General features: G+C 43.0%; 2 protein-coding genes across 2 annotated transcripts; both read right to left on the reverse strand.

Moving 5' to 3' along the window:
- Nucleotides 1-5,524: 5,524 nt before the first annotated feature.
- LOC124775402 (cuticle protein 18.6-like) lies at nt 5,525-9,000 on the reverse strand. Its single transcript, XM_047250236.1, has 2 exons — nt 8,975-9,000; nt 5,525-6,077 (listed from the first exon to the last, which is right to left on the reverse strand). The coding sequence occupies exons 1-2, from the start codon at nt 8,998-9,000 to the stop codon at nt 5,525-5,527; spliced, it is 579 nt and encodes a 192-aa protein (XP_047106192.1).
- A 24,472-nt stretch (nt 9,001-33,472) lies between these two features.
- LOC124776491 (cuticle protein 21-like) lies at nt 33,473-36,975 on the reverse strand. The gene is made up of 2 exons (XM_047251506.1): nt 36,933-36,975; nt 33,473-34,012 (listed from the first exon to the last, which is right to left on the reverse strand). The coding sequence occupies exons 1-2, from the start codon at nt 36,942-36,944 to the stop codon at nt 33,572-33,574; spliced, it is 453 nt and encodes a 150-aa protein (XP_047107462.1). The 5' UTR covers nt 36,945-36,975; the 3' UTR covers nt 33,473-33,571.
- Nucleotides 36,976-72,089: the final 35,114 nt, after the last annotated feature.

Consider the following 72,089-nt stretch of genomic DNA (forward strand, 5'->3'; position numbering starts at 1 on the left):
GGAGCTGGGGACAGAAGCATGTTTAACTGCTGTGGTAGGACAGGATATGGTAAGTAAAGGGAGGTAGATGTGGAAGGGTGGATTAAAAGACATGCTCCATATGGTGACAATAGGAGCAGGAGATGGAGAGGTGTAGATAATGGTGCAGAAGGTTTGTTCATGAAGATGAAAGTGATAAATGGCGTTGACTGCAGTGAGCATCCACCGAGGTGGCGCTGGGACGACGGTGACGATCTGTGGTGAAGTTGTGAACGATGAGAATGTCTCCGATGTGGCAGGGATGGAAGCACCTATGAGTATGTCAGGCGTGATGAGGTGGCGGCGATCAAAGGATGAAGGCCGCGGCGATGACAAACAGGCGATGAAACTACGATGACCTTGATGGTGGCAAAGACTAGCAGTGAAGATGCGCTTGGCAATGATCAGTGGCGAGGGCGAGATGACGATGCGAAGATGATGACTGGTAACGAAAGTGATGACGGCTGGCGAGAGCTGGCGGGGAAGGCAATGACACGTAGCGAAGACTGGCAGAGAAGGCAACGACGAAGACGATTGGAAACTACTCCATATTGGAATTTAAATCCTAACAGCAGAACGGCAGTTATTCCCAATGGGAAGTGGGGTTTCAACTCTCGAATACAGTAAATAGTGCATAGGTTGCGTATTAAGTATTGCAGAGGTAACGTTATCACATGAGGTAACAGAGCACCGGACGACCACAGGAGTTTGCTGACTGGACGCCACACCACCTGCGCATAGCGCTACCGGACGATCGGCGGTTTGTTGTGAGCCAGATCGACATCGTTTTGAATAATGTGGAGCTTTAAGAACCCATTTCTATTAACACATTACGCTGACATGTGCGACACATTGCCTTTAGCTGCCAACCACCGACTCGTGTCGCTTTGCTGACATGTCGATACAGGATTCATTGACTGTAATTGATCTGCGAACATTGTCACTGGATCGTAAAATAGTAGTTGCGTGTAGCATGTACCGATGTTACGTAGTCATTCTTATAGACCATGTGCACCAGGCGTTAAAATACTCTGATGGAGACAGTGCATTAGTCATGTTACGCCGTCACCAAGGTAGCTCCTGGGGGCCGGCAACACAGGACCGAGGTTCTCTATGCCCAAGGTGTTAGCAATGGTAAACATTGGCTGTTTTGGAAACAGACCTTCCGCGTACTACTTCCTGCAGAGGGAGTTGAAGATGGCCTGCAGGAAGTATTACTACACCAACATCTGATTGGCTGTCCAATACTATTTAAAGGCTAGAACCAGCACCGGACGTCAATTCACGCCGAATACCGACCTTAAGGACGTCTCCACGGAAGACTACGTCTTCACCATCAGAATAGGACTTGAAATTAAGTGTATGTGTGTCACCATGGACTCTTGAGGGAAACTTAGAAGTTATCTTTTGTTGCGTCTAGTAGGAAATTCTTACTGGCTTTGTGATTGTGACTTTTCGTTGTTATTCAGTCATTTCCACGTAGACTCAAGTAAATAAAAGTTGTGTTGTAGAAACTTTCAAATTGACAGTTACAACAAGTCATTGGTCTTCAGTTGCACGTAAGTGGCTCGGTAAACACTACTAATGAATTCGCGACCCTCTGTTGACCACTCCATATCACACAATCGAGTATTTCTGCGATGCTGTCGATACCAGTGCTACCTTCTACGAACCCAGCATCAACTACACGTGAATGACTGTGAGTAGCAGTGCAAGGTGTATGGGGTAGCATCTCTCCATAATAATTCCAACACACTGTAGAGTCACCCCTCAAGATGTTACAGGAATTTTGAGGGCTCACCGAGGAGCGATTTATGTTTCGTGTTGCAAAGGATGTAGCTGATTTCCTTGACTATCCTCGTCCCGTCCCGGCTTGCACTTCACTTTGTCCCTAATCATTTCGTCGTCGACGGGATATAGTGACGTCACTTTGCTGGTTACTTCAGTGACGCCCATTTATATATGCACCAAATTTAAGGAACGTATTCGACAGATGTTACGCTATTATACGTCTAGACAAGTATCAACATCTATTCATAACGGTAGCAAACTGACGTTTTCACTAAATTCATAGTTTGGCAGTAGAGAGAAAGTCCTAATGGAATGATAGTGAAACATAAAAACATAGTTAGTTATTTGACATCATCAAGTTGAAAATTCAGTATTACTTTACGGGAATAATTAACTAGCAAGGACATGAAGTGGCCGTTTTGCTTTAGCTGATTACTCTGAGAAATATAAGATGAGTCTGAGCTGTGGGCTGTCTATACTCCTATACAAAAATGTAAGTACATCAGTCATTCTCCATTAGCTGATTGTCTCCCGAAGACTGTTGTGATATCCGAACGAATATTTTCAGAATAATGTGATTATGTTTTCGAATTAAAACCTCTACTTGTAGCTGGATTATTTGTTAATTAACGTACGTCCTGTTAGCATACAAGATGGCTGTCTGGTTTCGGATACGGTGATGTATCTCGTATGAACTACTGGATTATTCTAATTAAGATCTCTTCAGTGATGTGGTATGGCCATAGGATTATTCGTAAACAATGCATAGAAATTAGTACACAACTGTACGTGTCAAAATTTCTTGAATTCAAGAATCACAGATTGCATTCGAACAGTTAATAAAGTGCTAAATATTCCTATGTGTTTTATGTAAAAATGGCTTTTTACAACATACACACTGCTATTTTGTTCAGGGGATAGGCAAAATAATGTGAACACCTGTACTTACTTGGCAGAGGCTTATTAATAAGGGGTTGGACCTCCATTTGCCCGTAATACAGCTGCAATTCGTATTGGAATACTCTCATACAATGTTTGTATAGCCTTCAGTACAATATTATGCCACTTCTCGATCAGAAGCTCTTCTAACTACTGTATTGGTGAAGGGGGCGAAAATCTGCTCCGGAGTTTGCGATCAAACACCGTCCATAAGGGTTCAACAATGTTCAAATCTGGGAGCTGTGCTGGCCAGAGAGGACGCTGCAGTTCAGTTGCATGCTCCTCATACAACGATTGTACTGTCATGGCTGTTTGAATGGGTGCATGGGTGCATTATCGTCCTGAAATATGGTATCATTATTGGAGAACAACATTTGAATCATGGGGTGCACTTGATCACCTAAAATGTTCACTTAATCGATGGCTGTAACACGGCCTTTGAGAGCAATGATGGGACAAGCAGAATACCATATGTCTGCCCACACCGTCATACTTCCACCCCCTTGCTTAACCGTTGGCATCAAGCAATCAGGATTGTAAGCTTCTTTTGGCGTTCTCCAGACATAAACACGGCCCGATGTTGGAAATAACGAAGACGTTGACTCGTCGGGCCATATGACGTGTTTTCACTGACCAGCTGTCCAGGATTTATGCTCCTGACAACGTGTTTCACGCTTTTATGCGTTGGTTGTCGTCACTAATGGTTTCGGTATAGCAGCTCGTCCGTGAATATTCGCTTTATGGAGATCTCGGCTGACAGTGTCGATAGATACGGGGTCTCGAAGACGGCTATTGGGCTCTGCAGTCAGTTTAGCCACCGTAACTTAGTGTTCTTTTGACACAGTTCGTGTTAGCGTACGGCGATCTCTGTCATTTAGTTTTGATTTGCGCCCACTATTACGTTTACACGATGATGTCTTTCCTTGTTTTGTGTGGGCTGTCATGACTGTTGAAACAGTTGCTCTTGAAACATTCGCTAAGTTGGTCATCTCGGTTACTGATGCTCCAGCTAATAGGGGCCCCCACAATCTGCCCTCTTTCGAACGCTCTTAGGTCTTTCATTGCACGTCGACCTTTGTCTCTGAATGCAAATATGAAGTGTGCTCTACGCGTAAACAACCTGCACTGATGCCTAGTCCGTACTGAACACGCCCAGTCCAGCGCGACATGTGCCTTGGTTCAAATGTAGAACTTTTGTGGCAACTGTGATGAAATAAAGGAATCTGATCGAGCCAATAGCCAACAATCTGGAGATCACACTTGCGGGCGACAGCAGCGTTAATTTAAGAGTCTGTAACATTACACGTCACGCGACTAACAACTGTTATTTGTTTGTATCCAAAAATTTTGCTGACTGTTCCTACAGTGAATATCTCACTAATCTCAGAACACAGAAGCCAAAGGGAGTTCGTCACACTAAGCTGAAGTATCGCAGTCTTTCCTCGGCTTCAGCGGTCGTCACTACCATTCCCGTTGGTAGTCTAGAGACACACAGAACTGAACCAGACGTGGTAGTATGGAGAGCTATGGTCCTTAACCTTCAATCACCACCATCCATTGCTGAAGGCATAATGACTTTTCTTCACACTTTCACACTGTTCTCAACGCAGTGGCTGGCTCCCTGTTGATTGAAAATAGATGCCTAAGCAGAAGAATGACCATGGCGCTTGTGGAAGCATCTGCGATGAATATGTTCTAATTTTGCTGTGGCTTGGCAGGTCCCAGACCTAGTAGATACTGGATATGCGGAGTACGCATTGGTTAGACTACTGCAAAACTTCTATTAACCACCCCTAACTATGACTCTTCCTTTCCGGTAAGGAAAAGATGTATTCTTCAGGAAGTAATCCAGGCACTTGCTGATTCAGTGCCTCACAGAACATAAGACTGTGCTGCAAAATTGGGTTGCACCACCAACTGATCACATTCTGGAATGAAACTTGTCCAAACGTAAACACAGAGAACTGGAAAGTGTCTTTTTGATAAGTATGCCATGGAAACTTAGAACTTTCCAAGCACATCATTAAAAAAGGCATCACTTCGAGGTGCTTCAGTATTTAGTCTTGTAAGCCGGCCGGAGTGACGGAGCGGTTCTAGGCGCTACAGTCTGGAACCGCGCGGCCTGCTACGGTCGCAGGTTCGAACCCTGCCTCGGGCATGGATGTGTGTGATGTCCTTACGTTAGTTAGGTTTAAGTAGTTCTAAGTTCTAGGGGACTGATGACCTCAGAAGTTAAGTCCCATAGTTCTCAGAGCCATTTGAACCATTTTTTTAGTCTTGTTAGTGAAAACAATATATTGTAGGTTATGTATTCCGTTTGGGATAAAAGTAATAATAAACATTTTTTTGTTTTGTTTTGAAGAATGCTATGTAGTGAATTTATCGTGCGTTGCATGAAAACTTGGATGAAGTGTCGTGGAGAAATGTTTTTGTTTCAGACTGACAAACGTCAACAGTCCTGAGACTATTTTAACGCAAATACCATACATAGTTCCAAAAGGAGTGTGGGTGAACTGGCTCTTCACTAAGGGACGTCACATTGACGTAGTATGATACACTTTGTTAGTGAAGAAGTGACTCAGTGTGCTTGGCTGAATTTTAGCGCCATTAGTGCAGACACTCACAGCTTTAATCAAACATTTCACAGATGTAGTTTGAATAAAAGGAGGAATAAATAAAGACTGTGTGATTAAATATTTATTTGCATGCTGGACATACAGATATAAATAATGCGGTTTGTACAAAATGTGAGGCGTCAAGCAAATGTCTTGACAGCTTAGCCGTGGTAAGCACCTCCATATGCGAGGGCAGGAGCAGCATAAGCAGCCCTAGCGATGGGGGCAGCGTAGGCAGCCCTGGCGATGGGGGCGGCGTAGGCGGGGGCGGCGATCGCAGGTGCGGGGTGGGCGCCGGCCTCCTTGTGCACGACGGCGTTGAAGCCGTTGACGGGGTCGGCGGTGTAGTCGACGGTGCGGACGGAGCCGTCGGGCTCGACCAGGCTGTAGCTGCCCTGGACGACGTCTCCGCTGCGGCTCTCGTGCTGGGTCTTGGAGTCACCGGTGAGGGCGTCCTGCACGTTGTATGCGAAGCTGTACTCGGGGTGCGGGTCGTACTCGGCAGCGACGGCGGCGGGGGCGGCCACTGCTGGGGCGTAGGCCCTGGCGACGGGGGCGGCGTAGGCTCTGGCGAGGGGGGCGGCATAGGCAGGGGCGGCGTAGGCCCGGGCAGCCAGCGGCGCGCCAGGGGCGTAGACTGCGGGAGCACCCAGGTACCCGGCGTGCGCCACCGCCATCACGACGGACAGAACGATCAGCTGCAAACACAGGGCTCTTTACGGTAAATTCAGACCTCAAGTACTACGAAGAGAAAAACCCAGACACATACCACACCACAGAAGGTAAAGATAAAAACATCCCACACATTGACAAAATACCACAAAAGACTGCAAATATCTTCAAAAACCATGAAATAAAAATTTGATTGTCTACGTATAATAAACTACTACAGAAATAAATATATAACATAATGTGGTGTCACCGCCCGACACCACACTTGCTAGGTGGTAGCCTTTAAATCGGCCGCGGTCCATTAGTATACGTCGGACCCGCGTGTCGCCACTGTCAGTGATTGCAGACCGAGCGCCACCACACGGCAGGTCTAGAGAGACTTACTAGCACTCGCCCCAGTTGTACAGCCGACTTAGCCAGAGATGGATCACTGACAAATACGCTCTCATTTGCCGAGACGATAGTTAGCATAGCCTTCAGCTACGTCATTTGCTACGACCTAGCAAGGCGCCATAGCATTTGATAATTAATATTGTGAAGCATGTACCGTAACGAGAGATGTTCTACAATTATGGATTAAACTTAAGTATTATATCAACTACGTACTTTATTTGCTACTATTAATTCCCTTAACTGTTCCAGACCTCGCGCCAGTCAGCGTGTAATTAAACACGTGCATTTCGGCCTCCTCTCGCAACACAGTGTTGGCTCTTCTGCCAACACTTCACATAAAGTGTAATCATGACCCATATTAACATTCTGGAATATACAAACTAACGTGCTAGGAACGCTTCTTCTTCTGCCTAGGAGAAACAGGCCGAGATTTCCTCACCAGAGCACGTTGAAACCTATACACAGAACGTATTATATAGCCGGCTGCATCTACAGTAAAAGGCGTCCATTCAGAACAGCAGATAAAAATGTCAAAGCAGTCCACCGGCTAAGTAAAGGTCATAAAATGGATCTGTTGGGAAAACTGTAGATATACTCAGATCACAAAAAATCTAAAGACGACCCATTAAAGGAAAGACTGGAAAAAGATGCAGCTAAAGCCACAGATGCTTCAATACTGTAGCTCAGTAAAAATAGCGATACATTGAAATGAGTACCAGTGTAAATATGTATAAGCAATGACGATCCAGAATGAGATTTTCACTCTGCAGCGGAGTGTGCTCTGATATGAAACTTCCTGGCAGATTAAAACTGTGTGCCGGGCCGAGACTCGAACTCGGGACCTTTACCTTTCGCGGACAAGCGCTCTACCACGCATCGAGTCTCGGCCCGGCACACAGTTTAAATCTGCCAATGACGATCCAGATTATTAAGATAAATACCTTGTTACCTCTGTACGAAAGAATATCATACTCTGTGGACGACCTATGGAGTTATCCCTGTTTATTGTATGTAATAATATCTTCGTAACTGTTTTGTTTTGTACGTTTCCTACTATCGTTGTGTATTTTCACAGAAAATTGTGTGTGATGTTTAATACGCGCGAGTATCTGCACAAGTGGACCACATAAAAACCGTAAGTAGAAGTCCTTCCCAAATTCGCCATCAGTTTTATACAAAGATCGACCATTAAGTAGAAACTGCACGTGTTTATATTACAGTTAAGACAATATTACACCGCAGCATCTCAGACATCGAAAACTTCACGAATAAATGGCGTAGCACAAAGAAACGCACTTAAAATGGAAATCATTTCCCAAAACGCGTCGTACTAGGAAAGAATAAAAAGAAAATCGTTACTGACAACATAAAAGGTTATTTGACAAACAAACTCACTGTTTTTACGTGGGAGGATTTCACCAATCATTTGTAATGGATAAAATATAAAAAGTGATTGTACGTTCCTCTCTTCACAACGAAAAAATATTAACACAAGCGTCCTTCCCTCCCTGAGTTCTAAAAATACACAAAATTTCAAGACATGTATGCTGATATCGTAATTTATAGTGGCTAACTAGTTGGTCTATTGGAAAAAAGCTTTGTAGTTTCTTAGCTATTTTCTAAATAACGAAAGCTTTGTGAACATGTAGTCGATAATAGTAATTCGATGGGTCTACTACAAAAATCTAGTAGTGATCGTATTAAAAGTTCTGGTCGGGAATGATTTCAGTTGCCCTACGACGCAGAGGTGTCTTCATGGCAAATTTGGGAAGCACTGGATAACAAGTTCAGTGGTGCAGCTGTGCCGCACGTTCAGTGTAGAACTGTTTGGGTAATCGGGTTTACAATCCTAATGGATACTACAGCACTAAACTCCACTCTGCGTGAGTTACTTCACATGAACGACAGGTTGGTTTCCAGGACGCAACTATGGCAAATCGGTGTCTACATCCTTCATGGATTCCATCATTACCGTCTAAATTATTCTGTTGTCGGTGAAAGCTACATCTGAAAAAAAAACTCCTATAATTACCACGAAATGCCATGATTGGTTTACGTTCTTCTTCTACAATACACTTGCATCCGAAAATAGTAATAAGTTTCATTACTACTGAATTGTGAGTGTTTGTTTTCAATATACGTAGTCATTTTTTGGAAGGGGAAACACTGCATGATCTGTTACATATTCGCTAAGAATTAAACTTGTTTCCTCAGAATTAGAAATATTTCCAGAGAAAATGTAATCATAGTATCCACACCAACCTCCTTTGTTGATGATTGCAAGTAATCTCTCTATGCAAAGTAGAACTGAATGGAAAAAGAAAAGAGAAGCCGACTTCGTAACTAGTTCTAAATAATTTTCATACACAACCTTTATCCCGACATGTCACTAGAAACATAAAATTTTCAACACGTACCACGTTTCGTAGACAACTATGTGAAGTGCTCGAAGAAATTTCTTTTAGCAGAGTTGCCTAAAAGTCGGTTCGCTGTAATCATGACAGATCAACCATTCGAGTGTCTGCATGGTAAATTCAACACCTTACTGTAAAGCTTGTGGACATAACGTCATGGGGCAAAACATTCACGTAATCTCTATTTCGTACTTACACTCAAGTCCTGTATTCTACAGAACAACAAAATTGCTGTATTTCTGAATACCGACAACAACAAAAAATTTTATTTACTTAGTCCTTCACCAGAGTCAGGGTGAAGACGCGTGTTGAGAAGGGCGATGGCGTAATAGCAACTAAAATTTCGCATTATTTTCGATTAAAATGTTGCGAATGATCCGCTTATCTATGTTGTGGAATAAGTAGCGTAGAACCTACATTTCACATGGCGATCTGTGGATGAACTGACAGGCTCAAATCATGCTGTTCAGTTCTGCATGTTTGTGACACATTTGCATAGATATCGTGCCACCGAATAAGCACAACACAAAAACGTAGAATTTTGAGATGAAAAAAATTCACGAATTCGGAAATTCGCAAGAGCTCTCTGAGTATTTTCATTGCGTTTTGACTCTGACCTTACTGTTATTTTACGAACAGCTGTGCCGCACGTTCAGTGTGGACCTGTTCTAAGTCGCTTCCCGGTAGACTGCGTTTGAACTTAATCTCGGTGACTACCGCGTTCACGCGTACGAGTAAACAGTGTGGGCTCGCTCACCTTGCACTCCATTGCTGCGGTGGTGTTGGCTGGTTTCTGACCGCCGTGCACCCGCCGCTGCTTATATAGTCACACCCGCGGCGCCGGGGCGTTAGCCCGGACCTGAATCACTTCTGCCATTCTCCACACAATGCTTGACCCCATTCACATTTTTCGCCAGCTTATCTCTAGTGCGGGCGGAGACAGCTGTCGTGCACCTGCTAGGAAACTTGCGTGAGGAATTTAGTGATACAATAGAAAAGTAATCGTTTTGAAAAGCGCCACCGGATTTCTTACAGTGGATGAAAGAATCAGAAGTTTAGGACTGTTTTCAGGTTACCCTGAGCGTTGCTGAGGGTTCTTCTGCTGGTGCACACCTTTTTGGTAAGGTGTCGTTACTTTCACACTTTCGTTGACAAGAAACAACAGGTCAAAGCATTTCGTCCGGCAATCAGTGATACTCCGTACTCACGGAACGATAGTGCTAGAGTACTTATTATTATTACTGTGCGACTCGTTCCGTCAACAAGAAACTGTGTGATCGTTTCTAATTGATTTTTAAATTGTCTTCTTGACGCCTTGTTTAACTATTAGTTACAGTAAAACGGTTTTATTGTTCACTAAAAAATGACAACATTTTCGCCGAAAGTATTGAATAATTTTTTCCTGCAGGAATACTTCTCTCGTTTTGGCAAATATCTGGTTTTTTAAAACAGTTGTACACGACTGTGATACCTGACACGAAGAAATTAATAAATTTTCTGTCAAACATTGGCGCAGCCGCTGTTGATATGAAATATAAATTAGTTGTAACGTATGGCAGCAAACAGCCACAACTTTGTTTTAAATTTCTGCGTTTGAAAACATCTTGCGAATATACGAGGGTAATCCCAAAAGTAAGGTCTCCTATTTCTTTATAAGTACAGAACTCTGTTTGTGTGGCAGTTGGTCACACTGTTATGAAGAATGCTTCACGCACTGTGTGTAAATATGCGCACGCAGCGCTGAGGCGCTCAGTCTTGGCTTGGCAGCCGTTGAGAATGGAGCTCCCGTTGGATGTTACCGCCAAGTGCGAAATGCGCGTTGCTATTCGGTTTTTGAACACAAAGGGCACTGCCCCGATTGAAATCCATCGCCAATTGACGGAAATGTATGGTGAGTAGTGCATGGATGTCAAAAATGTTCGTAAGTGGTGTAGAGAGTTTGCAGCTGGTCGGACCGAAATTCACGACGAACAAAGGAGCGGGAGACCGTCAGTTTCTGAGGAGATGAAGGTTGAGCAAAGGATGCGTGAAGATCGGCGGATCATCCTGGATTATCTCTGCACGTTGGTTCCTGAGGTTTCCCGAAGCACCGCTCACAGAATTTTAACGGAAGCATTGAACTACCGGAAGGTGTGGGCAAGATGGGTGCCACGCATGCTGACTGAGGACCATATGCGGCAATGAGTTGATGCTTCCCGAGCGTTTCTTCACCGCCTTGCAGCCGAACAGGACAACTTTGTGGACTCAATTGTCACGGGTGACGAAGCCTGGGCATATCACTTTACATCTGAGACCAGGCAACAATCACGCCATCCTTCTTCGCAGAAGCCGCGGAAATTCAGACAAACACAGTCTGCCGGTAATGTCGTGACAACCGCTTTTTGGGATCGGAAAGAGGTATTGCTGGTCGCCTTTATGCCCACTGGGACCACAATTAACGCTGACAGGTACTGTGAAACTCTGAAAAAACTCAAACGGGCGATTCAGACCAGGAGAAGAGGAGTGTTGAGCAAGGACGTACACATTCTCCATGACAACGCTCGCCCACACATGGCTCGGCAAACCGTTGCTCTCCTGCAACAGTTTCAGTGGAACATAATCACCCACTCACCCTATAGCCCTGACTTGAGGCCCAGTGACTATCACCTGTTCCCTAAGTTAAAAGAACATTTGACTGGAAAGCGATTCAAGTCCGACAACGAGGTGAAAGAAGAGGTTCATAACTTTCTGAACAGCATGGCGGCGAGCTGGTATGACATGGACATACAAAAACTGCCACAGCGTCTACAAAAATGCACCGACAGAAATGGTGATTATGTCGAAAAATAGCTAAATATTCAAGCTCTAAACTGATGTAAACCATTGTAGAAATAAACAGGTCTATGTACTTATAGGATACCCTACTTTTGGGATTAGCCTCGTAATAATCGAAAACGAAACTTCTGTTTCAACAAACGTAAAAACGTAAAATGTTTCTCATATTTATTTTTTTGTTGTTCCAGCACTTAAAAATATTCGCGGCCTTTATAACGATGGTGGTTCAGGGCGTTCAGCAGCATGATTATCGTAGTACCTCGTAGCATAGATAATCAGGCACAGTAACCTCAACCTCCAGCACTTTTGTCTTAGGCAATTGTTTTCCTTATTTTTTATATAAGACTTTGTCATGAGTGCATACACGAATGATATACTACATTGTAGGATTAGTTAATGTTTTCCATTGTGGTCAGTGTTACGTACGTGACAATAGATTTTCTTGCAACGCGGAAAGAAAATAGACCACTTTCAGCCACAAATGATGACCCTCTTCCTCACTATAAGATGCACAATGAACTTCAAGTCCAGAAGTCATATCCAGTCGTTTAACGCCAGTATTTATCATTGTTTACACGTAGTAGTTTCTCTGTCAGATTATACAACCATGACTAAAATAAGTACTCCTGTTAAAAAAAAATGTTAGTTTCTACACATATCAAAAAAGTTTTGCATCATCTCGGCTCCGAGAGTTCCAGAACCTGTACATAAAATTGGAATAGAGATCAACATAAACATCATTTCCACCCTTTTTATAGCTCATGAAAACCACACATTTCATGTTGTACCACCATACACGCAGTGGCTAGCACACTGAAATCGCATTCGGGAGGACGACGGTTCAATCCCGCGTCCGGCCATCCTGATTTAGGTTGTCCGTGATTTCCCTAAATCGCTCCAGGCAAATGCCGGGATGGTTCCTTTGAAAGGGCACGGCCGACTTCCTTCCCCGTCCTTCCCTAATCCAATGAGACCGATGACCTCGCTGTCTGGTCTCCTTCCCCAAACAAACAAAAAAAAAAAAAAGAACACCATACAGCGAGACATTCAGAGGTATGTATTCGTCGTGGCATACTATCCACAAGTTCATCAAGACACTTTGGTCCAGATTGTCCTACTCCTCAACGGCGATTCAGCGTAGATGTCCATAAACAGCCCTTTTCAATCTATCGCAGGCATGTTCGATAGGGTCCATGTCTGGAGAATATGCTGGCACTCTAGTCGAGCGATGTCGTTATCATGAAGGAAGACATTCACAAGATGTGCACGATGGGGGCGCGAATTGTCGTCCATGAAGACGAATGCCACGCCAATATGCTGCCGATATGGTTGCAATATAGGTCGGAGGATGGCATTCACGTATCGTACAGCCGTTACGACGCCTTCCATGACTACCAGGCCGAACTTCGGCCCCATATAATCCCACCCCAAAACAGCAGGGAACCTCCAACTTGCTGCACTCGCTGAACAGTATGTCTAAGGCGTTCAGCCTGACTGGGCTGCCTCCACACACGTCTCCGACGATTGTCTGGTTGAAGGTATATGCGACACTCATCGGTGAATAGAACATAATGCCAAAATGAGCAATCCATTCGGAATGTTGTTGGGCCCATCAGTACCGCACTTCATGGTGTCGTGGTTGCAAAGGTGGACCTCGCCATGGACAACGGGAGTGAAGTTGCCCATCATGCAGCCTATTGCGCACAATTTTAGTCGAAACACGTCGTCTTGTGGCTGCAAGAATAGCATTATTCAACATGATGGCGTTGCTGTCAGGGTTCCTCCGAGCCATAATCCATAGGTAGCAGTCATCAACTGTAGTAGTAGCCCTTGTGCGGTCTGAGCAAGGGATGTCATCGACAGTTCCTGTCTCTCTGTATCTCCTTCATGTCCGAACAACATCGCTTTAGTACACTCCGAGACACCTGGACACTTCTCTTGTTAAGAGCTCTTCCTGGCACAAAGTAACAATGCGGACGCGATGGAACCGCGTTATTGACCGTCTAGACATGGTTGAACTACAAACAACACGAGCCGTGTACCTTCTTCCGGGTTGAATGACTGGAACTTATCGGCTATTGGACTCCCTCCGTCTAACAGGCGCTGCTCATGCATGGTTGTTTACATCTTTAGGCGGTTTTAGTGACATCTCTGAACAGTCAAATGGACTATGTCTGTGATGCAATATCCACAGTGAACGTCTATCTTCAGGAGTTCTGGGAATCGGGGTGATGCAAAACTTATTTTGATGTGTGTAGTAGCAGCTGTACAGCCTTCAGGCTCTAAAAATTTACATTATTTGATAGGGTTTTAAAACATTACAGTGCTTCGCGTATACTTGTCAACAATTAAAATACACGTACACGTTTGAAAAATACAGTCTTCTCGAAAAATAACTGCAGACTATAGTATTACATCCTTTTCTATTCTACGCTAAGGTATGACTCTGCTTAAAATGATATCTTCCTACAGATTTATGATATTCAATGATATTTATGCCGTTATATATTCATATGATAATAAAGTCTAGCGAAAGTCTGTTGATTGCACCTATTAAACAGCACATTTGTGTTCATATACGCTATAAAATAATCGTTCCAAACGAGTTATTTCCCCAACACCACCTTAGTATTAGAAGTAGATACTTTCTGTCATTTTTGGAAACTGTTTGTTGTCTGAACGTTTGCAATAGTAGAATTTTTCTTATTTTTTTGTCTCATTATTTTTAAATTACTCTCTCTCACTCTTTTGATATCCATAGTTCGCTAGAAAAGGCATACGAGAAAAACAATAACAACAAGTATGCGTAATGCGTTCACTCCTGTTACACCTACAATAATATTTGAATAAAATTCCTGAAAACCTCGCGAAACTCTTGTCTTCTATTACATTAAAGAACGGATAACCATACCGTTACCGTCAAGAAACAAATATCACCTATCATGATGTCGGTTGAGTGTCAACTTGAAAATAACTGTCAACATTTGAATTTATCAAAAAGATATCCTCTTTACACTTATGTTCAGGATGGTACTCATGAATTTATTTTTTAAGCTGAGGTAAGTAAAATCTAAAAGAATAAAAATTATAATACGAAATCATGCAAGAGCACAGATAAACGGTGGAAGTTCAAACAGTATGTTACCCATTATTATGGGAGTTTAATTAAGCTTCATAGAGTGCTGTGCTACGCTTGAAAGTGACACAACTACAAGACACTAGTTTACGACATAGTGACCAACATTCTGTAAACAATGATAGGAACGCTCTACCAATCGTTCAGTTCCTCGACGATAGAAATCTGCTGCTCAGTCACGGATGCATTCGAGGGCCGCTATGTGAATGGGCTCATACTGGAAAGTTTCTCTTCCCTTCCCAGATGCTCTTCCATCTTGCCGAAAATCGCATGTTGCAAGATCTGGTGTTACCGATCAGCATCTCCGACGACTGTGCGGCCTTGATAAAATTGTTGGTACCAGTTCAGTACAGCTGGACGCGACACTGAACTTGGTACATATATCGCCAGAATTTGTAAGCGAATTGGTGTGCAGTTTAGACGTTTTTCCACGAGAATCTTTCCGTCTCACGCACTTCAACTTCAGAACACATTTCCACTTGCTACGCCATTCCATTACATACTGTGACGCACCTGTTATCCGTACCGCAAAAGAACTGTATCTGCAGGATACTCGGAACACGTACTCCGTTCTGACAATGCGCCACTCTTGTTGCGTAATTATCTCAGCGGGGTAAGACGTGTCTAAGTCACTTTCTGAAGTCCCTACGAATTTCCCTATTTGAGTTTGACGAAGAAATAATGTGGCATTCCTTTTTTCTTAAAGTAAATTTTATAATGTTTTATATTGACCGTTTTAGCAATCCCAAAATCCACGCTGAATTTCACTGTTAAATATTGCAATGCTAGAAGCCGCGACCTATAAAGAAATATTCGTATCGGGAATATTTGAGGTAAGCAGGCTTCCTCTTGCGCTATACGAGATTGGAATAATAGAGAATAGTGAAGGTGGTTTCTATGAACTCTCTTCCAGGCACTTAAATGTGATTTGCAGAGTATTCATGTAGATGTAGATGTAGACACCTTACTGTGTTAGTACATACAAATGCCTCAATGTACCGCAACCTGAAGATTCCCTATGTCGATTTTTCAGTTGAAGAGAACTGTAAGTGGTCTTCCATTCGTATTTTGCCTCTTGGCTTCCATTCACGTTGTGTTATAAGTTTTCAGCATACAATTCCAGACATCTTGCAATAACTTACGCTTTCGAACGCCTTTACTCAGTCAACAAATACTATGAAAGTGCCTTGACTCTTCTTAAGTGTTAGGCGATACTTCAGAAATACCCTGACAGGTCGCCAATTTTCTGTTTCACTCTTCTTGCTATGATGACCAGGGGCACTAGCCGCAGCTCTCACGACAGTCACGATGAGCTCATGACAATACGCGACTCCCGCACGCTCCGTTGCAGCCACGCGGGAACGTCAGGTACAAACCCAGAGCCCCAGCAGGCGCACCGAGAGCTGGCCGAGTCATGCGCAGACTCTTCGCAAAAAAATAGTTCAAATGGCTCTGAGCACTATGGGACTTAACATCTGAGGCCATCAGTTCCCTATACTTAGGACTACTTAAACCTAACGAACCTAAGGATATCACTCAAATCCATGCCCGAGGCAGAATTCGAACCTGCGACCGTAGCGGTCTCGCGGCTCCAGACTGTAGCGCCTAGAACCGCTCGGCCACTCTGGCCAGCCGACTCTTTGCAGTCCATAACTCTCATCGACGTGTCACTGGGGAAAACTACGTCACGCTGAGAGTTAGGCTTCGTAGTAGGCAACAGTTCTTCGAGTGCTAATTTTTTTCTCCTTTTTAGTCCCGGTTTCTGAGAGTTGGTTGGAGCCTATACCTCAGAACAGTATTTAGCTGGAACATCTGAAGAGATATAATTAGTCTCTCGTTATCCCTACTGAAAGCACTAGCTTTTCTGCGAGCTAATAAAAAAGTTGTTTGTAACATCCACCTGGGCTCTCCTCAATTAATAACGAAAAGTATGATTTTTCACTGATGACCTCAGATGTTAAGTCCCATAGTGCTCAGAGCCATTTGAACCATTTTTTCTCCCTCTACAATTTTTACCCTCCACGCTGCCCTCCATACTAAATTGGTGATCCCTAGATGCCTCAGAACATGTCCCACCAACTAATCCCTTCTTCTAGTCAAGTTGTACCACAACCTCCCCTTCTCCCCAATTTTATTCAATACTTCCTCATTAGTTATGTGATCTACCCATCTAATCTTCAGCATTCTTCTGTAGCACCACATTTCGAAAGCTTCTATTCTCTTCTTGTCCAAACTATTTATTGTCCATGTTTCACTTCCATACATGGCTACACTCCATACAAATACTTTCAGAAACGACTTCCTGACACTTAAATATATACTCGAATTAACAAATTTCGCTTCTTCAGAAATGCTTTCCTTGCCATTGCCAGTCTACATTTTATATCCTCTCTACTTCTACCATCATTAATTATCTTGCTCCCCAAATAGCAAAACTCATTTACTACTTTAAGCGTCTCATTTCCTAATCTTATTCCCGCAGCATCACCCGACTTAATTATACTACATTCCATTATTCTCGTTTTGCTTTTGTTGATGTTCATCTCATATCCTCCTTTCAGTACACTGTCCATTGCGTTGAACTGCTCTTCCTAGTCCTTTGCTGTCTCTGACAGAATTACAATGTCATCGGCAAACCTCAAAGTTTTTATTTCTTCCCCATGGATTTTAATACCTAATCCGAATTTTTCTTTTGTTTCCTTTACTGCTTGCTCAATATACAGATTGAGTAATATTGAGAATAGGCTACAACCCTGTCTCACTCCCTTCCCAACCACTGCTTCCCTTTCATGTCCCTCGACTCTTATAACTGCCATCTGGTTTCTGTCCTTTAAGATTACGAGGATGATATTCTTTCAAAAGTCCGATTGTCTTTGTCCAGTCTGAAGGATTCTATACACAGGATTCCCACAAGTTCTGGAAATCAGTGAAATGAAGGAACTTGAAACATGTCAGGGAAATCAGGGAAACATCAGAGAAATTTGAAAAAAAAAAACACTGGAAAAATCCCCTTTTTGTCTCAGTAGATGAAATAGTGTGTTTACTGAGATGTCATGCATTGTCGCTGACTAGACGCAACTGAGTACGTGCTCCGCTTCCCTACTCCATTATTCTCACTGCTTCCCTCCTTCCCACCATTCGCCTCAGTTTACAAACAGTGCCGCCACCACTTCTTGCCGATAGCCCAGCAGCTGCCGGCGAGAGGCAGGGAGGCGTGAGGAGTGGTTTGTTTGGATCTGATTCTCAGAGACTATTGACGCAGCAGCCGGAAACAGCGGTCATGTGTGCATGAGTTGTGTCTGAGTGGTAGTGTGAAAGTGTGTGTGCTCTCGTTTTCTGACAAAGGCTATGGCCAAAAATTTAGTTGTGAGAATGTGACTGTCTTTTCTATGTGCCCGTCTGCGGCTCAGCGATCATTTTCACAGTGAGTTGCTACCTGTTTCATTATTGTTGATTCTTAGAGTATGTGTGCAAGTTATCTGTTGCTTCAACTGTTCACCGCAGTCTCATTTCATCAACATGGTGTCTGTGATACGTAAACAGCTGGCCAGGCGAGTGGACTTCCACAACGGGCGAAAACCGCAGGCCATTTCTGCAGGTTTTTCTAACGGATCGGGCATGCGGATCTGAAGTCCATCATTTCCCACTAATGTGTAGGCCCTTCCTGTCGGATCTAGACGCACCGACCTGCCCGCAGGCCGGGTTTGTTTGTGTGTGGCATAATGCGGCGGATTTTCCAGGACTGTGGTGCTCCTGTGCAGGTCAGAGGCCACAGGCGATGGATTTCAGGAATTGCAACTCTCTTGCCGCGAGTACATTGTACTGTGCGACGTTTTATAGACATTTTATACACTCCTGGAAATGGAAAAAAGAACACATTGACACCGGTGTGTCAGACCCACCATACTTGCTCCGGACACTGCGAGAGGGCTGTACAAGCAATGATCACACGCACGGCACAGCGGACACACCAGGAACCGCGGTGTTGGCCGTCGAATGGCGCTAGCTGCGCAGCATTTGTGCACCGCCGCCGTCAGTGTCAGCCAGTTTGCCGTGGCATACGGAGCTCCATCGCAGTCTTTAACACTGCTAGCATGCCGCGACAGCGTGGACGTGAACCGTATGTGCAGTTGACGGACTTTGAGCGAGGGCGTATAGTGGGGATGCGGGAGGCCGGGTGGACGTACCGCCGAATTGCTCAACACGTGGGGCGTGAGGTCTCCACAGTACATCGATGTTGTCGCCAGTGGTCAGCGGAAGGTGCACGTGCCCGTCGACCTGGGACCGGACCGCAGCGACGCACGGATGCACGCCAAGACCGTAGAATCCTACGCAGTGCCGTAGGGGACCGCACCGCCACTTCCCAGCAAATTACGGACACTGTTGGTTCTGGGGTATCGGCGAGGACCATTCGCAACCGTCTCCATGAAGCTGGGCTACGGTCCCGCACACCGTTAGGCCGTCTTGCGCTAACGCCCCAACATCGTGCAGCCCGCCTCCAGTGGTGTCGCGACAGGCGTGAATGGAGGGACGAATGGAGACGTGTCGTCTTCAGCGATGAGAGTCGCTTCTGCCTTAGTGCCAATGATGGTCGTATGCGTGTTTGGCGCCGTGCAGGTGAGCGCCACAATCAGGACTGCATACGACCGAGGCACACAGGGCCAACACCCGGCATCATGGTGTGGGGAGCGATCTCCTACACTGGCCGTACACCACTGGTGATCGTCGAGGGGACACTGAATAGTGCACGGTACATCCAAACCGTCATCGAACCCATCGTTCTACCATTCCTAGACCGGCAAGGGAACTTGCTGTTCCAACAGGACAATGCACGTCCGCATGTATCCCGTGCCACCCAACGTGCTCTAGAAGGTGTAAGTCAACTACCCTGGCCTGCAAGATCTCCGGATCTGTCCCCCATTGAGCATGTTTGGGACTGGATGAAGCGTCGTCTCACGCGGTCTGCACGTCCAGCACGAACGCTGGTCCAACTGAGGCGCCAGGTGGAAATGGCATGGCAAGCCGTTCCACAGGACTACATCCAGCATCTCTACGATCGTCTCCATGGGAGAATAGCAGCCTGCATTGCTTCGAAAGGTGGATATACACTGTACTAGTGCCGACATTGTGCATGCTCTGTTGCCTGTGTCTATGTGCCTGTGGTTCTGTCAGTGTGATCATGTGATGTATCAGACCCCAGGAATGTGTCAATAAAGTTTCCCCTTCCTGGGACAATGAATTCACGGTGTTCTTATTTCAATTTCCAGGAGTGTATATAGGGGTACTTTGAAAGTAGTCCATATATTAGAAACTATAGTCGATAAGAATAAGAAAATTGTGGGAGTCGCTAGCTATTTGTACGCTATGTACTCATATATTTCTCGAAAGAAAAATCACACAATGTCTGTAAAATGAAATAATCGACTGCCATTGACGGACGGTATGTCTCATCCAGGGTAGTTCGGCTTCCGGGTTGCAAGTCTTCAAAAATGGTTCAAATGGCTCTGAGCACTATGCGACTTAACTTCTGAGGTCATCAGTCGCCTAGAACTTAGAACTAATTAAACCTAACTAACCTAAGGACATCACACACATCCATGCCCGAGGCGGGATTCGAACCTGCGACAGTAGCGGTCACTCGGCTCCAGACTGTAGCGCCCAGAACCGCACGGCCACTCCGGCCGGCTGCAAGTCTTCATTTAGGTGACTTTGTCGACTTTGGTGTCAGTGATCATGAAATGACGATGAGGACAACACAACATCCACTCCACGAGCGGAGAAAATCTCCAACCAGGGCGAGAGCCGAATTCGGGTCCGCTGCATGGTGGGCAAACACGTTACCGCTCATCCAAGCAGCTGGACACACAATACCACTCAAATAATAGACATAACACAGTGTGTAATAATTGGCAATAATGAACATAGTAGAACCAACATTTTATTAGTGGTCACTTATAGTGTTCATCTACCCAACTCTTTCGCGCCTTATGCACTTCTTGCAAGATGCCTACTTTTCTCTGAGGTTATTTCTGAAATCAGTGAAAGCATTTTAAATCTGTCTTTCAACTCCAAGGAAATGCTTATTTTTGTCACAAAATGTGTTTCGTTTTAGTGAAATAAAATAATATCAGTGGTCTTAATTGAACACATATACCATTTGGCTTGGTTCCTCCAGCTAAATACAGTTCATTACAAAAGATGTTGATGTTAGTACTTAAGATTTTTGCTCATACGTTTAGAACTAGAGAAGTCCCTACATATTCGTTTTTTTTTCGGGTTGTTTTTGCCAACTTATTTCTTTATTAACCCTTGAGATATCAAAATTTTTCAGGGAAAAATGCTAAAACTTGCCTGGAAATCAGGGAAATATCAGAGAATTTCACTTGGGGAAACTAGTGGCAACCCTGATACAGCAACTACAATCAGATTTTGCTTGCTACTTCGCCCAGTGATTTTAGAAATTGTGAAGGAATATTAACTATGTCTTCTGTCTTATTTGATCGCAAGTCTTCTATGACTCTGTAAAACTCTGTCTCCAATGCTGGATCCCCATACCAAGTGCCAGTCATTTCTTCTTTCACGCCAGTAGACAGTTCCTCCATTTGCAGAGGCCTTCAGTGTCCTCTTTTTCACATATCCTATAAGATAAGAAATCAAAATACTTGAAAAATGCCGTTGGTGCTGAAACACAATGGCGGAGCACTGCAAATAGAAAAGGCTTCCTGCGCTGCGTCGCGTCGGTCTAGTGTACGCCTCGCCGGCCCTGTTGCGTAAACTGGAACCAGCTGACAGCCTGCTATGTGTGGCGGCCGGCAGTCTGCTGCCGCTGCAGGCCGGACACGGGCCAGCGCTTGCGTGACAGAGCTGTAGCAGCGGGCCATGCGGTGTTCGCTCGCTGTCCGTAGTGTACACCGCAACTGCAGAGTAGGCCGTGCTACATTATACGCATCTCGTCCGAAATGCACGGTCACAAGAGAACATAAATTTGGCGTGACGGCGTGTAGTTAGACATAGTGTCAAAGTACAACGAGGGCGTGCTAAAAAGTAATGGCTCTGAGTCTTTTATTCTGTTCTAAATATCGGTTGAGGGTATTACATATCAGCCATATTAATGGGTCGACTTTCCCGCTTCGCTGACGCAACTTGCAACCCTTTGCCGCTGGAGGGCTCCGAACTGCAGCGTGTAAGGTGACTGTGTGTAACGTAATTATGTCGATGCATGAGTGGTTCTTAGGAAACTGAAAGTACAAATTCGAAGAGTTCCCCCACACATGGAGCACCCTCTCCTTGGGCATGACAATGGCAGACCACACACGAGGCTGCAACAGTCCGACGCCTTGGGTTCACTGTCATCGATCATGCTCCACATAGTGCCGATTTTCACGTGTTTCCGAAACGTAAGGAACACCTTCGGCGATTTCACTTTGATACTAATAAACCGGTGCAAGCAGGGGTGAAATTGTGGCTCCGTTAATAAAGTCAAACTATAAAAATGACATTTTTTAAAAATAGTATCAATATTTATACACCTGTTTGGAGAGAGAGAGAGAGAGAGAGAGACTGATTTTTGATTGAGATTTTTACTTTAAGTCGTAACTGGTACCTGAATTTTGGTTGCTGCCTCCTTGAATGATCAGCTTCTGCACCAGTTGTCGACGTATTGCAATTTGGAGGAAGTTATTGTTCTTTAAGGTTTAAAATACGACTCTGTTAGTTACTTGGCCGTATTGCGGATAGCTTTGAGCCCAAGTTTTCGTAGCTTTTCATACCTAAGGGACCACTGTTGTAAGTAAGATCAAACAGCAGTCTGCTTTTCGTGAGAAAAGGAGACTGCTTGGCACACTAACTTCCTTCAAACTACACGTCCTGCTACATCAAAATTTGTCAGTGGAGTTCAGCGCCTTAGTATTGTACAAGAACATAATCCAGTTACTGTAACTAAGAAATTACGAGAGATTGTTACTTATTGAATGAAAACTATAGAGAATGCATTTCTTTTCCTGTATTTTAGTGAACTTTGTACACTTACAATTCTGTCGATTGATAGACGGCAACGACAATGAAGTTTACTTCCTTTTCCAAAAACAAGATATTTCTATTCTTCACTTCCAGAAAATTTGTATACAGAAATGTTTGGCAACTCTTAGACATACTTTACTCGGTTTTATCACTAAAATATCAATTTTCATTAAATGTAGTAATATCTTCTAAGCGACGGCCTAGCAACACGTCCTCTTTCCACAAGATACAGATTAACAGTGTTTCTTTTTAATAAAATCAATTGTCTTTTTTTTAGAGTCCATATTCAAAGATTCTCTAATACTATCGTTGCGGGGATTGCGCGCTAAAGAGTTTCTTGCTGTCCAGCTGCGCTTCACTTCACTTCAAGTACTTTTTGAATCACATTTACATTTACGGTATTTACATACATTACTGAGCTTCTCACAACAAAATCAGGTACAAATTAGTTAAAGAAAAACAAGCAGTGAGGCACACATAACATTACAAAACATTCTGCAGTGACAGTGTCAACAAACCGGTCTCTCTGTCCATAATATTCTTCAGGATATGTGACCGCATTGTCAAAATGTAAATTTCTTCAACGCTTTGGCCACTATTGCAAATGGCCTTCCTCACGGTATTTTGTAAGCAAAACATCCTTAGGAAGCCCATTTGCAACGGTGGCCGAAACGCTGGAGGAATTTTGCATGTTGAGAATGCGGTCACATAGCCTGAAGAATGTTATGCACAGTAGTAGTGGCAGTGGAAGTCAACGTTTACAAACTGGTCTTTCGTTGGGCGAAATGTATTCATCGCCAGGATATGTTGAGAAATAAATATGTAAACATGAAGAATAAAGATTTAGAATGTTACTAAGATTTGATTAATTTTTTAAAAAACTTCAAGAGTTTCGCATAAAAATTCGGAGGCGTTACGTTTCATCACGCCATCATAGAATAATTCAAAAGTTGATATTTTTCGCTATTTTCCGATTTATACACAAATTCAAGCAGATTCATAGAGTAGCAGATGAAATGAATTTAGGATCTGCGAAAAATATTGCAATGCACTGCCTGACAAACGAAGTGTAGTACCCACAAGATATCACAGGACGTCAAAGTAACTTCGCACGTACAGCCGCTAAGTAAATTCACTGTGACAGGTAGAACGGCCATGGGAGTGCATTACTCTTGTCCGTTTACAGTGCTATTTCCAAGCTTGGTAGGATACATAAGGGATTTGAATAGTATTAGACTCTCATGGTAACTATGAAGTGCATGTACTCGTGTGAGACAGGCAGAGACGTGGTAGAGTTTAAAGGGGCCTCAGTGCGGATCTCCATTTGGCGGGCTGGCTGCATCGAACACCATCCAGTTTTTTGGATGGCTCGGCTGTGATGTGGCCCTATGTTGGACTGCATGGTAATGTGAGAACAAGCACAGTCGTTATCAAGTTTACAGTCGACCACCACAAGGGACGGTCGTTTTATTGTGCACCAAGCACATCGTAACCCTTTCACATCTGTCCCTTCCATCCGACAACAAGCCATGGACTTCCTGCAACGTTCTGCGCCATTGGTCAGAGACTAGCAGCAGGAATAAGAAATTACTGTCCCACGCATATGCTACCGTTAACACGACAACACAAAAGGCTCTGTCTGGAGTGGTGCCGCGACTGGGAAGCTTGGATTGCTGATGAATTATGTCGCGTTGTGTTCAGAGATGAGTCGTGGACTGGTGGATGAGCGTCGTCGGCGAGTACAGTGGTGATCTGGAGAGAGGTCTCATTCTCCTAATGTTTCAGAGAGGCACAGCGGTGTTGCTCCTGACACAGTGATGCGGGGAGCCATCCGAGAAGACTTCAGTTCACGACTCGGCCACAACGGTATGTAACGAACATCCTGAGTCCTCATACGGTACCTCTCATGCGACGGTATAGTGGTACCATTTTTCAGCAGGACAATCTTCGTCCACACACGATACGTGTCTCTATGAAGTGTCTGCGTGGTGCTGAGGTACTTCTGTGGCCACCAAGATGCCCAGATCTGTCCCCAGTAGAACACGTGCGGGTCCATCAGGGACCTTAACTCTGTCCTAGTGCCAGTGTTCAGGATACCAAGGACTAGTTACAACGGTAGCGGGTCAGCTTGCCTCGGGAGAGGATAGAAAAGCTTTATAACACCCTTTCCAACCAGATCAGTGCATACATTCAGGCCAGACCGGGGGAGGGGGGGGGGGTCTGCAAAGTCACACTGACAACTGAGTTTCCGGTAAATTTGACTACATTTTGCACCACTCTCCTGTATTAAACTCTAGACGTCTCCAATGTATCTCATGAAGTGATGGCGTGTGAGACTGCCGATGGTGATCTGGCTGTCGGATGGGCACAGTAAACTTGGCATCCCTCTTGGTGCTACTCGCGAGGTGTAGGCTTTGTGTCAGAACCAGGTTTCACCACCTCCCTTTCTTTCATCCTAACAACACAAACCCAAAACCCAACATTGCGCTGTAGGAACATTCATCGTAGTCCATACAACGCAGATTCACACTTAACGCTTCATAACTCGCCAGAGGAAGGCTATGGCAAACCACATCCACTTGGACCTTGCTCAGGACAAAGATGCATGTTTTCTGCATCTCCTCCTCGACACTTCTTCCCTGAGTATGGGACTGTATGTACGTATGCATGTATGTATCTGTGTGTACGTGAGATCAAGGTTAACTCCAGCTTTGCAGAACCGATTCCTGAGTGATACTCTTCTTGAATGTGCCACATGTAACAATACAACGTTATTATAAATGATCGAAGACGTTTCACAGATTTGCTGTAGCTATGTTATTTGACATGTTGTCACAGGGTTTTTCACACACATAGACGACCTTATAAAGTTTTTTGGCATATTAGAAGTGCACCATATGTACCACCCTACTGATACTGCAGATATCATGTCGATAATCAAATTTTTCTCACGTCTGGTGCAGTATGCGCCTACCAATCTGTTCAAAAGCTCTGTTCATGCGAGTCGTATCTCTGGTAGGTTTGTTGCTAGAGGAGGCGTAAGCAATGAATCTTTCGCATAACCCCATACAAAAAACTCGTGTAGGGCTAGGTACTAATAGCATGGACGCCCTGACATGAACTGCTGATCATCAGCCACACCACAACCGATGTATCAGTTTCTCAATTTCCTCTCCAAGAATGGAACGGCCAGTTGGTGGGTCTCTATTGAACCTCGTCCTCATGTGTCCTTGCACTATTACGGCAGATTGATGTGAATTCATTTCAAGCACAACATACGCTTTCTTGGCACTTGTCGCCTGTTGACTATTTGCTCAATGCTGCGCTCTCATGGCACGAATCTGACCTGCAACTGCAACAATACAAAACCTTTCTTAGTTTTATATGTGAGTACTGAGTTTTGTGACAATATGTCAATTAATGTAGCTACAGTGATTTTATAAAATCGCTTCAGTCATTTATAATAACCATATACCATAGGGTGAGTCTAAAAGAGCTTTACAACTTTACTTTCATACAGAATTTTATTGAGGAGGCTTGTACAGGTAGCGGAGATGTCTTGTGGCAAAATACTGCAAGTTTCATCCGATACATTCACTTTCACGTTAGCTGTACGAAATGTCGATTAGTCGCTAAAAACCATGTAAGCAGTGTCTCATCTTCCTCTCTCCGACGTAACATTCTGCAAAAAAATGCATTACGTGTCTCCTTATCTGCACTTGTAAGGGCGCGTAAAAATGTCAGTCTCTGTGGCTTCAGGTGCAAAATTTTTCGTAACACTCTGTCGTCAGTTGATTGGGAAACTCCAATCTATCGTAAGGCATGATGCGTTGATTTCTTGGGGCGAACAGAACCCGTCCTCACTCGCTCGACGACAGCCTTAGAAACTCGTGGGTGACTTGGAGATTTGTTATGACGAATGCTACATCTAATTTAAATGAAACTCTGACGGCAGGAGTAAACGGTAGGCGTACTACACTACTGGCCATTAAAATTGCTACACCAAGAAGAAATGCAGACGATAAACGGGTATTCATTGGACAAATATATTACACTAGAACTGACATGTGATTACAGTTTCACGCAATTTGGGTGCATAGATCCTGAGAAATCAGTACCCAGAACAACCACCTCTGGCCGTAATAACGGCCTTGATACGCCTGGGCATTGAGTCAAACAGAGCTTCGATGGCGCGCACAGGTACAGCTGCCCATGCAGCTTCAACACGATACCACAGTTCATCAAGAGTAGTGACTTGCGTATTTTCTGTATCCAGAAAGGCCCGTACAGGACCTGCAACACGCGGTCGTTTATTATCCTGCTGAAATTTAGGGTTTCGCAAGGGTCGAATGAACGGTAGAGCCACGGGTCGTAACACATCTGAAATTTAACGTCCACTGTTTAAAGTACCGTCAATGCGAACAAGAGGTGACCGAGACATGTAACCAATGGCACCCCATAGCATCACGCCGGGTGATATGCCAGTATGGCGATGACGAATACACGCTTCCAATACACGTTCACCGCCATGTCGCCAAACACGGATGCGACCATCGTGATGCTGTAAACAGAACCTGGATTCATCCGAAAAAATGACATTTTGCCACTCGTGCACCCAGGTTCGTCGTTGAGTACACCATCGCAGGCGCTCCTGTCAGTGATGCAGCGTCAAGGGTAACCGCAGCCACAGTCTCCGAGCTGATAGTCCATGCTGCTGCAAACGTCGTCGAACTGTTCGTGCAGATGGTTGTTGTTTTGCAAACGTCCCCATCTGTTGACTCAGGGATCGAGAGATGCCTGCACGATCCGTTACAGCCATGCGGATAAGACCCCTGTCATCTCGACTGCTAGTGATACGACGCCTTTAGGATCCAGCACGACGTTCCGTATTACCCTCCTGAACCCACCGATTCCATATTCTGCTAACAGTCACTGGATCTCGACCAACGCGAGCAGCAATGTCGCGATACGATAAAGCGCAATCGCGATAGGCTACAACCCGACCTTTATCAAAGTCGGAAACGTGATGGTACGCATTTCTCTCCTTACACGAGGTATCACAACAACGTTTCACCAGGCAACGCCGGTCAACTGCTGTTTGTGTATGAAAAATCGGTTGGAAACTTTCCTCATGCCAGCACGTTGTAGGTGTCGCCACCGGCGCCAACCTTGTGTGAATGCTCTGAAAAGCTAATCATTTGTAAATCACAGCATCTTCTTCCTGTCGGTTAAATTTCGGTCTGTAGCACGTCATCTTCTTGGTGTAGCAATTTTAATGGCCAGTAGTGTAGGAGGCTCCTTATGTTAGTCGGCATGAAATTTACGTTGAATCCTTGTTGCTGACTTCGTTTCTTCCATCCAAATCTCTCAGTGAGTACGTTCATGTCCTGTGAAGTCTACCATTTTGATTTTAAACTTTCTTTCGTTCCTAGTGACGGAATTCGCAACTGACGTTTCTAGTGACGGAATTAGAAACTACAGCAATACGGGAATGAAAATTGAAGTATTTTGCTGCAAAGCGGCACCTTAACGACATGTCAGCCGTTTCAATAAAATATTGTATGTAAGTGAATTTGCGAAGTCCTTTTAGAATCACACAGCAGTTTTCATCACGAGTTACTAAGAACTGGGTTCCGCAGTTTATGTGCTTGGACATCCATCACTAGGAACCACACTACAATAACATTTTCATCAGTGAGCAATTAAGAAGGTTTGCGTGGATGAGAACGTCCTCGAGAACGAAGTGAACTTTCTGAAAAACTGAATCCTGGGAATATCGCAAAAATCAGATTTTTCCCTTTTTTGACAAGATCTGGTTCACTGTAATAAGTTTAGTGTCTGTGTTTTGCGACCGCACTGCAAAACCGTGCGATTAGTAGACGAAAGGACGTGCCTCTCCAATGGGAACAGAAAACATTTGATCGTAAGGTCATAGGTCAACCGATTCCTCCACAGGAAAACATCTGATATATTCTATACGACACTGGTGACGGCATGTGCGTCACATGACAGGAATATGTTGTCGACCCACCTAACTTGTACACTAGGCGAATGGGTAAAAAGATTCTTCTACCTTGCCCAATTTAGGTTTTCTTGTCGATGTGATAATCACTCCCAAAAAAGTGATGAAAACATAAGAGTTTGTCACATAAACTGAAAATAAAAAATTAAAATTTACATTTGATGGATGATTTGAAACTAGGACCTTTCGTTCCGTAGCTGCTCACGTTACCACGAGACCACGGCGCTCCTGCGTTACTATCGTCCCTATTCTTGCTCATCTTCCCTTGAACTACTCAGTTTGTATATTTTGCTTATTTTTTCACAGTTCTACACAACTTCTTCCTGTTTTCTCGATTGATCTGTGTTCAGTTTTTCAAGGCCTATCCACTGTGCCAACTTATAACTAAATCTGAGGGGGGTGCGGTGGGGAGGTTCCCTTGTGAGCACTATGGGACTTAACTTCTAAGGTCATCAGTCCCCTAAAACATAGAACTACTTAAACGTAACTAACCTAAGGAGAGCACACACATCCATGCCCGAGGCAGGATTCGAACATGCGACCGTAGTGGTCACGAGGTTCCAGACTGTAGCGCCTAGAACCGCTCGGTCACCACGGCCGGCGACAAGATCTTGTTCCGGCCTGTTAGCTGACTGCATAATGTCCTCCAATTTCACTTTGGGCATATATTCCTGCCAAGACCGATTGGAACTTAGGTAATATGTATGGAGAAACAGTTACAGCATATTTGGAAAATCCCAGGAAGTTCGTAGGAGAGAATGCCGTTACAGCAAATGTGGATTATCCACGTACAACTCTTTTCTAACACAAATTAACTTTTTTATAACGACCCATAGACGGGAGTGCGTGTAGATTTTGAATCACCAAATGGTAAAACAATACTTTTGAGTAGCAATGGTTAAGATGCTGGACGTATTTATTCACATTTGGTTTAATCATGATTCAATGATCATTGGCTCGCGTTATCCTCATAGTACTGAGTCTTTACTCCACGTCCAGTGACTTTGCTAACAAAACGTACAGCACTGGTGAGTGTTCTGCTGCAAAAAATAAAAAAAAAGTCAGTAGCTGAAAAATGAATATTCGGTAACTGACGCTAATGTTCATTCTCTAAAGAAATGATTTACGTGTGTTGGTGCGTTTTAATATAATCTAATACCCTATGTAAGGTAGTTGTATCAAATAAAGTTCAGTTTTACATAAGGCCCACTGCTCGAAATTCTGAAGGTATGAGCGAGAAGACCAGGACAGCACTTATTGAACGTACTGTTAGTAAGCACTTCATGGCGCTAGCAACACATTGCAGCTGAGATTCTTTCAATCCATTTTGTGTTGTTGCCTTTGAGTGCTTCGTGTGACCATCCTCGAAAGTGTGGCTTTTGCAAATATCTGGAGTAATTTGAAAGTAGTCTTCTGTGTACGAGTATTACATAAGTTTGAAAAGCTCGTTTCTTTGTCTTAAAAACTGTGTAATCAAATTTGGGAAATTAGTAGTAGCATGGAAGTAGTCAATAATTAAATGACGAAACGTAGGAGGTCTCTAAAAGGGTCCAATTGGGCCTTGTTTAATTGCAAGGGAAACATTATTTCAAAGTCTTTGTTTGGAGACAAAGGAGCCCATAAAAACATGAATGACTCAACGCAAAAAACAAAACGATAGCCCAAGAACATAAACATGGGAAAACCAACCAACCATATGATACTTAAAAGAGAAAAGAAGCAAAGGGATCATGGTATTGCAAATTCTCTCGAAAGGATCGGGTTTTAGATATACAGCTATGTATCTTGTGCAAAGAATATGTTCAGGAACAATGTATGTGTTTACATTCTGAAGATGTTTAACCATTCATTTGTCCTTATTGTGAGGATGCTCTATAATGTGACGACTAAATATTATGAGTTTAAATGGAATTTTCATACTTCATTTTACGTTTCTTTTTCTTCCATAAATTTTTTGTGATTTCATGAAATCGTTTCAGCCATTTATAATAACCACGTACCACAGTGTGAATGTAAAAGGACTTGCAGTAACAGTACTACTGTCACCTCTGAAGAAAAAACTTCGTATGGACATACGCCCTATTGTGAGAAAAAACTCGTGTCTTGTGCAAAGAGCGCGGACGTCATTACATGACATGGATTGCTGATCATCAGTCCCAAAACAACCGATCCATCAGTTTCTCAATTTCCTGTCCAAAAATGGAATCGACGGTTGGTGGATCTGTATTGAAGTTCGATGTGATGTGTCCTTGCACTATTACGGCAGACTGGTGTGAATGTATTTCAAGCACAACATACGCTTTCTTGGCACCTGTCGACATCTTGCCTCACTGCTCAATGCTGCGCTCTCGTGGCAAGAATCTGAACTGCAGCTGCAACTGCAAAAATACAAAACTTTTTGAGTTTTCTTATATGAGAGCTGAGTTTTGTGACAATATGCCAATTAATGTAGTTACAGTGATTTTGTCACCTCTCAAGACATGTACATTTCCTTCTGACTCACTCTGTATACCAATTAAGGACCACTTAAGATTCGGCAACTTCTGTAATTTTAATTTGTATATTCAGGGATACGTTGTATGCAGTACTAGAAATGTTTCCAAGATAGAACGCATCTATACACTGAAGCGCCAAAGAAACTGGTATACGCATGCATATTCAAATACAGAGATATGGCCGCGCGGGAGAGCCGTGCTGTCTTTGGCGTCTTGCCACCGTTCGCGCGGCTACACCCGTCGGAGGTTCGAGTCCTTTCTCGGGCATGGGTGAGCGTGTTGTCTTAAGACAAGTGGCTGATGCAGTTGTTGGAGTGGTTACTCCTGCTATAATGGCAGGTTATCAAGATTTATGTGAGTTTGAACGTGGTGTTATATTCAGAACACAAGCGATGGAACATAGCATCTCCGAGGTAGCGCTGAAGTGGGTATTTTCCAGTACGACCATACCGTGAATATCAGGAATCCGGTAAAATATCAAATCTCCGATATCGCTGCGGTCGGTCGGAAAAAGATCCTGCAAGAAGGGATAAACGACGAGTAAAGAGAATCGTTCAGCATGAAAGAAGAGCAACCCTTAAGCAAAGTGCTGCTGATTTCATTGCTGGGCCATTAACAAGTGCCAGCATGCGATCCATTCAACGAAATCTCATCAATATGGGCTTTTGGAGCTGAAGGCCGCCTCGTGTACCCTTCACGAATGCATAGGACGAAGCTTTACGCCTTGCCTGGGCCTGTCAACACCGACGTTGAGCTGTTGATGGCTGAAAACATGTTGCCAGGTCGGACGAGTCTCGTTTCAAATTGTATCGAGCGGATGGACGAGTAAGGGTATGGCACAACGTCACGAATCCACGGACCCTGCATGTCACCAGTGGACTGTTCACGCTGGTGGAGGCTCTGTAAGGGTGTGGGGCGTGTGTGGTCGGAGTGATGTGGCACCCCTGATATGTCTAGGTACGACTCTGATAGGTGACACGTACGTAAGCATCCTGTCTAATCACCTGTATCTCTTCATGTCCATTGTGCATTCTGAAGGACTTGGGCAATTATAGCAGGACAATGCGACACCCCACACGTCCAGAATTGCTACGGAATGTCTCCAGGAACACTCTTCTGAGTTAAAACACTTCTGCTGGCCACCAAATTCATCAGATATAAAGATCATTGAGCATATCTGGTATGCCTTGTTACATTCTGTGTAAAAAAGATCTCCACTCCCTCGTACTCTTACGGATTTATGACCAGCCCTGGAGTATTCATGGTGTCACTTACCTCCAGTACTACTTAAGACATTAGTTGAGTCCATGCCACGTCGTGTTGCGGCACTTCTGCGTGCTGGCGGCGGCCCTACACTACATTAGACATGTGTACCCTTCATCGCAAACGTGTCGCAGTACAAAATTAAACTACGTTAACATTCGTACAAAAAAACTCCTATTCGTTTTCTCACCAGGACTAACAGTTCGCGCGAAGAGAGCGCGAGAAAGGTGAAAATATTGCGCGACGTGAATCTGCTCTAGCTCAGGTAGTTTTTGTAGGAAAATTTGAGGTAGTTTCCCAACGACGTGATAGATCACAAGTGTCCTGCATCAGATTGCACGTCTCAGCTTTTTCTACACTTTAAACGAAGACTAAGTAGCTTTTGTTGATGTTCATCTGATATCCACCTTTCAAGACACTCTCCATTGCATTCAGCTTCTCTTCCAAGTCCATTGTTGTCTCTGAAATAATTACAGTGTCATCGCCAAAGCCCAAAGTTTTTATTCCTTCTCTCCGAACTTCAATCCTACTCCTAATTTGTTTTTGGTTTCGTCACTACTTTGTCAACGTACATGTTAAATAACATAGACGACAGGCGACAATCCTGTATCACACCTCTCTCAACCACTGCTTCCCTTTGCCTTTGAATAATGCAGAAAATAAATAACAATGTATGTTAAATGTGTCCTGTCTCTGAAAGCCTTTGGAATACGGCATGTGTCCATATGAAGTTTTTTTGTCAACAATCACTATCGCTATCTAATACTATCACCCCTCAAAGGGTGTACCTTTCCTCCTGACTCTCTCTGTATGTATTTTGCATTGTAAGACAAAACCATATTTCATCTTAAAAGGAAATTAGTGTTACAGTAGAGAGAAAAGACGTTTGTAACTGTTTTTATATTACACATTCCAGGTACACTGATAAATATGGCTTTGTACATAGTATTTATATGAATACATGTTGACTGGAGAGATTTTTAATGCAGGTAGGCCTTTCCGTAGGCCAGCGCAGGGGCGGCAGCGATGGCGGGGGCGGCGTGCACGCCGGCCTCCTTGTGCACGACGGCGTTGAAACCGTTGACGGGGTCAGCCGTGTAGTCGACAACGCGGATGGAACCGTCGGGCTCGGCCACGCTGTAGCTGCCCTGGACGACGTCACCGTCGCGGGATTCCTGCTGGCTCTTGGAGTCGCCGGTGATGGCGTCAGACACGCTGTACCCGTAGCTGTACTGCGGGTACGGGTCGTACTCGGCGGCGACGGCAGCGGGGGCGGCGGCAACGGCCCTCACAGCGGGGGCGGCATAGGCCACGGGGGCGGCGTAGGCGCGGGCAGCGATGGCAGGGCCGGGGGCGACGACGGCGGGGGCGCCCAGGTAGCCGGCGCGGGCCACAGCCACGAGGGCGGCGAGGACGATCAGCTGCGACAGAGAACAGCACATCTCAAAATACAGGTCGATTACTTCAAGTTCCACGTCCTTCATCACAGCTCTTCTAGTGATTCATTCATCTTAATAATACATCCCGCGTTTGTGCGGGATGTAAGGAGCCACCAATATTTTCCACGTAAAATGGTTTCCAAAAATGTAACAGAATACGGAACTAAGTGATAAGATACATTAAACGTCCGCATGCGTGCATGTCCCAAGGAACATTGCATAGTACTTCATAACAACACAAACACAGCAATAGTGTAAAAAAAACAGGACATTCGAAGTCTAAAATACCATGTTTCCTAGAGTCGCTCCTCGTATATGTCAAGACTTATCTTCTGTAAACACTCTCTAAAAGCACATACACCACCGAGCGAGACTACAACAAATATGACATCGAAGTAAAAAGTAACAGTGCAAATTGCAGTTAATTAATTGTTACGTTCTACCTCTAGTAGTGCTGGAAGCAGAACGTGAATAAATTGCGTATGGATAATTACCTTTTGTCTTCTTATCAAACGCAATCGCTGAAGAACAAGACGTTGGGAAATTTCTTTCCGATGAAATCTCCTCTGATATGACACTCTATCTGATGTACAGACTACAGCTTTTGTCTAGAATTTCGTCTCGAATTTGAATAGTTCACTCCACGTCTGTCTCCTAAGAAACCACCTGTCTTCTACCACACGGGATTACTCAGTACTATTTGTAATAATAATGTTGCTGACCATACAGCGCAGCGATAAATTTGATACTTCACTTACTAACTTCATAACTACTTTCTTTCGATTTACGCTGGAACTGACAGAGTAAATATGTCTCCAATAGTACAGGAAATATCTTGAGCACATTTATCTGATTATCGTTACACATGAAGCAGGATAACAAAACTTATTATGCCTACTATTTGGTTGACTTACTGATAGCCATTCTCAGTAACGTTTTTTGCCCACAACTAGCCTGAGGTAAAATTTGTATATTTCTCTAACTCATTGTTTTCCTTCCGCATACATAACGCCTTCTGTGTTCGAGAACAGTCAAATGTACTAATGAGGAACATTGTAATATTCTGCGCCTATTCCGTAGTTGTTGAAGTCAGATCTCTTCCTGACAGTCGTATAATTAGGGTATAGGTAACTCGTAACATTCATATATTGGAAAAAATATTCATTTTGTTTTGCACTTATTGGGAATGTTTATTTTTGACTCATTCAGTCTGCTACGAGTGTAAAATATTTTCTTTGGGAATTTTATTACCTATATCGTCAAAGCTGCTCGCGTTTTTGATTAAATCATAATGACGAATATTATTCAAATGGTTCAAATGGCTCTGAGCACTATGTGACTTAACTTCTGAGGTCACCAGTCGCCTAGAACTTAGAACTAATTAAACCTAACCAACCTAAGGACATCACACACATCCATGCCCGAGGCAGGATTCGAAACTGCGACCGTAGCGGTCGCTCGGTTCCAGACTGTAGCGCCTAGAACCGCACGGCCACTCCGGCCGGCCAAGAATATTATTCGATGTTACATTAAATCGGTAACATTTCAACACTGCTAGCTTAACGATACTTCAGAATGTGTACACTTCCCGTAGTTAACGCAGTGGACTCGAAGTAGTGTTCAAATACATGTTCGGCCATACTCATTTAGACACAGTGGTTTACTAGACCACTTCCTAAGAATTCTAATTTTTTCGACAAGGACATGGTTCATAACTTACGCAGTTCGTGATCAATTCGAGCTAAAAATTTATGTCGCCAGATTTCTAGAATTTACAGCTGTGCTACTATATTCATTTGGTTCGCTTATATCACTGGAGCACCAATTTTTGTATTATTGCTTATGTGCTACAGTTGAAGGCCCAATTAGAAATGCTAATGATCCACGTCTCTGAGAGTAAAGAATGAAAGTATGGTATCGTAGTAATGTCGATCGAGTGATGAGGAAGCGTAGAAACTACCGAACCAGATGGAGCGATAGTTAGCACACTAGAGTCGCATTCGCGAGAATAACAGTTCAGATCCGCTTCCGGCTATCCTAGTTCAGGTTTTCCATTATTTACCTAAAGCGCTCCGATCAAAGTTCGGGGTAATTCCTATGAAAGGGTAAGGCCGATTTCCTTCCCCATCCTTGCAATAATCGGAGCTTTTGCTCTGTCTCTAATGACCTTGACGTCGACGGTACGTTAAACCCTAATCTTCCCCCTTCCTCCGTAGAAAGCAAACAATGGTGTGTAAAATCAGAAATCATGGTTCATTGGGTTCAAATTGGCTCTGAGCACTATGCGACTTAACTTCTGAGGTCATCAGTCGCCTAGAACTTAGAACTAATTAAACCTAACTAACCTAAGGACATCACACGCATCCATGCTCGAGGCAGGATTCGAACCTGCGACCGTAGCGGTCACGCGGTTCCAGACTGTAGCGCCTAGAGCCGCTCGGCCACATGGTTCATTTATCCACTGGAAAACTTAATAATGAATTCCGCCTACTCTCTTATCAGAAGAGTTATACCAAGTCACTTTGTTTTTATGAGTCATGATTTAATCATCAGGGCCTTAGTTCTTACGTAAAAATCTTCATGACGATGTCAACACGCCAGAAACGCATATATTTGGAATTTGTTATTTCCTTTTGTAAAGTCACTATAGCTACAATGACATTTGTATACAGCAGCAAAATATTAGCAGTCACCTGTGTCTGAAGGCTACCGTAATCAAACAAAGCTCCGCAAGAAACACTCTTAACTACGTTCACCAATTTCGTCGTAGATCGTTCCGCAAGTGACAGCTGGTTACGATGCTCGGTATCTAAATGTGTAGCACAATTTAGTGTATGAGTACATTAAAGTGACAGCACTTCACACCAAGTGACTATCAGCACATGACGGTTCAGTGTCTCACCTTGCAGGCCATGTTCCCGGAGTGTGTCTTCAGCGTGGAGTGCCGACCCAGCTCCCGGTCACGGCTTTTATACCAGCCTCGCCGGCTGCGACCCCGTCAGACAGGATTCGAACAGGGGCTGACGGGCCCTTGCCAAATCGCATAAACAACCGATGGGGCGTGTGCCAAAGCGATATTACACACGCCTAAAATATAAGTCGGCTGACCCAGTGCGTCACGAGTGTGGCTGCAGCAGACCCGTATATAAGCGTGCATTCATTCGTCGTCGTGCAACTTATGACTGGGTGCCTAAATATGAACGTTTCTTGTACTTCGGTGAGGTACGCAAAGCATCACGTCACTTCAAACAAAAGTTTCAAAGTCCGTGAAAGTACTTTGTTAGAGTATTTTCTAATTTAAACTTGACATCTAATCCGAAAATAAATCGAGAAACCTATCATTTACTCCTTCATTCAGTTGAAAAAGTGTCTGAACAAAATACAAAACCTTAATTAACAGCCTGCAAACTTCGCTTTGAAGAAGCAGCGCATCGTATCATCCAGTCAGATTTTAGAAGTACATACTGCGTTGTGTCTCGAAATACTTTGGTGAAGCGTTTACGAAGACTCACATTCTCTGAAAATCGTCTTCGTATCTCTTTAACATTGGACTGCACTAATGGTAGTGAAAACCTACTGCTTGTGCGTAGCACACCAAGACGATAGCGAAAGCAATCCGAAAAAAAAAGTGTAATAAAATATTTAACAACTGTTTTTCACTAAACATCTTAACAGATTTAAATTATGTGCCGGTCGGGGCCTGGGGCACGATCAATGTGGGATGTACGACGAACATATCCACACATCCGTTAGGACAGTAAAGCGAAATCTGGCGTTAATGGGCTACAGCAGCACACGACCGACGTGAGTGCCTTTGCTAATGCCACGATATTACCTGCAGTGCCTCTCCTGGGCTCGTGACCATATCGATTGGACCCTAGACGACTGGAAAACCGTAGCCTGGTCAGATGAGTCCCGATTGCAGTGGGTAAGAGCTGATGGCAGGGTTAGAGTGTGGCGCAGACCCCACGAAGTTATGGACATAAGTTGTCCACAAGGCACTGTGCAGGCTGAGGGTGGCTCCATAATGGTGTGGGCTGTCGTCATATGGATTGTACTGGATCAACAGGTCCAACTAAACCGATCATTGATTGGCTATGGTTATGATCGGCTACTTGGAGACCATTTGCATCCATTCATGGATTTCATGTTCCCAAACAACGATCGAAGATTATGGATGGCAATGTGCCTTGTCTCCGGGCCACAATTGTTTACGAGTGGTTTGAGGAATACTGTGGACAATTCGAGCGAATGATTTGGCTACACATATCGCCCGACATGAATCCCATCGAAGATTTATGGCACACAGTCGAGAGGTCATTTCGTACACAAAATCCTGCACTGGCAACACTTCAGCAATTATGGAATGCAATAGACGGCTCAATCATCGCTCAATATTTCCTCAGAGGATTTCCAACGATTTGTTGAGTACATACCACGTAGAGTTGCTGCACTATGCTGGGAAAAATGAGGTCCGACAGGAAATTAGGAGGTATCCTAAGAGTTTTCTCTCTTCAGTGTACATCTATAACAATGAACTTATCATTTTAGGACTACAGGGTAAGATGTCCACAACGATGATAGGGTCAGTCATCAGGGTGCATCCTACAGATTAGACATATATCATTGCTTCATCTTTACAGTTTAGCAGTTAGTTGAGAGCTTTACAGTACCTAAAAGGGGTGGCGAGGTATTTGTTTACTGTGAGACTTGTTTTAAGCTGGTCAGTTACGTTCTTAATTTCTTTGGTACAGCATGGAGTACTTATAATTTTTCATTTCAATATACTCTTTTGCTTTAACCCTTGAACTACCCATGCTAATCTCCTGAGCTGCTTCAAGTAATTCGTTATTGGCTACATGACTGGTATCATTTCTTATTTGCCTGTTTTCTTCAATAATAGAGTCCTGACGCTACTACAATAATGTCCTGGTTTATCTTTTAACTACTGTCCTTATAGATTTAATGCTTTTTCGATGTCTTATTAGTACCATACTTTATTGCTTTCCTTGAGGAAAAAGCTGTTAAAGACAGATAGAAACCCATCTATAAATACATTAAACTTGGAATTGAGATCTGCGTAAATCACTCATCTTTCCTGTCAGCGTCCTGTAAAACTGCCTTGGAACTATTTGTTGCCTGTTTTCTATGATTCCACTTCAGTGCAATCATATGAGGTGTTTGGTATAGATAGTTGTTCATCATCATAGTCCGAAACGCAGTTCACTACTTGACAACCATTTATGACCGTTTAGGAGGGGACTTCGAAAAGCAATTTAAACATTATTATAGCTAGACAGGGAACTTTTATTGAACCCTGCAATGCTGCATAACGTTTAAAAGTGACACAGATACTTGATATTGTTTTTAACGGGGCCACCAAATTTCTGCAAACAACAGATACGACGGACCGCTTATATCAGCCGTCTTAAATTACCTTACCTAGAGATCGCGCAATGTAGGCACGATCATGATGGGAAATTACATAGACAACTGAGAGGGCAACCACTGCCTGGACAATAGGGATTTTCCATGTGTTAATAGAAGCTGATGTATGTTGCAGGAAGTACAATGTTAACAAACGTCCAAGGCCTTATGGAATCCTTATCAGAGTCTATGCTGATTTTGAGGCTGAGTTAGCCTCTCTGTTAACTATAATCTATCGTAGATCCCTTGAACAAAAATCTGTGCCCAGCAGCTGGAAAAAATCATAAGTCGCACCCATTTACAATTAGAGTTGTAGAAGTGATCGACAGAACTACCATCCATTATCATTGAAGTCGAATTTTGCACATTCTGTGCTCAAACGTATTGAAGTATCTCGAACCAAATGACCGCCTCTATCCCAGCCAGCATGGATTCCGAAAACACCGATCATGTAAAACTCAACTCGAACTTTTCTCACACGGCATACTAAAAGCTTTAGATCAAGCCACTCAAGTAGATGCAGCTCTTCATGATTTCCGAAAAATATCTGAGTCCCTACCATATCGACGCTTATTATTAAAAGTATGATTGTGTTGGGTACCAAGCGAAATTTTAGACTGGACTGAGCATTTTCAGGTAAGGAAAACGCAGCAAATTATCTTGTATGCAGAGTCATCAGCAGATCTATAAGTAACTTCGGGTATGCCCCACGGAAGTGTGTTGCTACTCTTGCTGTTCATGTTGTATGTTAATGACCTTGCTGGCAATATTAATACTAACCTCACACGTTTTACAGATGATGCAGTCATCTACGACGAAGTACTGTCTGAAAGAAGCTGCATCAATATTCAGTCAGACCTTGAAAAGATTTCAAAGAGGTGCAAAGATTTCAGCTTGCTTTAAATGCTCAGACATGCAATACTGTGTTCTTCTACAACTATAATATTAGTAAGACACATCTGGAATCGTTTAACCAATACAAATACCTGGGTGTAATACTTTGTAGGAATATGAAATGGAATGAGCATGTAGGCTTAGTCGTGGTTAAGCAGTGGACAGACTTCGGTTTATTGGTAGAATACTGTAGAAATGCAATCAGTCTACAAAGGAGATTGTTTACAAATCACACATGCGACATATCCAAGAATATTTCTCAGGAAGGCAGCATGAATGATCACAGTTTTATTTGGGCCGTGAGAGAGCGTTGCAGTAATGCTGAAGAAACCGAATAGGTAGACTCTTGAAGATGGACGTGAACTACGCTGAAAAAGCCTTCTTACACAGTTTCAAGAACCGTCTTTAAATGATGACTCTAGAAATATACTACACCGCCTACGTATCGCTCTCATAGGGATACTGATCACAAGATTAGATTAATTACAGCACACACGGATGCATTTAAACATTCGTACTTCTCGGACTCCATAAGTGAATGGAACGGGGAAAAACCCTAATAACTGGTACAGTGGGACTTACCCTCTGCCATTCACTTCGCGGTGATTTGCAGAGTATAGCTGTAAATGTAGATAACAGTGCGCAGTCTACAGCCGGGCGCGAATGAGACAACGGCCAAAGAGACCATAACCCAGCATGCGCAGATTGAAATTATGAAAAATATTAAAAACGAAGTTCAGTTCTGATCTGTAATTGGCTTTATAAAGATCTTAGCTCCCAGCTAGGCCAGAAGTAAGCTGAATTTAAAGCGACTTGTTTGTAACTGCCATGAATCAAATATAGTCAGCGTTTTAAATGGCGCATTACTGTAATAATTCATATGAATATATTGTGTTGAATTTAACTTGTGGTGACTGGGATCTGCAGTTGAGACTCTAATAGAGGTCCGATGGATTAATAAGGTGATCTGCGAGTCATTTTAAAGTCAGTATAATCGTTCTTGTGGAGAGTGAGAATATCATACGAAAGTTATACTGTTTCTGTTCTGTTTAAGTGAATTATTCTTAGAAATTGGTGGTTTTTTCTCAAGAATCGTAAAACTCATGCTCGTTGTCTACAATTTCTGAGCAGCCAGGCAAAGTTATTCTTCGGGTTTCGATTTCTGTCGCGAGATAGCAATATTACAGGGTTAATTGTTCAGTCCATATATTCGCATGGCACGTTCCTAGGTCAATTACTTGTACTCGATGTGCCTAGGTGCCCACGGGCCAATTGGTCGACACTCCACGTCCTCCCAAGAGTAGTAAGCTCCTGAAGGATGGCTAGGTATATTTTATAGAGAGGGTCCGAGAGGAGCTGGGAGTTTGGTCGACGGTGGACGAGGAAGTAGGTCGACGGCGGGTGCAGCCTCCATATGCTGGTGGACGTCCGCAGCTGGTGAGGGGTGCAAGAGCAGCCGGCGGCGAAGGGCGGTCAGTGCTGAGTAGAGATGCTCTCTACCAAGACTACGATTCGGTCGTTTTCTCCTGGTAGTATTGGTAGCAGTGGTAGGGAATGAAAGATATATAACAGAGAAACTTGGAGCTCACGACTTCTCTCTGTTATTGTGTTACTTCCTTTGTTTTGCGCATAATTAAAACCACACAACGTTTAGTGTGACTCCATTGTGTATTCTGTATCCTTACAAAATACAAATTTCATTTTATAAGTAATAAAAATTAATTCATCTCGTAACTTCTGAGTTTTTATGTAACCAGAGGAATTACTTTAAATGTAAGAACAGTTTACATCCACAAACGTAAAAAGTCTTTATTATTATGGGTTTTTTTTTTTTTTTTGGTACTAAGTAGGACGTTCTTCATCATGATTAAAGGCGAGAGTTTCCTGTTATTACTTAGAAGGGTGAAGTGGTTTATAAACAACAGGAACATGTTTTACATAAGCTTGACGAAGTACCGAACTGATTTTTCATACGTTTTTGTTTTTTTAGTTTTAATCTTTTCTGAGGAAATTACGTTTTCTGGCCCTATATGTTAATTTTTTTTTCCTACGACATCCCTCTATTAGAAGTTACATTTTTTAATAAAGCCTGAATCAAATACTGACAATTTCAATTTTGCTTTAAACACCCTTCATTTTTAAGTAACTGGCAAAACTTTCCACAAATTACGCTGCCCTTTATGCCCTGAAGCGCCAAAGAAACTGGTATAGACACGCGTATTCTAATACAGAGATATTTAAACAGGCAGAATACGGCCCCGCGGTCGGCAACAACTGTCTGGCGCAGTTGTTAGCTCGGTTACTGCTGCTACAATGGTAGCTTATCAAGATTTAAGTGAGTTTGAACATTGTGTTATAGTCGGCGCACGAACGATGGGACACAGTATCTCCGAGGTAGCGATGGAGTGGGGATTTTCCCGTAAGATCATTTCACGAATGTACCACGAATATCTGGAATCCGGTAAAACATCAAATCTCCGACATCGCTGCTGCCGGAAAAAGATCTTGCAAGAACGGGACCAACGACGAACACAGTGACAGAAGTGCAACCAAATGGTTCAAATGGCTCTGAGCACTATGGGACTCAACTACTGTGGTCATTAGTCCCCTAGAACTTAGAACTACTTAAACCTAACTAACCTAAGGACATCACACACATCCATGCCCGAGGCAGGATTCGAACCTGCGACCGTAGCAGTCGCACGGTTCCGGACTGCGCGCCTAGAACCGCGAGACCACCGCGGCCGGCAGAAGTGCAACCCTTCCGCAAATTGCTGCAGATTTCAGTGCTGGGCCATTAACAAGTGTCAGCGTGCGAACGATTCAACGACACATTATCGATATGGGCTTTCGGAGCAGAAGGCCGACCCGTGTACCCTTGATGACCGCACGACACAAAGCCCTACGCCTCGACTGGGCCCGTCACCGACATAGTATTGTTGATGACTGGAAACATGCTGCCTGCTCGGACGAGTCTCGTTCAAAATTGTAACGAGATGATCGACGTGTACAGGTATGGAGACCACCTCATGAATCCATTGACCCTGCATGTTAGAAGGGGGCTGTTCGAGCTGGTGGAGACTCTCTATTGGTGTGGGGCGTGTGCAGTTGGAGTGATTTGGGACCTCTGATACGTCTAGATAGGACTCTGACAGGTGACATGTACGTAGGCATCCTGTCTGATCGCCTGTATCCTTTCACGTGCATTGTGAATTCCGACGTACTTGGGACACCCCACACGTCCAGAATTGCTACGGAATGGCTCCAAGAACACTCTTCTGAGCTCAAACACTTCTGCTGGCCACCAAACTTCCCAGATATGACATTACTGAGCTTATCTGGGATGCCTTCCAACAGCACTGCAGGATTCATAGTTCATGGTGTAACTTCCCTCCATCACTGCTTCAGACATTAGTCGAGTCCATGCCGTGTGGTGCTGCGGCGTTTCTGCGTGCTCGCTGAGTCCCTACACGATATTAGGCTGGTATATCAGAAAACCAGCAACCACACCGCTCGGCATGCGACTTAGTTTAAAGGGCTCCGTATATGCTGAATGTTGAAATTTTCAATTTTTTTTCATTGATCTCAATCTACAGAATTTCCCCTTTAAAATGATATACACTGAAGAGTTAAAGAAACTAGTACACCTGCCTAATATCGTGTAGAATCGCTGCGAGCACGCAGAAGTGCCGCAACACGACGTGACATGGACTAGACAAAATCTAAAGTAATGCTGGAGGTCATTGACACCATGAAACCTGCAGGGCTGTCCATAAACCCATAAGAGTGCAAAGGAGTGGCGATCTCTTGTGAACAGCACCTTGCAAGACATGTCTGGGGAGTTTGCTGGCCAACAGAGGTGTTTAAACTCAGAAGAGTGTTCCTAGAGGCCCTCTGTAGCAATTCTGGGCTTGTGGAGTGTCACATTACTCTGTTGGAATTGCCCAAGTCCGTCGCAATGACATGAATGGATGCAGGTGACCGGACAGGATGCTTAAGTACTTTTCACCTGCCAGAGTCGTATCTAGACGTATCAGGGGTCCCGTATCACTCCAACTGTACACGCCCCATACCATTACAAAGTCTCCACCTGTTTGAACAGTCCTATGCTGACATGCAGGGTCCATGATTCATGAGCTTGTCTCCACATCCGAAAACGTCCTTCCGCTCGATACAATTTGAAACGAGACTCGTCCGACCAGGCAACATGTTTCCAGTCATCAACATTCCAGTGTCGGTGTTGACGGGCCCAGGCAAGGCGTAAAGCTTTGTGCTGTTCAGTCATCAAGGGTACACGGGTGGGCCTTCGGCTCCGAAAGCCCATATCGATTATTTTTCGTTGAATGGTTTGCACGTTGACACTTGTTGATGGTTCAGCACTGAAATCTGCAGAAATTTTCGGAAGAGTTGCGCTTCTGTCACGTTGAACGATGCTCTTCAGCCGTCGGTGGTCCCGTCTTTGCAAGATATTTTTCCGGCCAAGGCAATGTCGGAGATTTGATGTTTTACGGGATTCCTAATATTCACGGTACACACGTGCAAATGATTGCACGGGAAAATCCCCAATTCATCCCTATTTCGGCTCGTGCGCCGACTATAATACCACGTTCAAATTCACTTAAATCCTGATAACCTGCCATTGTAGCAGCAGTAACCGATCTAACAACTTCTCCAGACACTTGTCTTATATAGGCGTTGCCGACCGCAGCGTCGTCTTCTGCTTGTTAGCATACCTCTGTATTTGAATATGTATGCCTATACCAGTTGCTTTGGCGCTTCATTGTGCGTATTAATTCCTTACTTCTGGTTTATTAATTCATTTAATCATAACACTGTGTGAGCATGACCATTTTCCAAGAATCTGAACGAAGAAAGTATGATTCGTCAGTTACGTAGGAGATGGGGATTGAAAAGCTTTCAAAGCAGCTGACGAAGAGAAGCCGTACGGAGAAAACGTTGATATCACTAAACCGGAGTGCATAGGTCATGTACAAAAGCGAATGAGTACAAGGCTGCAACGACTGAAAACTGCATGCAAGGGAAAGAAAATAGATGACAGAGGAGTAGGTGGTATGAGTAGACTCACAAAATCTGTCGTAGACAAAATCTAAAATTATTATGCTGTGGCCATCAGGCAAAATGTGAGTAGCGTAGAAGACTGTGAGGAGCGTAGATGATATGAGAAGAGCTGTATGGGCAGTTTTGGTTTTCCTATTTTGTAAATCTCAAAGAATATAGAGCCTAACTTGCACAGAAAAATGTAGACAGTTTCTTATTTTGATGTCAACTTTTTTCAGAAATAAGTATGATCTTAAAAATAACCCTATTTATATAAATCCTTCTGTTAAAATGGTTAGAAACTTGTAACCTACAAGCCACATTTTTTACAAATTTTTATTCCCAAAAATTTCTGCTTAAGGAACTCTTTCTCACGAACAAATTTTACATTGTTTAAGATAGGGATTACCAACCTGCTCAGACTCGCATAAGACGAATAAGAACGTACAATTAATTTGAACATAATGGAGAGAGACGAAAGTGATAAAAAGAACATAATATAGACCCAGAATGAAACCAGAAGTGATAAGTCAACTGATGAGACTGTAAGGAATGAGGTAGACATGGATGTATGTGACAATACGTCAACAGAACCGTAGATGGAGGGCTGGAGTAAAAATAGTAACAACTGAGGAAGATGGGCCACCTGACTGGTTTCGGGAAATGACAAGGATCCTTTGAATATTTAGAAGTGATATAAAAGCTGGTTACCAATCTCTTAAGAAATACCGTGAATCTAAATTGGACTAAAATATTAAAGAGTTAAGTAAAGATTTAAGTGTGAAGTTCTACTCCGGTATTGCTGTGCTGAAGACTGATAATAACGAAATGAGAGTAAAGTTAGAAGCTAATGTGTCGAAGTTAGATAATTTAGAAACTAATTATGTAATTTTAAAATCTGATATGGAAGCCTGCGTTCAAGGAATCATATCGAAAAAACAAATGAATTAAAAGGGGAAATCATTCACAGAGTAAAGGCCGTGAAAACGCAGGTATTATCCCTTAGGAAGACTAAGCAATGATTGAATGAAACGCTGGAGGAAGTCAAAACCTACAGATTAAATAATGTGACGGGTGTAAAAAGGGGGTCAATTCGAGACTCAGGAATTAAAATTACATAATTTTTCACCCTAGGACCCGTCAGGTGAGCTATATCTAGTGATATGCGTAAAGTCATTTTAAGGCGCAATCCATTCAGGATGAATAGAGGGTAGGAAAAGTAGGTCTGGATTTGGTTTCATCGCCATACGGGGTTTTATACACCAAGAAATTTATAAGACCTTCGATGAGTTTCAGATAACTTTCAAAAATCGTTTCTCATTACAGGGTGTTCAAAGCCGGTTAAGTCTCGAAATATCAGACCCTGGGAGCTATACTAATTAGTATGGCGGCCTGCGGCCTTATTTCGCAAGGTATATGAATCTAGTGAAATATTTGAATGGTCCTCTAAGCTGCAAATACGTGGCACGAATATTAGTAACTCGTCTACCCTACCATGTTAAAGAAAAAGTTATTACTAAAGATATAAGTCATACTCAAGGGTTATTGAACTGTTATGAAACACTATTTACTGCAAAAGTCACTTGCTACTAATATTTTATTAGGACAACATTTTTCGGCAGAATGCTGCCATCATCAGGTGCAGTTACTGTTATCCGATGATTGCAGCGTGCTGCCTAGCTCGACGTGCTAATAAAATGTTAGTAAAAAGTGACTGTTGCAGTGTATATTACATCACAAAAATCTTACAATACAGTCGTAGTCCTAAAATAACATTCATGTAACACGTATAAATTTAAGTTGTTGGATTAGTTGGACCAGTTAGGTGGTTTGGAGAACAGTAGGCCCAACACAGGGTTCCAGATTGTATGTTGAGTCGTAATGGACTTTCCTGGGAGCCTGGTCAGAGAAACCAATGTTCGAACAGAAAGACATGACTAACAATCACTATCAGTCTGACGGATTACCAGGAAATTGTGAAGGAGTATTAGATAATAAATCATATACTAAAAAAATAAATTTCAGGTGGGCAATAACGTTTATCGAATTCCTAGAGGGGAATCATAGGATATGAAAGGAAACAGGAAAACTGGGGCGAGTGTCACTGTCCCAGACAGTTACGTCAGTAGTAGCTACAATTGAAGAGATTTTCGGACCTCAAGGAAGTGGCGCGCGAGCTGTATGTGGGGTGGAGATGGCCTCTGTATATTGCCCTGACCCGGAAGAAGAGGGATGCGTTTCCTGTAGAGTCGACGGGAGGGGAACAAAAATTTCACGAATGGTGTGTGCGTGGGGGAGGGGAGGTGGCGGAGATTGTCCTTACTAAAATCCCGATCGCATGACATGAAACAATTATTTAGTTGCGTTAATCACATTATCACAAAATTCATTTATCTTGTTACTTACCTGAGGTGAAATTGCTGTTTCTTTATCTCGGTACTGTTAAAGAGCTGTCATTGTTAGGGTGAGAGGTAGCTCACGTTTGGATTGGAGTGCGCCGCACCTTCAGTTGTCAAGAATCATCTGTTAGGTTAAGCCAGTCAAAGGCGATCGCTGGATCTACGACCTAAAACGTGGTAAACCCTTAGTGCTGGGTAATCACTGGATTGCGATAAATACTACCAGGGCCTGGCAAATACGATGAATTACATTATTTAATAACCTTATTTAACTTTTGTGGGAGGGAAATATTATTTAGTTGCGGACATAGTACGTTTTATTTGGAAGCCACACCAGTATTAGATTATATGCCAAAGGTTGTTGCATCGCATAGTGTTGGTTACTACTGAATATTTAATTAACCTTATAATTAAGTTCCTACTGCGAAGCATTTGAAGTATTAGATAAATGTTGGAATTAGCCAATGTAGTATGTTGGACGATGTTTTCGTGTTTGCGATTACAACTACGTTAGGAATTATTTTACATTATTTGTCTATTGTGTGGTAGTGTTAAAAGTAGCAGTGAATAATGAAGAGTGACTTATAGCATTGAGAAAGGGGTTCCCAAACACTTACGCTGATAATGAATTAACTAAGGGAAACGAAATGCCGTAATTACTTAGAAATAAGTTCATGATTAATTAAAATAATAAGGAATCGAGAATAACTATCATGTAAGCTCATGAATCAATTGATTAAACTAATGATAATCATTGTGGCGAGGCTTGAATAAAATTACTCTCGGTCGTGCCTTTGCTGTTGTTACGTTATCTAACTGATATTAGTCCATATAGAGTTAAATGTGGAAGCATCAATTTTGTACTGAGCCATATGTGCCTACGGTAACTAACGTTTGCAATTATCTAGATCTGACAGTGTATTTGTCTCGAGTTATGTAAATTATGTTATGTATAATCCGTGGAGGGAATACGAATGAGATGGTGGGTAAATCTGCCAGAATAATTATTTTTTTTGCTATCGTGACGTAAATATATCGGTACATACTAATATAGTGAGTTACAATGTAAGAAATCAGGAGTAATATAAGAAGTATATTATGGTGTGTAAGACTGGGGTCCCCGGATACTTACAGCGAATGAATGATCAGATTTGCATCAGGAAACGAAATAGCACTCTGTAATTTTGTTACAAGATGTGGACTTAGGATGTAACGCAGGGATTATCTCGTACCTACACTAAGACTGACTACTGATGAAGAGTATTTCAAATAGAGTGTACATATGACAAAGCATTATGTTGTCAAAACTATCGACTAAAGCGTCAGGGTTCGTTTATTGAAGGAACGAATGCATTGTCCAGTTTATATTCATTGACGCTACATGTCGGTTGTCTCCTGTTTGCTTGGTTACCGTCAGATGTTGCAAAACGGTTGCTCGGCAGCAGAAATCATTTTGTGTTCTCGAGTTTGCGAAGTGTGGGTTCGTGATTACAGTGAAAAGACGTTTCAGGTTGTGGTATCAAACTGATCCTTCTAATGGGCGGGACATTCGCTAATGGTATCGACAGTTTGCAGACACAGGAGGTGTGTGTGAAGGAAATAGACCTGGCCGCCCTCGAGTTTCCGACGAAAATATCGCAGGAAGTGAAACGGCTTCCCAACGTAGTCCTACGAAATCAACACATCGTGCCGGTAGGGAGTTACATAGGGCTACAACAACAATTTGGCGTGTTTTGATACGTCGGTGAGTGAATATCTGAATGAAAGTCTACCGAACCATTGCATTGGTCGTCAAATGGGCGGCAACGTAGGTTGCTTCCCTCCATGGTCACCGGATTTGACTACCTGTGGCTTCTTCCTGTAGGGTTTTATTAAGGACGACGTTTACGCACAAACACTACCACGGAACCTAGAAGAGTTGAAGAACCGATGAAGTGACGATGTACCGGCTTATCCGAGTATGGGAGGAATTCGACTGTTGATGTGATACTCTTCGTGTCGTTTGCAGAGGACATAGTGAATATCTGTAATCTAAACCTGAGAGATTCGTAAATATATGTCCCAAGTTGACAGTTGTTCGTCTTACAGCTTGATAAATATACGAGTTCGAAATATGTACATACTTTTTGAAACACCCTGTATGCTAAGAAAGACTAATAATGGCTTCATAAGCGAAAGAATTTAGCTATTTACTATTTATCATTTCTGACTTAATTTAGTAGAGTTATGATTAAATTGTCAATACTGTTGACCCCTAGGAATGATGACAATACTGACTAAGCTGTCACCGAGGTGCTCCGTCTAGGCGCCGAGGTATGTGACCGCTTATATCGTCCGCCTTAAATTAGCTTACCCAGACATCGAGGAGGGTAGGCTCGACTTCATGAGAAGTTACATAGACAGCTGAGGCTGCAACCACTGTCTGGCCAAGGCGGATTTTGCATGTTTTAATAGAAGTTAATATGTGTTGCAGAAAGCGTAATGTAAGTTACGGGGTGCCGCTGCTGGTGAACACATGGGTGAACCGAGTAGCTGGTCAACAGCAGCTTGTAGTCTAGAGCCGGGCAAGGGTGAGGCAGGAGCCATAGAGTCAATAACCTCGCTGGCGTAGATTGAAACTATGTGAAATGTTAAAAAAAAAGTTCTCTTCTGACCTGTACATGGCTCTGTAAGGACTTTGCACCCAGCCAGACTTGACTTATATTGAATCTAAAAGGACTTGTTTGTAATTGTCATAAATCTGTGATAGGCAGTGTTTTGGGTGGCGCTTTACTATATATATGTTTGTGTTGAATTTAACTTGTGGTGACTGTGATTTGTAGTTGAGACTTTAGTGGAGTTCTGACGGATTGATATCCTATCAATCTGAAGTCAGAATTGAGTATAACCGCCATTATAGAGAGGGAGAAGATAGCACCAAAGTTACATTGTGTTTATTCTTAGAAATTGGTGATTTTTACTCAAGAATCGTAACACTCCTGTTCGCCCTTGCCAATTTCTTAGCATTCAGGCAGTGTTTTTCACTAGGGGCGGGATTAATATCGTGAGATAGCAGATATTATGGTGATAATTATTCAATTCTCATATTCGCGTGGCATCTCCCTAGGTCGCTGACCAGTACTCGTTGTGGTTAGTTTCCTATGGGCCAGGTGGTCGACAAACCAAATCCTCCCAAGAATAGTAAGCGCCCGGAGGATATGTGAGATCCACCATACTGTCGGAACATTTTATTAGTCGTTCAGTTCTTCGACTATAGAAATGTGCTCCTTGGTTAGTGAGCCATTCGAGAACCGCTGTGCGAACGTCCTCATCGTGGGAGATTCTTTGTCCTCCGATCAACAATACCCACGTCTGTGCGGCGTTGGTGAAATTGTTGGCACCGTTTCATCATGGCTAGACGCTACTTGCTTTCGGTCTATATATCATTAGGGTTTCCCAGTGAATCTGTTTGCAGTTAAAACGTTTTGGCCTCAAGCTTCACACTGTCGCGCGCACTTCAGCTTTGGAGTAGGTTTCCAATCGCCGCGCCGTGTCGGTCGTACACTGTGATGCACGTGTTTTCCGTGCCGTAGCAGAAATGTTTCCGCAGGAAACCTGGAACATGTTCTTTCTTCTCACTAAGCGACACTCTTGTTGTGTAAAGGACTTAGCTTTTGAAAACACGTGTAATTTTCTTTGTGAAGTCCCTACGTGTATCAATGATTAAGGATTTGCCCACAAAAATTTTGTCTTGTCACTGTGCTACTTTTCTGGGTAATTCTGCTGGGAAAATTATCATCAGAACAAGAAGTTGTAAGTGTAAAGTAATATCTCTAAATCGACTCTTTTATCTGATCTTTCAAAAAATTAATGTCAAAATGTCCGTTGGCTATCACTTGCTTTTTTTTGTTTTTGAAGTGTCACAATATTGACTCAAATTTTTGTAACAATATGTTGAGGTATCCCAGTGGAGATCCATACACTGTAATGCCCTTTCCGGTAGCAGCAATTCACAAGCACATGCTTCCAATCGTCTATCTAGACAGAAACTACCGGTGTCAGTAGATTTTATCTAGGTTTCATTATTTACGTACATGATAACTCCTCCTTTCTGCATATTTTCCTCACAAAAAAGAGCTGCTAATTTGTAGTCCTCTATGTTTAACGTATGGATTCCTGTATTTAGATGGTACTCTGAGCAATATAACACTTCAACTTCCTGTTGACATTCTAGATCACATAATCGGATAAGAAGTTGGTAAATGTTGCTCTTTGATCCTCTAATGTTTTGATGCAGAATGGTAGGGTTTTTCAGACTAGTTTGTTTTACATGTGACGATTTAAAGCAGCCCAGCGGAAGGAGGCAAAAAAATGGTTCAAATGGCTCTGAGCACTATGGGACTTAACTTCTGAGGTCATCAGTCCCCTATAACTTAGAACTACTTAAACCTAACTAACCTAAAGACATCACACACATCCAAGCCCGAGGCAGGATTCGAACCTGCGACCGTAGCGGTCGCGTGGTTCCAGACTGTAGCGCCTAGAACCGCTCGGCCACCCCGGCTGGCGGAAGGAGGCATTCAACGCAAAAATGTTCTTATTGATCAGGAACTCACAAGTACATTAGGAGTCATTCACAATGATTTGCTTAAATAGCAATCGATGCTATACGCAAAATAAACTTACTTAAATCGATTAAAGCTAGAGGGCACTGCTTATAAAAAACAGTCTATTTTTACTTGCCCGCTAAGAGAAAGACTATAACTGATCGTTATAGATGCAAAGTGGAACAAAAATTGTGTGTTAAATGAAACATAACACATCGTTCTATGAATGAAATCATCATCGACGTCAACTAAAATTAAAGAACAAGTTAAAAACACTCGGCACGTGCGATGTAATAGTAAGCGTGTTTTTAAATCACAGTGATATTCTTTTGATCCACTTTACGTCAAGTATTAAGACAATCCACTCTCAGGCCGCGACAAATGTTTGTTGTTATGAAAGTGCAAGTCGATATTTCACTTCAATGTTTCAACTGCTGCTTCAGTGCTTTTGTCTCGGGAATTTTCTACCATTCATCACAATATTTGGAGGATGCATTGCATCATTTATCATCTGTTTCCCAAGGTCAGTGATTTACTGGGCGGCACTAAAGTTTGATCTGATAGAAACCGAACAGGGTCAGCAATTTTTTTTTATTGACGAATAAATAGAAGGATCTGTTCGGCGTTGTGTGCTGACAATGCACAAATACAGCTTCATATGTTCTGTCTGAAGACTGTTCTAAGAGATGTTCACTACTTTTTTAATTTCTTCTTTTTGCTCTCCTTCTTTCGTAACATATTAGGGATTGTAGTGTGTTACGACATCCACATTTTATTTTGTTAATTATATTTCCACACCTTTCTAGTCGACGCAGTTATCTTCTTCAAATTGGGCTGACATGTGCAGTATTTTGAACATCGTTCTCACTTCAATATTTCCGTTCCTGTCTATTCTTGTACACCCTGCATCTTTTCCCGTTAAGCTAATTTCTGCTGTCTATGTTCTTTCCTCGTCGATAGATTCCTCCATTCTCTTCTTTGCTAAAAGTATAAGTACTTTTGGTGAACAACGGTCTTCACTTTCTATACAAGCATAATATAAAGTGTTGTGGGCACATAACAGGAAATTTCACAGACGGTTAATTTAGGGAAACGCAAGTAAAATTGCTGGAACTGAAACCTTGCTGCTAGAAACCGATAAAGGCAGTCTCCAGAACGCTTCTGTGACTTGTTTTGTGATCAAAACCAAGAGCGATTAAGTTCACTGATTCGTCTACCACGTCAGGAATTTGAAGAAAGAGCAAAATATTTTCTGACTCATAGATGAAACATTATTTACTCTCTCCAAAAAGCAGCACTCAGTGAGAAAATTAGGAACTATCAGTTACCGAACCTCCAAAGATCCTAAGGCGCGATATATTAATCAGAATGCATATGGAAAAGAACAAGCCATAATTCATTCCACTTTCACCCGTAAATTGAACGTGAAGCGTACACACTACTTTCGACAGAGTAATAAGCATTGTATGCCACGCCTCCCTTACTCATTTTGAAAGCATTATTATAGATACAAATCGAGAAAAAACGTATTTAGTGAACGTAAAGAACATTAGAATGATACCCACTCGCCTACTTTCCCTCAGGAGTGGTTTTCACTCTTTGTCCCATTCAGTATGTTTCCTCTCCTGTAAGAATATTCATTTCATTTGTTTATGAGTGCACCGAACATACACACACGCACGCACACACACACAAACACACATCTAAGACCAGTTTTAAGGGAAGTACTAGGTGACATCGTAAGTCCAATTACGAGAGAAAGGGGAAATGGAAGAGCCAGTGTTGAAGCTCTTTGGCTGTTACAGAAAATGATCGTAGAACAGGCAGATCTAACATAAAATGTATGAGGCTGAATTAATTTATTGTGACATGGTGTACGAAATGTTGACATTAGAAACTAGTTATCGACAACAATAGCTACAAATGTAATGCAGGTTATATGTTTTGGGTATGTGGCTACTTTTAGTACATTTTCAGATTATTTAATAACATAATGACTTCAGTTTAGTAGCAAACATGGTCAAATTACTTATCCACCCCAATTCATGCACTCGGTAAATTGCGTTTAAATTTAACATTGGAAGCAAGACAGTTTTTCTGTTTGCTATAGTACGCTTCACATGCTACTAGTTTTTAATGCTTAATTCAGTTGCAGACCTGAAGGAATTTTTTGTAACGACACATTGCGTCCCTTTCTGACTAACAGACAACTTTAGTCAAAAGTAATGATTATCGTCTCTTTTCTTTCAATATTTATTTGTATACCTGTGGGTAAACAGTAAAAACTATCTCAACGTTCGCTTTTGTGCTCCAAGAACTTTCTTTTTAATTTATGTGGAACTCCGGAATATTACATCTTAAAACGTTCGTGGGTGTAAATCTGTAGATTTACTAGTGCAGAGTTCGAGAATTTTTGAAAAAACAAAAAATCAAAATCTGAGGTATTCTCTGATAATTATAACGAATATTTCAGTTTAGAGTATTGTTTTCTGGTTGTTAACACATACATGACGTCAACATTCACAATTGGCTTTACAACGATGCCAATGGCTGGGTATTTAAGTACGTAAGAGACAAGGATGTAGTGGACAAAGTATGTTCAGTAGAGGAGGAAAAAGAAGGCGAGACTGCCAAGGAATCGGATATCATGCACATCGAGGCACTGAAATGCGTTATTTATAGACTGCGAGAGAGCCTAGTATCTTGGTACGATTATCAGACTTAGGCCTCTAGCCAGTCCTGTAAGAAAAGTTAAATAGACTTTTTAATTCCATTTTTAAATGATGATATTCGCTTTTAAAGTGCTACAGTCCTTTTATGAAATTACAAAATTTATTGAGGAAAAATTAAGGTTTTTCCATATGTGAAAACATGTCCCAAGGTACAACATGGTCCTGTACCTACGAACAAATGTTCTACTGAAATTTAAAAGCGTTGCAATCGAGAAAATCTCGTCACTACAGTATTTAAACTACTCTTCATCTACATGATTACTCTGCAGAGGGTTCATCGAACCACCTTTAATGTACTTCAGTATCGTTCCACTCTCGAACAGCGCACGAGAAAAACGAATACTTAAATCTTTACCTTACGAGCACCGACGTCTCTTATTTTATTATGATGATCATTTGTTCCTATTTAGGTGGGACCCAACAAAGTATTTTCACACTTTAAGGAGAAAACTGGTGATTGAAATTTCATAAGATGGTCCCGCCGTAGTGAAAAAAGCCTTTGTTTTCTTGACTGCCACTCTAATTCGCGTATTACATCCGTGAATCTCTCTCCTTTATTTCGCAATATTACAAAACGAGCTGGCTTTATTTGAATTTTTTCGATACCTTCCGTCAATCCCAACTAATGCAGATCCCACACCACACAGCAATACTCAAGAAGAGGGTGGACAAGCGCAGTGTAAGCAATCTCTTTAGTAGATCCGGTATCTTTTCGTAAGTGTTCTGCCAATAAATCGTAGTCTTTAGTTTGCTTTCCCCACAACAGTATCTATGAGATCGTTCCAGTTTATATTTTCGTAATTGCAGTTCCTAAGTATTTAGTTTTGTTTACAGCCTTTAGATTTGTGTGATTCATCGTGTAACTGAAATTTAGTGGAATCTTTTTAGTGCTGATGTGGATGACTTCACACTTATCGTGATTTAGAGTCAACTGCCACTTTTTACACCATACAGATATCTTGACTGAATCATTCTGCAATTCGTTTTGATTATATGATAACATTACAGAACTATAAATGACAGTATCATCTAGCAAACAATCTAAAAGGGCTGCTCAGATTGTTTCCTAAATCGTTAAATCGTTTATGTAGGTCAGGAACAACAGAAGGTCTGGAACACTTCTTTGGTGAACGCCAGATACTACTTTTGTTTTACACGGTGACTTTCTGTCAGACGACACTCCACAGGCAAGCAATTTAATTAGAAGTCACTTGTGAGGAACGGTGTCAAAGCCTTCCGGAAACCTAAAAATATGGAATCAATTTGACGTCCCCTGTCGATAGCATTCATTACTCAGTGAGAATTGAGAAATAGTTGTGTTTCACAAGAACAATGTTTTCTGTGTCTGTGTTGGCTATTCGTCAATAGGTCGTTTTCTTCGAGGTGATTCATAATGTTCGAGCTCAGTATATGTTCCAAAATCCTACCGCATATCAACGTTAGTGATTTGGGTATTTAATTCTGCAGATTACTCATATTTCCTTTCTTAAGTATTGGTGTGACTTTTGCAACTTTCCGATCTTTCGCTACGGATATTTCTACATACGAGCAGTTGTATATGATTGCTAAATATGGTGTTATTGTATGAGCATAGTCTGAAAAAAAAACGACTAGGTATTACATTATTAGTCTACTAGACACCAATAATCACCACGTGAAATCAAATTAAGCAGATGTATTATCAGTAACCGGTTAGACGTTCGATGCATGTTGAAACTGAATCTGTTGGAAACTAACAAAAATTTCCATTTGCAAGACAGGGAAATTTGTTACTGCATTAAAGAAGCTCACGTCATTTGCAAGTATCACATGTTCCATGGTAAAAGACCTTCTGTTTCAAGATACAAGATTGCGCACGACCGACGTTGTATCTCTTAACTATCCACGTGTTATGTCTTATATAAACAGTTTGAAATATGCATAGCCGTTTACTCACCATAACATTCCGTATCTAAAAAACTGATAACATACACACATCAAAAGACGTTTTGCGTCAGTTCTCAGAACTTCTGAAGATAGATATTGACTGTGGATATTGTACCACACATACAGTCCCTTTGACTGTTCACAAATGTCACTAAACCCGCCCAAAGATGTAAACAACCATGCATGAACAAAGCCTATCAGACGGAGGGGGTACAACAGACGATCACTTCCAGTCATTCCACCAGGAAGGAGTTACACGGCTCGTGTTACCTGTAGTTTAACCATGCCTAGACGGACAACCTCGCGGTTCGATCGCCTCCGCACTGTTACTTTGTGCCAGGAAGGGCTCTCAACAAAGGAAGTGTCCGGCTGTCTCGGAGTGAACCAAAGCGATGTTGGTCGGAAATGGAGGAGATACAGAGAGACAGGACCTGTCGATTACGTGCCTCGCTCGGGCCGCCCAAGGGCTACTGCTGCGTGGATTATGGCTCGGAAGAACCCTGACAGCAATGCCACCATGTTGAATAACGCGAGGTCCATCTTTGCAACCACGACACTATGCAACTCGGTACAGATGGGCCCAACAACATGCCAAACGGACCACTCAGGACTGGCATCACGTCCTCTTCACCGATGAGTGTGCATATGCCTTCAACCAGACAATCGTCGGAGACGTGTTTGGAGGCAACCCGGTCAGGCTGAACGCATTAGACACACTGTCCAGCGAGTGCAGCAAGGTTGAGGTTCCCTGCTGTTTTGGGGTTTTTGGGGTGGCATTATTTGGAGCCGACGTACGCCGCTGGCGGTCATGGAAGGCGCCCTAACGGCTGTACGATACATGAATGCCATCCTCCGACCGATAGTGCAACCATATCGGCAGCTTACTTACAAGGCGTTCGTCTTCATGGACAATTCGCGCCCCCATCGCGCACATCTTGTGAATGACTTCCTTCAGGATAACGACATGAACCCTATCGAACATGCCTGTGATAGATCGAAAATGGCTGTTTATGGACGATGTGACCCACCAACGACTCTGAGGGGTCTACGCCAAATCGCCGTTGAGGAGTGGGACAGTCTGGATCAACAGTGCCTTGACGAACTTGTGGATAGAATGCCACGACAAATACAGGCATGCACCGAAGCAAGAGGACGTGCTACTGGGTATTAGAGGTCCCAGTGTGTACTGCAATCTGGACAACCACCTCTGAAGTTCTCCGTGTATGGTGGTACAACTTGCAACGTGTGGTTTTCATGAGCAAGAAAAAGGGCGGAAATGATGTTTACGTTGATCTCTATTCCAATTTTCTGTACAGGGTCCGAAACTCTTGGAACCGAGGTGATGCAAAACTTTCTTTGGTGTGTGTATTTCGTATAGCTTTAATACATTATACAGCACTTAAATGCTTAGAACGCGGAATATTATCAAGTGCTGCACAAAACAGAACCTCATGTTTAACAACAAAAACTGTAGGAAATGGCGGAAATTGCTTACGGCGGTCTCTTGTGCGCATTTCTTCGTGCGATTCTAAAATTAGTCAGTAGATTTAAGTATTGACCAAGAAATATGTGTTCGTATCTGCACTATCCTCCAGGTGCAACACGCTGTTCTATGCAGGACAAAATTTGTTGTTTGCTTTCTGGAAAAAGAGGACCATTGTCAGAAAAAGTTAATGGACAAAAGAAGCGGAACAAATTGGAGTATTAAAATGGTTAACAAATTTATTAATACACGGTGGACAGTCTGGTTTGGTACATTAAATTCTAAATACCCTGACTTACACAGATTAACTGCCTAAAGATCCCAGTAATAGTGTCTTGTATTCTCGAATACTACTGATGTGTGCTTGAATGAGTAGTTGCTCCCACTGTCAATGACAAACACTTGAAATATTACAACACCAAAAGGGCTACTGTTTCAACAAAATAATTCAGAGCTAAACAAATGCTTCCGCCCGGCCCGTAGGTGGCTAGTCTCTCATCTGCCCTTCTCTGTGACAGGTGATAAGTTTCACACGCACATAAATACGAAATCCAATAGGATTTATGCAACTATTTAGATCGAGGTGTTACTTTCGGGTTTAGGTGAATAGCTGTGGATCAGTATAACTTGAGTGCATTTTCTTTTATAAAACTACAGATCAATAAGCTGTTTAGAATTATTAAATCTGTGGAGCTATCTGTATGTAAAAGAGAGAGAGAATGGAAAGAAGACACGAAGTACGATCATTACTGCGATGTAAAGAATGGCGTGTCTCAATGAACGTCACTAAGGTTTACATGGAGAGTTAGACGAATCTTACAACAGTAATTTAGCTGTGGAAATACAAACTGATGTCAAGGTCACAACTATATACGATTTAACACTTTCTTGCAAAGGAAAAACCATTTCACTGTCAGTTTTACATTATGAGGTGACACATCTGACAGCGAGAGATTTCTGTTCCTGAATGCAAAGTTTAACATATTCCGATTTAACGCTACTATCATTTTTAATAATTATCTCTTTTATTTTATACGGTGTAGTCATGCCATAGCGATACGCACATATACAGATGACGCTAGTATCGCGGACAAAAGATATAAAAGGACAGTGCATTGGGGAAGCTGTCACTTGTAGTCAGGCGACTCACCGAAAAAGGTTTTCGACATGATTATGGCCACAGACGGGAATTAACAGACTTTGAACGAGGAATAGTAGTTGGAGCTGGATGCACGGGACATTCCGTTTCGGAAATTGTGGGGTCCTGCCCACTCCTCGCTTATAGGGTGCCTAAAGGACCCCGCGTTCTCGGAATGGCTATACAATTCAAGCAAAACACATTAATGGTTTTTATTACAATGGAGAAATTGGAAATTTGTGGTAATGACTATGGGACCAAACTGCTGAGGTCATCGGTCCCTAGGCTTACGCACTACCTAATCTAACTTAAACTAACTTAACGCTAAGGACAACACACACACCCACGCCCGAGGCAGGACTCGGAACCTCCGACGGCGAAAGCCGCGCGAAGCATGACAAGACGCCTCAGACCGCACGGACAAGGAAGAAGATTGACAATACTTAACTTGTATTTACAAGAACGTATAGCAAGCGATGGGCGACATTCAAATAAGTAAAAGTCTTTGCTATATACAATGTTCATGCAAATTTGTCAAACAGTTTGTGGATCGCTAATAACGGCTATCTAGTGGCCTCTACTAGGGTCGGGCTAGTACTGTGCTAACACCATGCAGCCGGGGCTGGCAGAAGCGGCGCTTATATTCTCTTCTTGTAGACGTCGCTCCTGTCGTGGTACGGTCCTAGTCAGCGGGCTATTGCCTGACGTCGTCTCACTGCCTTCTCTGCTCTTGCTTTCTTCGTCTTCGTGCCGGCGCTTGTGGTTACGCCACAACAGAAATCGTTCTGGGCTTCAATACTCCGAGATCCACGGTGTCAAGAGTGTGTTGAGAATACCAAATTTCAGGTATTACCTCTCATCACAGACAACGCAGTGGCCGGCGGCCTTCACCTAACGACCAAAGCCAGCGGCGTTTCCTTAGAACTGTCAGTGCTAACAGACAAGCAACACTGCAAGAAATAATCACAGAAATCGATGTGGAACACACGACAAACGCATCCTTTAGGACACTGTGGCGAAACCTGGCGTTAATGGGCTATGGCAGCAGACAACAGATGCGAGTTCCTTTTTATCAGCACGACATCGCCTGCAGCGACTGTCCTGGGCTCGTGACCATATCGGTTGGACCATAGATGACTGGAAAACCTTTGCATGGACAGATGAGTTCCAATTTCATTTGGTAAGAGCTGACAGTAGGGTTCGAGTGTGGCGCAGACCCAACGAAGCCATGGAACCAAGTTGTCAACAAGGCATTTAGCAAGCTGGTGATTCCATAATAGCGCCACTGGTCCAACTGAAACGATCATTGACTGGAAATGGTTATGTTCGGCTACTTGGAGACCATTTGCACCCATTTATGGACTTCACGTTCCCAAACAAAAATGGAATTTTCATGGATAACAGCGACATATGTCACCGGTCCATAATTTCTCGCGATTGGTTTGAAGAACAGCTTGGACAATTTGAGCGAATGATTTGGCTACCCAGATCGCCCGACATGAATACCATCGAACATTTATAGGACATAATTGACGGCAATTCTTTCGGAATATGGACGGCAGTAGAGGCAACATGGCTCAATATTTCTGCAGGGGACTTCCATCGACTTGTCGAGTGTTCTCCACTAGGCCGGGCAAAAGGAGGTCTCACACGATATTGGGGGATATTCCACGACTTTTGTCGCCTCAGTGTTATACCTCTTACTGTTGTCCACCTCTAGTTAATGACTGCATGTAATGTCCCGTTTCAAATTAAGCAATTAGTTATAAAACAAGAAAAATGGTTGCAACCAGCGAAATGCACTTTCTTGCATAACTGAGAAATATCTTCTGCTGCAGCTGGCAGTCACTGGAGCTGTAGAGGTCAGATGTTCTGTATCCACGGGAAGACGATAAGATGGCAGCGAACTATCTTGTAATGAACTATATAATTTAGAAAATATTATTAATCCCCACTGCTACTCTGGTACCTCGTCTTGTTGTGTAAATTTCGTTGTCAAGCCTTTTAAATTTCTTTAGCAAGTGTATCGGGCTGATATGTACTGCGATGGCATACGAACACGGTTTTTTACACACAATAATAGACGTCCATGTAACGGCGTATCTGTAGTGGTCTGGTATAATCCTTTTTAAAATGTCACTTGTAATTTAATGAGTGCTTTGGTCCACATATTAAATGCCTACTAACGTTTATCGAGCACTTCTTCGTCTATATTCTCAAACACAAGAGATCGATAACAGCCACTTTTAAAACACAGCCTGTGTCATCTTTGCAGTTCGGGATTTCACTCTGCCTCTCAGACGAACTATTTAGTATCTAGTATCTGTAGGTTAAGGTATACTCGCGTTTTGTGTTTATCAGTCCCTCCTCGTACTTTCGATGTTTGATTCTTTGTTTTGATAATCTTCTGTAGTTCTGCGTCGATCTTATGCTGTTTTAAGTCTAATTCGTCTTCCTCTTCTTCGCTGATAGTTTCAAAATCGCTGCTCTACTTAAAAGTTTGATATTTCCCTGCATCAATGCTGCTATGATAATTGAATGGCTGCTTCTTCCTTTCACACATTTCTGCGCTCTACAACTGTCTCCACTGTTTCAAGACTCTCACTATCTTCCCCATGTTACAACTCAAGACTATTACCAAAAAGAAAACTGCCTCCTTTTGCATTGATACATACATAAATATGTTCTGAAAAAATCAATAAGATACAAATTATCCTTAATTAACCATACACACAACGTTTATCACGAAAGCAGGTGGTGTTAATTGACTGTGGAGAAAACCTCCGTTATAGTATTATTTCCAGAAAGTGAACTGTAAGCAAGTAACACGAAACATAGCGTTCTTTAAATGTAACTTTGTAAATAAGTTGTCGGTTTCCGACGATTAACGTGTAAGTTATGCAGTGAGTTTTCAGATGTTTCTTGTAGCCTGTTTTGTAAATACAGCAAATAGCACTTCCAGAGAAAACATGTGTATTTTAATTATCAGTGGTATTCAGTCATCAGTGCAGTCTCCAGTTTACAGTGTTTTGTTTGTATTGATCCATAATATGCTTTTTTGTCAAAAAATACTCGGAGTATTCTCTGTTGTTCACTCCTGTTGTTCATGTACTACGTAAAGCTAGCCCCTCGTGATTTGTTCTGCAGATTTGAATAATAATCCCACTTTTTTATCAAAGTAAACAAAAAGGAGTCCTTTACCTCGGAATCCATTACAAATTATTTTAAGGACATTACTGAACTGCTTTTTTGTTGCTGTCTTCCCATAATGATTAATTGCAACTGCCAAATCAACTGCAAAAAATACTATGATTTATGTTACGAACAAACTTTAACAAAGTGTGGCCCCACGGTGTGGCGACACCACTCTACAAGTTGCGAGCACCCAAGTTAAGCAACGCTGGGCGTGGCTTGCACTTGTAAAGCAGACTGTCCAGTCGGGTATGGGTCACTGGGCAGCGAGACTTTGCTTCGTGAACAGACAGACGTGAAAGAGAAAACACCAGCTGTGCTCCAGCTACTGTGTACACGCCGTAGCTTTAATTCCGAGTGCGTTGCCGTAACCCCCGGGGAGACCTTTCACGAAAGCGTTCGTGAAAACTATGTGGCGATAACAAACGAGACAAGGGCTATGAATGTCATCGACATATACGGCGGTACGTAACACTTTATAACCTGATGGGATGGTTTCCAAAGTACATGATTTTCCTACCACGTAACCCAAATGTTTAGGCATCAAACGAGAGAAATAATTTCGGAGTAACTGTTCATTATCGCCGTCGTTGAGACTGTATACTGATGGCCGAAAAGAAGACATCAGGCTTTAAGCCAACGCTTTTTGACTTATAGCTGTATCTGTGATGCAGTATTACATCGAGTAAGTTATACACACAAGATATGATTTAACATTATTCCAACATCAATTCCGTAACAAAGGTCTTAATGTAGATTAGTTTGGTGGAACTGTACTGAGAAGTAGCCAGTTCGAGTCCTACTGGTGAGAGGTATCCCCAAGTTTTGGCCAGTAAGAGACGTGGTGTCGTAGAGTTATCGATCACCAGAATATGCAGCAGCGTCCATGCTCAAATCTCATACGTCTCCACAGTATCGTGTGAAGTGAGCGCGTGACACTATTACAGGTGATTAGTCAGTTGGAGGTTGGCCTCTGAACCAATCCTTCTGCTCGACTCTGTTTTCTTTAACTTGGGCAGTTAAGTAGTAACCCAGATTACGCTGTGCCTCAGAGAGCATAAATACTTGTAAAAGATTACTGCAAAGATTCTGCGTCAAACTGTGATGACCAATGGCCCGCTCAGCCCGTTCGGTGTCCGCTGATGACCATGATCAGCATACGTGTTGGCTTGCAAATTCGGTTTAGAATGGAACACCTGCTATATCACGAAATTCACAAAGCTCTTGTCGATTTTTCCAGACTCCTCGGTGAAGGTATGTTCTCGAAACTTCAACAAAAGCCCGTACCGAGCTACTAAGCGTCTCTCCTGCAGTCTTCCACTGGAGTTTATCTATCATCTCCGTAACGCTTTCGCGATTACTAAATGATCCTGTAACGAAGCGCGCTGCTCTCCGTTGGATCTTCTCTATGTCTTCTATCAACCCTATCTGGTACGGATCCCACACTGGTGAGTAGCATTCAAGCAGTGGGCGAACAAGTGTACTGTAACCTACTTCCTTTGTTTTCGGATTGCATTTCCTTAGGATTCTTCCAATGAATCTCAGTCTGGCATCTGCTTTACCGACAATCAACTTTATGTGATCATTCCATTTTAAATCACTCCTAATGCGTACTCCCAGATAATCTATGGAATTAACTGCTTCCAGTTACTGACCTGCTATATTGTAGCTAAATGATAAAGGATCTTTCCTTCTATGTATTCGCAGCACATTACACTTGCCTACATTGAGATTCAATTGCCATTCCCTGCACCATGCGTCAGTTCGTTGCAAATCCTTCTGCATTTCAGTACAATTTTCCATTGTTGCAACCTCTCGATATACTACAGCATCATCCGCAAAAAGCCTCATTGAACTTTCGATGTTATCCACAAGGTCATTTATGTATATTGTAAATAGCAACGATCCTACGACACTCCCCTGCGGCACACCTGAAATCACTCTTACTTCGGAAGACTTCTCTCCATTGAGAATGACATGCTGCGTTCTGTTATCTAGGAACTCTTCAATCCAATCCCACAATTGGTCTGATAGTCAATATGCTCTTACTTTGTTCGGTAAACGACTGTGGGGAACTGTAACGAACGCCTTGAGGAAGTCAAGAAACACGGCGTCTACGTGGGAACCCGTGTCTATGGCCCTCTGAGTCTCGTGGACGAATAGCGCGAGCTGGGTTTCACACGATCGTCTTTTTCGAAACCCATGCTGATTCCTACAGAGTAGATTTCTAGTCTCCAGAAAAGTCATTACACTCGAACATAATACGTGTTCCAATATTCTGCAACTGATTGACGTTAGAGATATAGGTCTATAGCTCTGCACATCTTTTCGACGTTCCTTCTTGAGAACGGGTATGACCTGTGCCCTTTTCTAATCCTTTGGAACGCTACGCTCTTCTAGAGACCTACGGTACACCGCTGCAAGAAGGGGGGCAAGTTCCTTAGCGTACTCTGTGTAAAATCGAACTGGTATTCCATCAGGTCCAGCGGCCTTTCCTCTTTTGAGCGATTTTAATTGTTTTTTTAGTGTCTTACTTGTTGGACAGACATCACGTTGTCACAATTAAGGCTGTTTTCTCTTGTAGACAATGGGACACCGGTATGTCAAGGCTGTCAATGGACGGTTCCTCACATTTTTTCAAGCCGTGGCCCCTTATACAAGTTGTCACTGTCTATAGTTCCTGTCGAGCTATCAAAATCACCACGAAGCCGTGATCCAATAGCTTACGAGATACACATGACTGAACATCGTTGTGCCGGTAGATGGAGTGCTTTCTTGGCTCATAAACTGCATGTTAAAAGGTCTACTCCGACGCCTAGCAAGCAAATACACTCCTTAGAAATATCGAATTAGGTGCAGCACAAGAATAAGTCTAAGAGTAAATGTATCGTAAACGCATTCACATTACTTTGTAATCTTCTTAGTTACGTTACCTGGCAACGAAAGTTGCGCTAGCCGTCCTCCCGCGACATATGCAGTTGTTACCAGAACAGCGGACGTGCTGTTAATGGAGGACTTGCTTTGAAAGCTAAATTTCTAACACTTGATATTTATTATATGTGGCAAAGAGGAACAAACTCGTAACTTTTTCATGGCAGTTCCGCCTAAGTGCTCTGGGATAAAAGCTGAAAAAAAGAAGCAGAAGAGAAAATGGAAAAATGATTCAAGCGCAATTCATACAATTAACCTCGCGATAAGCAGTCTACATCTGTCATCTCCGAAGTAAAGGTCAGCACATGGTGGTAAGTAAATCGTCTCCAGGCTATGCAGAAAAGTGTCTTAATGTGGTTAACGTTATCGCTCGTGTTAAAAAAAGAAAGTTAAGAAATATAAAAGTGCTGAGCATGTAACAACAGAGAACGTAAGAATCAAATAGATTCAGATAAATAGTATCAGATAGATACTAGTGGCATCTTCTATCGTAGCATTTAGTTACAATCATTCCAAATACACATAGCTCTTTTTTCGTTTTTTTTAGGGGGAGGGGGACACCACAGACAGTCTCAAATCTTTGTCCGCCCTCGCTATGTATAATTTTAATAACTTTGTCGAAAGCATAAACTTCCTTAAGACATAAAACGATAAAAGATTCGTGTGGATATCTCCGCCCCAATCTCAGTGACGGACAGTTACAACAATTACGTTTGCTAGTCTTTCCGTTCCATCAACTCATTGTACAGGTATAGGTAACGAGTCTTAACAGTCACTCTAAAACAATCATCGCTTCAATTATCTTAACAAAGTCTTCTTAAATATTTCAAGTAATCTAACTATGGCTATAGCGTAAAAAGAGTTCAAGTGCCCTTTCTGCTCTTCACAGCAGTGGATTACAGCGCAACAAGCGTGCTGCATTTACTTTCAGGACGTAGGTTGAATTTCAAACGATAGGGTGTAAAATGTTCTTTAAATCTTGATACTAACCTACAGGACCTGGGGTGTTTGGGAAAGCAGCTGCAGTACTTTGCTCTTAATTTTACAGATTGCTGATAGACTCTAACTGACAATGCTGTCCGATTTATTTAGTAATTTCAGTGTCTTCCTTGTTATGCACTAATTTATGTTACTGTATTCTTATTAAAAATAAATAGTGTTTACTTAAAGATATTACTAGCAACCTCTTGAAGAGTGTTTCTTTTCAGTTCTGTTGGCTGTATTTCGGACTGAAAAAGTCGGGCCTGTTTCCATTAACCTCGTGCGTTAATCAGCCCTCCGTGCACAGGGTATTAGTATAACCATTCTTGACTATTTATCCAAATTTTGAGGAGGCATGTGTAATTTTACCAGGTGGGTAAGACTTTCTGCATGTGATGTTGTAAGCCATCTCCTATTTACTTGCATATGAAAATGTCATTTCTAACGAATTTACAGCACATTTGTGCTCTTATACACTGAAGTGCCAAAGAAGCTGGTATAGGCTTGCGTATTCAAATACTGAGATACGTAAACAGGCAGAATACGGCGCTGCGGTCGGCAAGGCCTATTTAAGATAATAAGTGCCTGGAGAAGTTGTTCGATCCATTACTGCTGCCAATATGGCAGATCATCAAGATTTAAGTGAGTCTGAACGTGGTGTCATAGTCGGCGCACGAACGATGGGACACAGCATCTTCGAGGTAGCGATGGAGTGAGGATTTTTCCGTACGATCATTTCACGAATGTACCGTGAATACGAGGAATCCGGTAAAACATCAAATCTCCGACATCGCTTGAGGCTGCAAGAACGCGACCAACGACGACTGAAGAGAACCGTTCAACGTGACAGAAGTGCAACCCTTCCGCAAATTGCTGCAGTTTTCAATGCTGAGCCATCAACTAATGTCAGTGTGCGAACCATTCAACGAAACATCATCGATACGAGCCTTCGGAGCAGAAGGCCCACGCGTGTACCCTTTATGACAGCACAACACAAAGTTTTACGCCTTTCCTGGTCCCGTCAACACCGACATTGTTGCCTGGTCGGACGAGTCTCGTTTCAAATCGTACCGAGCGGATGGACGTGTACCGATATGGAGACAACATCATGACTCCATGGACCCTACATGTCAGCAGCGGACTGTTCAAGCTGGTGGAGGCTCTGTAATAGTGTGGGGCGCGTGCATTTGGAGTGATATGGGACCCCTGATACGTGCAGATATGACTCTGACAGGTGACAGTACGTAAGCATCCTGTCTGATCAGCTGTATCCATTCACGTCCATTGTGCCTTCCGACGGACTTCGGCAATTCCAACAGGACAATGCGATAAAACATACGTCGAGAATTGCTATAGAGAGGCTCCAGGAACACTGTTCTGAGTTTAAACATTTCCACTGGCCACCAAACTCCCCAGACATGAGCATTATTGAGCGTATCTGGGATACCTTGGAACGTGCTGTTCAGAAGAGATTTCCACCTCCTCGTACTCATACGGATTTATGGACAGCCGTGCAGGATTCATGGCGTCAGTTTCCTCCAGCACTACTTCAGACATTAGTCGAGTCCATGTCACGTTGTGCTGCGGCGCTTCTGCGTGCTCACTGGGTCTCTACACGATATTAGGCAGATGTACTAGTTTCTTTGGCTCTTCAGTGTATAATGGGCATAAAAGAAAAACATGACTCACCGGTACGAAACTGCCTGTTGTACTCGTACTCGCAGCAGTCCGTGTATGCTGAAGCCAGCCTCTATTGAGTGTGTGGAACACAGTATTCGTCTCTACGTGAAGCAGGGTGACACAAAAAGCACATTGTTGGCAGCTTAGAGGCTGAGTCACAGTTAGTGCAAGATCGGCTGGCTCACGGGCTAGATATTCCAGGAGAAAGTAAACATTAAACAAGAATGAGGACAAGGTCGACCGCGCATTACAACTTGCCTCTAAGACAGTTGTCTTGCCCTAACTACGTCGAGTCAGCTTTACACCAGTCCACCTTCCGGGGAATACTTGTCCCTTCAGAATGTATACTGTAAGCTACCAGAGACTGCTCTGTGTGCTAGGCGACCCGCCAAATTTATTCGCGTCATCCGAAGGCAGCGAGTAGTTCAGTTAATAAGTGCCATCGGTTGATCAGTGAAGAGTGGGGTAGTGTTCTGTTCTCGACTGAGTTCCAGTTCAGAGTGGAGACTGACTGTCAACAACAATTTATCTACCACGAGCTTTGGATACGCTTAAACGTGGCAAAGTGCCAGTGTTCTCGTATGTGGCGCGTCAAATTAGGAGCAGGTACACCTCGTCATGTCTCCCATAGTTTACTACTGCGGAAGCAGTTTTTAATGGTGACGTCAATATTTGCTCTTTTATTATGATACATACGGACGTGAGTGGTATCCGATGGATGATAGTACACGACGATGTAGGACCTGATATACACTGAGCTAACAGAAGTCATGGGATACCTCCTAATTCCACGTCGGACCTCTTTTTGCCAGGTTTAGTGCAGCAAATCGACGTGACGTGGACTAAAAAATTCGTTGGAAGCCCCTGCAGAAAAACTGAGTCATTATGCCTCTGTAGCCGTCCATAATTACGAAAGTGCTGCCAGTGCAGGAGTTTGTGCGTGAACCGACCTCTCGCTAATGTTCCATAAATGTTCGATGGGATACATGTCGGGCTACCAGGGTCGCTAAATCCTTCGCTCAAATTGTCCAGGATGTTCTCCAATCCAATCGCAAACAATTGTGGCCCGTTGAAATGGCTGGGAACGTAAAATTCGTGAATGGTTGCAAATGGTCTCCAAGCAGCCGAACATAACCATTTTAGACCAGTGAAAGTTTCAGTTGGACCAGAGGACCCAGTCCACAGCATGTAAACATCGCCCACACCATTCTGGAGCCACCGCCAGCTTGCACGTGCGCTGTTGACAACTTTGTTCCATGGCTTCTTGGGATCTAGCCCAGATCTTACCGAAAACTTGTCTACGCGATGTGGTCACGAGCCCACGGGAAGCGCTGCAGGTGATGCGCTGTAAGCAAAGGCACCCGCGTCGGTCGTCTGCTGCCATAGGCCATTAACGCCAAATTTCGCACCACTGTCCTAACGGATACGTTCGTCGCGCATCCCACATTGATTGCTGCGATCATTTCACGCAGTGCTGCTTGTCTATTAGCACTGAGGACACTATGCAGAAGCCGCTGCGCTCGGTCGTTAAACGAAGGCTATCGGCCACTGCCTTGCACGTGCTGAGAAGTAATGCTTGAAATTTAGTATACGTGGCACACTGAAACTGAATGCCCCATGCTTCTAGCTCCTACTGTCATTTCGCGTTCGAAGTCTGTTAATTCCCGACGTGCGGCCACAACCACATCGGACACTTTTTCACATGAATCACCTGAATACAGATGACAGCAATGCACAGCCCTTTCATAGATTGTGTAAGCGGTACTACCGCCATCTATATATGTGCACATCGCTATCCCACGACTTTTGTTACCTCATTCTATGAGTATCTGCAGCGTGAAAACAACGTCGCTCCTCAGATATATATTCGACGCAGCATCCTTGCAGTATCGAATTTATAAATAGGGTAAATGATACTATGGGACAGATTTTATGTTGATTGTTGCGTTGCTAGATACTATATTATTAGATAACGCAGTTTAGCAATATATTTGCACATCAGGGAAACCGTGACAGACGACGACGTTTAATTGTGTCTATTTACCGGCATGTAGGCAAGGAATGAGTGTGGTATTCGTGGCTTTCTGACGTACGTTCGGTAAATGCGGAAATGTGAACTATAGTGACGTTATTTGGGGCAACATTGTTGAAAGCCACCGTTGTGGAATGCTGCGACAAGGGATGCTGTTGCTTCATGATAACCCACTTCCCCATATCGCAAAATGTTGTAACGCAGAAGTTACTCCAACTCACAAGGGGGCACTCAAACACGCACCCTATATAGTTCTCATTTCTCCCCATGTGATTATCACGCCTTCGGTCCCTAAAGAAGGCCTTGAAGAGACGACGTGTCCCTTCGGACTAGGACGTGCAGCAGACAGTTAAGGACTTCTTCACGCTGAAGGACACGTTGTTTTACAAAACGAGTATTTTGCAAACTTGTGCGTCGGTGGGATGATTGCTTCAATGCTCACGGCTATATTATCTGATGGCATACCGGTTCTGGACTGTATGGCCTTCGAACGGAAACTTTATGATCGCCCCTTAAGTTCGACACAGGAAGTGTCATACGTTCCTATGAATTAGGCGTAGTTTTAATTTAATTTCAGGTAAACAGATTGTAATGTACGTCTCAGAGTAGATCAGTGATATATTATACTGCATTCTAGAATTATAGCTGACATCAACACCCATTTGCGGAAAGAATTTACCACACTTAAGGCGGAAATGCTATCAGTCATGGTGGTACTGGAGCAGATGAGTTGTATTCGTGCTCAGAAGGAAGTTTCTCGTCTGTTTCGACTCCCGGAGTGCCCTTAAAACTATCACCATATATACGTACACAGTAGACAAGAATGTGCAGAACATCCATGACTCCCTTCTCCGCCTACAATTTCGGGAGAAGGAAGTGCCATTCTGCTCGGTACCAGGGCAAAGGGGAATTTAGGAAAATGGATTAACGGGTGTGTCAGCCAAGGAAGTGTATAAAGGCCATATCTTAGCTATTGTGTTGCAGGGTCATGCATCGGTGGGAAAAAGGCCCTGAAAGTAGCGCACAATAACTTGCGGCTAGTAAAGCCAACTCTTAGACCTTGGAGTACCTCTTTCCGGCCACCGAACCGAGATGAAGTTCTTATCAATTGTTTTCAAGTAGCACATAATCAGTTGGAGCATAGCTTGTGACTTACAAGTTTCTGTACGCCTCATTTTAACTGAATATATTTTACATTCAGGCAAGAGGGCTGAGATTAGCTTACCAGCTGCCCTGTCCCATATTTTCACAGACGTTGAGATGGATATGGTACGACTTTTAAGATTTTGTGAAATGTTTGATCTGCTGCCTAAACTACATACATAAAAAAAGTTTTGCATCACCCTGGTTCACAGAACTCCTAAAGACATGTGGATATTGTATCACAGACACAGTCCGTTTGACGGTTCAGAGATGTCACTAAACCCGCCCAAAGCATGTATGAGCAACGCCTATTATACGGAGGGGGTCTGACAGACGATCACTTCCAATCATTCCACGAGGAAGGAGGTACGCGGCTCATGTTGTCTGTAGTTCAGCCATGCCTAGACGATCAATACCGCAATTCGACCGCGTCCGAAATGTTAGTTTGTGCCAGGAA

Source organism: Schistocerca piceifrons, chromosome 2 (genome assembly GCF_021461385.2).
Source record: "Schistocerca piceifrons isolate TAMUIC-IGC-003096 chromosome 2, iqSchPice1.1, whole genome shotgun sequence".
Taxonomy (NCBI): Eukaryota; Metazoa; Arthropoda; class Insecta; order Orthoptera; family Acrididae; genus Schistocerca; species Schistocerca piceifrons.

Coding starts and splice junctions, on each gene's coding strand:
- LOC124775402 (XM_047250236.1), bottom strand. CDS start 9,000: ATGACGTTATGTCCACAAGCTTTACA. Junction 6,078..8,974: donor TTATGTCCACAAGCTTTACA/GTAAGGTGTTGA, acceptor TTTACCGTAAAG/AGCCCTGTGTTTGCAGCTGA.